We start from the raw sequence: 72,089 nt of genomic DNA on the forward strand, positions 1-72,089 counted from the left end.
ATAAAGATTATAAACAAACAACCATATACATCATACAGAGTTTGTGAGTGAGGAACACTACAGCAGGGAATGGTAACATAATAAATGACGCGTGTGCTTTGACCCTTCTTGATCAACAATAAACCCGTTATAAACTCCACATTTCTGATTATTAGGACGTGTGTTGTCTTTTTTGACGTCGGCGCGTGTCTGCATTTGCAGATCACACAAAGAAACAACAGGCGCTACAAACACACGACAAACTCAACTCGCTTTAGTCCGAGACAAAGTCTTTTACAATGAAAATACAGAGCCAGACTGTCCATGCGTAGTGTATTTTAACAAAAGCTCCTTGATCTCAACCATGCTCATGAAATCTTGAATATTCAGATTGTTCTGTCCTAGAACATTATTGTAAATAAATTGAAACCATTTGTTTTTAGCTGTCTCATCTTCTGGAAGGGCAAACAAAGAAGCTTTCTTTTCGCAATGAAACTCAAAGCATCTCCACGACATGGCTGCAATGAGATTTACAGGTACGCCCACCTTACTTGCGTATGCATCTTAGTCAAATCATACCACGAGCTGACGTAGATTTGTGTGGGTGTGGCTACACGAGGCGTTTCAGGCAGATCTGGGTGAGCGTTTGCTTATAGATAGAACACATCTTTTTTTCCAACACTTTAATTTTTGCAATATAATACATGCATGAGCAGCTCACCAAAGACACAGAAAACACGTACACGCACTATATGACCCTTTTAAGCATTCCTAAAGTGGAATGGATATGACTGACGATGATCTGCGCTAAACGTGAGACGCTATCCCACCCACATACGGCCATGGTTGAAAATTGTGTTCAGATTATGAGATAACTTTAAGTCACAGCTTTTTCACGGACACGTGATGTTACCCTTACAACAAGATGTCTCTGTCATGTTTTGTGAACACCTGACACATCATAGTATTATAAGTTTCTGATCATTAATGCAATTCAACAAGTGGTCTATAGATGGAGCTCTTCTCATTAAAACTCATGAATGAATGACACACTCTACTTGTGTTGTTCTTTAGTGCTGAATTCTGGGTAAAATATAAAGAGTAATTGCTGATGTGATGGTGAATGGGGTGCCATTATAAATAGTTGCCTTTTCGTCTTTACTTAACAGACTGCACTACCCCCTTTGTGTAAGTGAGAAAAGTACACTTGTCTGCGGTCCCCCGAAGCAAAATGACTTAATTTAGTTCTCCATGGAAATCTAATTAAAATAATGCAGAGAGACCATTCAGTGTCCTGTCCGGCCCGTTCACTCATTCACTGATGCTCACTTCAGATGAATCCCCCCACACACTATCTGTAACCAAAAACTTCTGATTTTTGGCACATTCACGACGACACTTTCACATCAGGCAGTGAACAACAAAATACTCAAATTTACTCAGATGTTGTGCCAAATCTGAAACAAACACACAGATGTTCAGTCAAAGAATGAGTCTTGTCATACCAAGAGAAAATTATGAACAAGGTTTAGGTGAACTATGGGATGTCTGTACGTATTTAGCCTATAGTTGTATTTTACAAACATTATATTTAGCATTGTGATTTAGTTTTCTTCTTGTTTACCGCAGAGCATCAACCTCACGGACCTTAAACAGCAGCGACTTCATGAAAACACATTTGTTGGTGTAATTGATATTTGCGTGAGAAATCTATGCTCCAGACATTCTCAATTAGCCGGGTGGTGACAATGCTAATTCTCTTGAAAAGCGTCCCAAAACGCCTGCCAATACACGCGCTTCCACACAAAAAAATTCATTAGAGCGATGCAGCGGCTGTAAGCAGGCCGTATTGATCAGCGTGTGAATGCCACCCAGCTTTTCTTTGTGTCGTTCTATTGTGCTGTGACAGATTGATATCGTGAAAGACACTTTACTGCATTACACCCGTTTACAGCGGGAAAAAGCTCTTTAGTATCAGGAGCGCGCTTTCTTCTTGGCCATTGTGAAAGTGAGTTGACAGATGAGCCGGACTTCACAACCTTGACTGTTTGTGTGGCTTCAGCTAATAAAGAGAAACGTGGGCCCTGCAGATATACCTGATGTAAAAAAATCTAAAATATATTTTCAAAGCACGACAACGACGCATCTATTGCTATCAAACTGAGGAAATATCTCATGGTTTACAAACTCTTCGGTTGTTCCTCATTTTCCAAACCCAACACAATCTCACGACGCAAAAATAAGTGTTTTATGTGTTTGCTAATTTGGGCTAATTCATATGAAGTCGAACGATCTCATTGGCACAATTATTTGCTTGATAATAAAGAATTGTTATAAAAAATTGTCAGTCGATATCAACTGAAGTGTCTGTCTTGGGATTCTTGTGTGCATGTGTGATTCGTTATGGTACACGTATGATGAGAGACAGATCTGCACTGTATGAAAGAAACATAAACACTCAAATGTTAAATTTCTTTTTGGTGAGGAAGAATATGTATGTCCTGCTCTCAGCGAGGTCATTCTGGACAGATCTAGACGGTCATACTGAAGAACCGTCAGAGAACACGTGAGGGCGGACCCCCTCTCACCCCGACAGAATGAGCATTTATTTATTTACAGCGTGTTTTGCGCTCATCTCATAACACTGTAAATTACGTCTGGTCAAGGTTCCTTTCTCACGCGTGCCGTGTGGAGAGCGCATAAAGTATATGATCTAGAAGACATTGAGTCCTGGAATCACCTGTGATCTGTCAATTTCCATATATCAAGCTTTAAAGGTCAAATATGTGAATTGTGTGATTATGCTAATACGTTTTATTGCAAAACCATTGCCAATCAATGTTCTGTGAATTTATTTTCATTGTGACGCTCATCGAGATATTGGCTGAGATATATCAGGACCGTAGTTAAATGTGGTCTTCTGATTGGTCAGTAGTCACATGGTCAAGGAAAGGATAAAATATATGTTCTTCTTAAACTCTGCTCTTGGATTCTCCTCAGGTTTTATACTCTTCTTCTTAAAGCTTTTAATGACACCTCTCTTTTTTCATTCATACTTCACATACACACCGCAGTCATTTGTACATGTATGATTTACTATTTCATGCATTTAAATTGTAAACTTTTCAAGTGTAACATCAAATTCATAATGCAGTGAAACATGCCAGGATTATTTTGGGTAAGTACACTGTAAAAAACAGCAATTTTAGGAATTTAGGGGTTTGATTTATTTGATAGAATTTTGGTGTCTTTTTAAAATGCGGTAAAAATGTAAAATTACAGAAATGTACAGCACATTTACAGGTTGGGTTTTACTTTACAAAAATGAAATATCTGACACTTTTCTGCCCCCAGCTGCTGGAGTATTACTGTATTTTTATTGTAGTGTTATACGGTATCTTTGTGTTATTACTGGTCAGTTTTTTAATCAGTTTCAATTCTGTCAGTCTTGGACAATTCCATGAAAAACTCAGTCAAGTTCAACCAAAGGTTTTTACTCTTACTAAAAGCACCGATATTAACATTTGGTGGGTCAATACCCATGTGAGGTCTCTCTCAGCTTTTAAAGCATTTGTTTTATTTTTAGTGCATTTTTCACAGTAATGTAAGTGCCATAACAGGACATATTCTTCATAAATGGGCACATGGAAATTTAAATTCTGTAAGTTCTGTTAAGAGACATCCCTTATTTGTTGGGTATAATTGCTTGAGGTTTGTGCAATTTAATTCACAGAAATCCTACAAAGTTTGTTGTGTGCTTTTTTTGTCAATCCCATAACGCAGGTTTATTTCCTTTTCATAAAATAGACAACCTTTTTTCTGATGTTTAAACTCTATCCACAAGGGTTTAATAAAACATAACCAAATGGTTCAGTTTATACATTCTATGAGCGTCGCATCCACAACGCTAAAAGTCAAAATGAGTTTTGTGTAGATAACCGTCAATCCTTCAATGAACATTGGTTAACTTCAGCTCACATCATAAAGTGAGAATCAATGAAGTGCCTGAATTTGACTGGATCATTTATTTAGGTTGGTATTCATAAATTGCAACATAAACAAATGTATCCACTGTGCAATCTGCTGTGTATAAAACTCTCTCTTTGTGTTCATACACCCTTAAAATATTCTCTGTTGTTTTAAAAATGCCATAAAAGAAGATGCTTCATTGAGAGAGAGAGAGAGAGAGAGAGAGAGAGAGAGTCATTGGGGGTCTGTGGGTCAGGTTGTATGTTCTCCTGAGACCCTCCGCTTGCCGTTGTGAGGAAGATCTTACACTGTAATGGCAAACATGTGCTTTTCTTTTAAGGCCAGTGGAGATTTATAACCTTTGGTTGACGTCTAGTAAAGGTCGAGTCCATCTCACATTGAACTGACCATTTTTTCTCCGGCAAACCTTCAACACACACATCAACATCTCAAGCCATGCCGAACTCCTTCTGTGTCCATGTTATCAAACTTCATCTCATCATTCAATAACCTGGTTTGATTCAAGCTTGAGTGCTCTCAAGAATGAACATCTCATTGGTTTAGTATTGACGGTCAAACAAACAGGATGTGCCATGCAGTAGGCTATTGTGTCTTTTGTCTAATATTGGGCTACTTGTATAAAATAGCTCTGAGTGACTCTGAGGCAGAATCTGTATTCAACATCATAACGTTTAACGATTGTGTAATACTGTCTGAAAATGTCATTTTATTTTCAGATATCATTTTCGTGTCCAACGCAGATAAATAAAAATCATCTGTTCATCAAGTTTGCCTGTATGACAGTCTAGTAAATATGTCTGTCCTTTTAGTAAAGCACTCATAATGTCTTAAACACAAGCTCACTCACAAACCAATTGAAAGAGAAAGTGTGAATGAAAAGCTTGGAGACACCCGCTCACCGTTCGCTTGATTTCTGTGCCAGGAGCTCTCCGGGGATTTCTGCGCTCTCCGTTTTCAGTCCTACGTGTAATTTTAGCTCTTCCTTTATGCAAAGTTTATACTGGAACCCAATCATTCACATTGACACACAACGGCCATCAGCACTGAGAGTAATGCACAAGAGCCTTCAGCCTCTTCACAGATCTGAAAACACGCAGTTAACACGGCAAACTTTCATAAGAAATCCACATTATATTCACCAACAACAGATACTAATGGCCCACTACTAATCATTTTATAATGCTAATGCTGCGTTTGCAGATTAATAGAAGCTAACATTGCTAAGCTAACCGAACAATACGTATCAAATAAATAGGCTAGTACATTTACATTTTCATCCGTTAATTGAATTAAGGTTCTTTGATACTTTCGATTTGTTTAGATTTTGAGAGAATTAAATGTGTACTAGCCCGTCTCTTTCCTTTACATCAAGTGTCTTGTAATCCCCAGTGTAAATAAAAGGTAAAAAGCAAATTCAATGTCAGACCATCTTAGTGTTGTATGTTGTGATGTTTTTATGTAATAAAAATAATTATGATTTTGTGTTATTTAATGTGTTTGTGACTCAATATCATGATAAGTCACTGTATACAGCTCTAGGGCTCATGCTTGAATAAAAAACAATACAACATATAACAGATGATAAATTAAAGTTTATACTTTATAGTTGATTAAAACACACCTACTATTATGAATTACAAATACTCCACACATACATTTACTTTATTTCACTTGTTCGGGAACCTAACATGTTGACTTATTAATGCTTAGATATAAACGTGTAAATATTGAATAGATTTTGTACTTTTTATATTGAACTTGATGTTTATTTGGGTTTTTTCATCTTGGAAGCATCACTTGTCACGTATTATGGGATGTAAAAGGACACATGCAGAGCTTCATTAGAATGTGACTAAAAGAAGTTCCCTTAAACGGCAGCATATAAAGTCCTAAATACACAACTGCAAAGAAGTGCTGACTTCACGTGTTGTCTACAGTATGTAGGTTTGGGAGCTCATTTTCACACCCTAACCGCGATCTACAGTCAATTTCACTTTCTTTATAAAATATTCCTGCGTCCAGATTAAATGATCAGAGCGATTTTATAAGATTCAGTCAATTTGTTGAATAAATTAGGAATGAGAAATCAAGCACGTGACGTACATAAATCATTTGTGTTGTGTTCATTTATTTAAACGCTAAAAAGCAAATTGATCAAGATTTGTTAAATGATCTCACAACATGAAAAAGTGCAAGTGAATGTTTCAATGAATAATGTTGCACGTGAAACAGATGTTTGCTTGTGTATCACACTGCTTGACTTCCTTCACTTTACACTTGTTATACGAATGAAAAAACAATGAATCTTTTTCATGGAAATGATTCCCGCTCTTAATCTTGATGAAGTACGTGACCTCTTCAAACATTATTTCAAGGAACATGTTTTTCGCACCAGCTGAAAATGAAGAAAACTCCAGCACTGCTTCAGATGTTCTGTTACTTTTTTGGACATAAAAAAGAAAGTGACACAGGTGTTGTAAAATGAACAATATGAGATATTATTATACAGCATGGCCAGAGTGATATAATATACACAATGAATATCTTCAGAAGAACAGCCTTCGATGCTTTGACGCGTGAACATCGTGGGACCAATTCTGACCCGGACATTTTGAATTCGAAGGACGCTGAACGTTCATATGCAAATAAATAAACGACAACATTTACAGATAAGCATCCTTTCTTTCCATACAGCGACTGACGCGCGAAACAAACATTCGTGCCCTTCAAAAACATTTATCACAGATTAGGAGGTTCAGCACAGAATGACATGAGCGCCTTCATTTTCAAAAGAAAGTAGACAAAATAGACAGAATCTTCATACACATGCAGAGAGTGTCGTGTGGACTCAAAACTCAACACGATGCGTTCAGCAGTGGAAAGAAAGGTTTTTACAGCATCTTGAGTGTTTGAATGAATGATGAGGTAGCTAAAGAAAGTCAATGTTGCATATATGTCATTCTGAAGTGTAATGTGTGAAATATACAGACTGACCTCAGCAGGTTTTAAAGGGAACGTATAAGACAAAAAAACATGTCTGAAGATCTTAAGTTACAATGAGCGAGTGAGACGCATGTGCACGGAGCTCGTGTAGCTTCAAGCGTTTGTCAGCGTGTAATATGTGACATGCGATTTAAAGGTGCACTACTTTGGCATGATGTTGGTCAGAATTGATCCCTAATGTTAACCCACATGGTTGCAATGCATATATAAATGAATCCCTGTTATCGAGTCCGCTAGTTCAAGTTTAATGGGAAGAAGTCTTTAGCATTCAACAGACTGCTAAAGTGAACCGAGTTTATATCGAGTCCATGACGTCAGTAGTGAAAGTCGCCTTCTCAGTACACCCGTCCTCCAAACGCTTGAAAACAAAGATCCCTGTCATGTAAAACAACTAAAATGACATTGTAGAGCAAATGCTGTGTGTTCCATTCAAAGTCAGATGGAGGACACATCTCCATATCTCACTCACGCTAACAAAAATACGTCGTAAGAACGTTCCCATGACTTTACGGAAACATTTGGCATCGACATATGCACTGGTTGGGTCATATATGGCCATTTTCTAATTTAATGTACAACCCAAGAGTTGGGTTTGTCTCTTAGTTGATAATGTTGATAAAATGCTCAATTAACATTCGAGAGAACTCAAGAGAACGTTAGCCAACGTTCTGAGATCGTTCTCTGTTCGCTGGGAAAAGTTTCACAATAGTACGCTTAGAAGTGATGCTTCACCATAAACCACCTGTGTGAAACATCTTGCTAAAAGTTTCCAAGTTGGAAATCTGACTATTGCACGTTTCTGAACGGAAAGTTTCTGACTTCTCAAGGTGAATGGAACACAGCATGCGTGCTCAGGAAGCAGGTGGAATGTGTTGATTTCGAGTGGATCCTTCAGTGGATCTCAGGTTAATCTACTTCAAATGCCGTGGTGGCAGGTGGTGCAGCAATGCTATTGTGTCAACATGAGATCAAGACCCCTCCTGTTCAGGCCGCCGTCATCTTCCAAGATCTAAAAATAAAGCTGGTGATAAAGACCTGCACCTGCCACCCACCTTCACATGGGTGCACGGCTATAAAAGTCCTGGCAGCTTCTAAAAGGGTGAGGGCAGTTGATGGGCACCACGTTTCCTCTCCGCACGGCTTGGCTTTGCCGGTGGCTTAGCGAGCCCAAAAATAGGATGTTTGACATATGCGCCGTCTGATTGTTTGAACCTGGAATCTCCTGGACTGCTGCCACCCACCATAAACCCTTTGAAACCCCCTCCTTTCCATCCAATGCCACTTTCACCCAGCAGTCCCTCCCTCCACACGCACTGCTGCCAAATCGACCATTCAGTGCCAAAATTAGACCTGAACTTCAAGCAAAACAATAACAACTAGTTTGAATACAGTGCAACACAGGAGACGGGCGTTCCTCTCGCCCACTTAAGTTACATGGACGCCACCCGTCCGTCGGCTCAATTTATTGCTGAGTTACTGCAGAAGTCCTGGCTACAGACGTCGTCAGGATGATGCGGAGGTCCAGGAGTCGCCGTTCGGAAGAGGTATATTCAAGTTCACATTCAGGGAAGAACCGGGCGAGACAAACGGTTGCACTGTTCAGGCCTGATGACGAATATGTACAAGTCCTGGTGTTGTGTGAGGAGCTTAACTGTGTCGTGAGGGCCGAAAGAAAAATGAGCATCTACTTACAGAAGTTTCTTTCATCATATATAACCAGAAATCATGTCCCAAAAAGCATTTCTGTACAAGTACATAGTTTTCCTTATAGATTTTAAATTCTTTTTTTTCATTTAGATTCATATTTTGAATACGTATTTTTTCATTTTCCGGTCTTTAAAAATGTTTGTCGTCTCAGCGAGACGCAAGTCTTCAATCTGCGTGTCCGTCGGAGGATCGGTCTGTCCTCCGCAGTCAGAGCATCTCTGTCACACCTCATTCGCTGTCGCCTCGATGACGTCACGGGACCAATCAGACCTTGGCCTCCAGCATTTCCAGGAAGAGTTTGTGCATGGGCACCTTGCCTTGCATCTTGATGCTGTAGAAGTGCTGAATGGCTTTGGTGGCCGTCTGCCGCAGCAGAGGAAGCGTCATGAGCAGCTTTCCGGCGCGTCGAGGGTCCTCGGCGTGTTGACAGCTCTCGTAATCCTGCAGGGCTTCGTGAAGAGCGTCCTGGAGCTTCTGAACCGACTCCACGTCCTCTATGTGCATCGAATCTGTCAGGACCAAACATGACACGTATTGACACGCAGTAGTCACATAGATTACACAAACATGCGTTTGAGACGTTATTCATCCAAATGACATGCATGAAACAAAGATTTTGTGATTGTTTTGATAATGTTCCAATTTAATGAATATTTGATTAAAATGACTGAATATCTTATGTATCTGCTGTACATTTTCTCAGGTAGTGTTTGATTTTATTCTCCACAGCAGTGGTCTCCAACGTGGTGCCCGCAGGCTCCTGGTAGCCCACATGAACTCTGTGAGGTGCCCGACAAACAGAGGGCTCAAGAATAATGCAAAGGACGGTTGACGAATATGTGACTATAGCACGCGTTTTAAGCTTTTGCAAATGAATATACGAATGAAACTCAATTTGGTCCTGTGTTTACTGAAAAAGAATGCATCACATCTGGCCCTCGTCCTCTGATCTACAGTCTATTCATACGATTATTTCATTGTGGTTATTGGCTTGGGATTTTTCAACATTATGTCTTAGAGACATGTAGAGAAACATAAAACAAACCTGCTCTCATGATTGAATTTACAGAAACTCCCTCAGCTAGTCAATATACTGACCAGGAAACCTTTCTTATCCATGCTGGGTACCACATCCACAGAGTCGTCACATGACATGACAGAAAGTCACCTGACCTCTCTGAAGAAAAATTGACCAATGGCCTCTTTATTGTAGCTGCTAATTGGTGTTAATTGATATTATTTGTTAGGCTTTCTGTATCAACACTTGATTTTCATGAATCAGTCATTTTGTGTGAAGACTTGAAAGTGTATCATTGACTGTTGTCATGGTAACTGATATCTGTGTTTGTGTCACAATCTGGCGTAACATTTTCAATCAATATTTCATGTCCAGGTATTGATTTATTTGTTAAGCAGATGTGTAATTATCACTTTGTGTCGGGACCCTCGTGACCTTGTCAGCATTATTTTATTTTGATGGATGATTGTATAACATAGGGTACCTTCGTTTTTAAATAAGGATAAAAAGACATGAAAAAAAAATCATTTAAAATAATAATACAATTTAAATATTTCCATCAAATGGTTTTATTATTCTATAATCTAAATCACCACTTTATTATTAATAGTATTTTACAACGATCCATTGTACTTCTATTAATCTGCAATTTTTTTAAGCCAGAAGTGTATGTGAGTGGGGGGGTTTGGGGTTGATGGGTTAAAAAAACCTGTCTGAAGAAACAATTTCCCTGCAATCCATCAGAAAGAGCCTGTCGATACGATTGATAAACTGCTAATTACAAAATCAATGGCTATGAATTTTCACAGCTGTCAGACAGTGGCCGTCCCGCGAGAGCCATCGGACAGAAAGAGTCGCAGCGCTCGCACCGGGCCTGTCATCCCCGAGCAGGCCAAACGCCTCCATCAGCGTTTTCATTTCTCAGCCCGACAAAGAGAGACAGCGAATGAGGCGGCAGAATAAAACGAGATGGGCCGAGGGGCACATTGATCAGCGCGGGACGGGCCCTGCCTTCTGAAAAGCCTGCTGTCGATACAGACGCTGTGGGAACAACGAGGGCCAGCGCTCGCTGATACTCATTCCAGTCCGCTTAACACATTTTATTGACAGCTCTGGTGTTCCTAATGAAATGCTAAATTTATCTCTCGCGGCCACTGGCCCCATGGCTAGCGTGATGGAGATAGAGTGAATGCGGCAACACGGAAGGCGTTCCATTAAATGCTGGGTGCTCGGCCGCGCTTTCTCTGCCCGTGTGCCCTTCATCTTTATCTGCGCGCCTCACGTCACCTCTCCACGTAACAGACATCTGTTACCACATTACGAAGTGATTAAACCAGAACTTGGTCATACATTTTATGAAAACATGAATATGATAATGTATCATAACGGGGTGGAAAAAACAAGAACGTTTATTTCTTTCATTTTGATTAGAATCGTATGTAATAATACTCATTTTATTATTAAATATTTATATTATTCAATATGTTTAAGGTAAAGCATCCGTCTTAAGATTTGAAACCTAGTTGATTTCTCATTATAGTTTAACAGGGTTGAATGTGAATGTTTAATTGTCAGTACCTGAGTTGGCGAGCGCTATGGCCTTCAACGTGACAAACTCTTCTTTCTCCACCTTCAGTTTCTTGTACTTGCGCACCAGCTGCAGGATGGACACGTAGAGATCTAGCAGACCGGTGAGGCGCGAGTGTTCCTCGTCCATCACGTAGTCCTCGGCGTACACCAGCTCGTCCTCATACGGCAGCGAGCGGAAGACGATGCTCAGGATGAGGATCTCCATCCACGCGCTCTGCAGTAAACTCATCTGATCTCCCAGAGACAACGCGGAGAAACCTGAGCAAAGGACCAGACGTTCCCTTTCAGGTTAGTGAAAAAGTTAACACGTAATTGGAGAAAACAATCATTAAAAGGTTTCAAACTTTAAAGGTCTTAAATAAAAAAATAATACAAAAATGGTTGACATACAGTATAGATAAACAAATGAACCACTTGCTTTTTATTTGAGAAATATTCCACATTGGAGTTCACATTTAATGTGATCACACACAATCATTTACTTAGATTCATCCTCTACAACATTAGGAAAATTTGATCTTTCCTATAGGAGCACCTAGTCCAGGCTCTTGTCCTGTCCAAACTGGATTATTGCAATGCGCTTCTGGCTGGACACAATCAAACCTCTCCAGATGATCCAGAATGCGGCGGCAAGAGTGGTGTTCAATGAACCAAAGAGAGCGCATGTAACTCCGCTCTTCATCAGGTTACACTGACTCCCTGTTGCCGCCCGCATAAAGTTCAAAGCTATGCTCCTGGAAACGCCTAAAAACGCATCTCTTCCGTCAACACGTTGCTGATTGATTTTTCCTAATGCTCTTCCCTTTCCTTCTTTATAAAAAAATAAAAAAAATAAAAACACTTACTAACCTCACTATTCTTAGCTTCTTTATACTGTGCTAGGCTTTAATGTACTAGTTTTGATGCACTTATGTATTTTGTTGCCTATGTTGTTATAATTGCTTCCAATGTTTCCTCATCTGTAAGTCGCTTTGGATAAAAGCGTCTGCTAAATGACCAAATGTAAATGTACTTAGTCATTTTAAAGATTTGAAAAAATAATATTAGAGGAAGTGTTGTCCAAAAACACAGACTTTCTGGCAAATATACATTATAATTTACAATTATATTCATAAATTATAATTACATATATACAAATTATAGTTCTTCTAAAACACATAGGTGTTTACATTCTTAAAGCTCATAGGTATGTATCGTTTAGTGCAGTATAGCTTGCAGATAAACGTAATATGTATGAAACACATACAGTAAAACACTTACAGCAGACTGAGATCGTTTATAAACAGGATAATAAGTAACAGTGTGCTCAGTGTTCATCTTCCCGTTCAGTGACATCTGTCGATAAACTCCTCACGACTCCCCTCGTTCACCTGCCCCCCATTTGCACATCATACGAATGTCCTCGCAGTGCCGGCAAATTAAAATCATCGCTTTACAAGTCTACTAAAGCAGCGTTATCTGCCCTGCTCGTCATTAAAGAGCCGATAGATTACAGTATTGATCGGCTCGCCCCACCGCAACTGACCCCAAACTTTCCTTCTTTCATATGAAAGGCCTCATTGAGGCAGAGATGAGCGGCCGATGTCTATCTGCCGCCGGGTGACACTTCGGAGCGTTCACAGGCCAAGAGGCAGAAGGAGTGAAAGGAAAATAAGAAAGTGGGATAAAAGGCGAGTGTTTAATTTCCCTTATCGGGCAGGCGAACAGCGGCCGGGCGTGCTGGAGGATACATTAATTAACAGATTGCCATCGGGGCCGCGGGGCCCCTCACAATGTGAAGGGGGATCAATAAGGGCCAGGATGGAGGGGACGGGATGAACAGGTGCAGCCAGAGAACAGGTCACTCGCCACTGGCTGTCAAACATATTCAAGTGCTATTAAGAATCATTTCAAGCAGACAGAATTGACGCTAAACGGAAAGTGAAATGTCCTGGTGATTCAGTACAGGACCAGATGATTGTCAAGAGATTTACATGCAAATTGGATAGATTAGCAAATGAATAATGTGTGTCAATCACATCCTTCTTTAGTATTATAGTGTCTTTAACCAAAACATGACAGCCATCACCAAAGTATTCACAAAACTCTCAATCCCTCACAACACCTGAAAAAACCCTCACAGCACCTGAAAAACCCTCACAGCACCTGAGAAACCCTCACAACACCTACAAACCCTCAAAACACTTGACAAACCCTTAAAAGACCTCACAAAACCTGACAAACCCTCACAACACCTGACAAACCCTCACAACACTGAAAAACCCTCACAACACCTAAAAACCCTCACAGCACCTGAAAAACCCTCACAACACCTAAAAACCCTCACAGCACCTGAAAAACCCTCACAACACCTACAAACCCTCAAAACACTTGACAAACCCTTAAAAGACCTCACAAAACCTGACAAACCCTCACAACACCTGACAAACCCTCACAACACTGAAAAACCCTCACAACACCTACAAACCCTCAAAACACTTGACAAACCCTTAAAAGACCTCACAAAACCTGACAAACCCTCACAACACTGAAAAACCCTCACAACACATCAAAAACCATTAAAACACCTCACAAAACCCTCACAGCACCTGAAAAACCCTCACAACACCTGACAAACCCTCACAACACTGAAAAACCCTCACAACACATCAAAAACCATTAAAACACCTCACAAAACCCTCACAGCACCTGAAAAACCCTCACAACACCTACAAACCCTCACAGCACCTGAAAAACCCTCACAACACCTACAAACACTCAAAACACTTGACAAACCCTTAAAAGACCTCACAAAACCTGACAAACCCTCACAACACCTGACAAACCCTCACAACACTGAAAAACCCTCACAACACCTACAAACCCTCAAAACACTTGACAAACCCTTAAAAGACCTCACAAAACCTGACAAACCCTCACAACACCTACAAACCCTCACAACACCTGACAAACCCTCACAACACCTACAAACCCTCACAACACCTGACAAACCCTCACAACACCTACAAACCCTCACAACACCTGACAAACCCTCAAAACACTTGACAAACCCTTAAAACACCTCACAACACCTACAAACCCTCACAACACCTGACAAACCCTCACAACACTGAAAAACCCTCAAAACACCTACAAACCCTCAAAACACTTGACAAACCCTTAAAACACCTCACAAAACCTGACAAACCCTCACAACACCTGACAAACCCTCACAACACTGAAAAACCCTCACAACACCTACAAACCCTCAAAACACTTGACAAACCCTTAAAACACCTCACAAAACCTGACAAACCCTCACAACACCTGACAAACCCTCACAACACTGAAAAACCCTCACAACACCTACAAACCCTCAAAACACTTGACAAACCCTTAAAAGACCTCACAAAACCTGACAAACCCTCACAACACCTGACAAACCCTCACAACACTGAAAAACCCTCACAACACCTGACAAACCCTCACAACACTGAAAAACCCTCACAACACCTACAAACCCTCAAAACACTTGACAAACCCTTAAAAGACCTCACAAACCCTTAAAAGACCTCACAAAACCTGACAAACCCTCACAACACCTGACAAACCCTCACAACACTGAAAAACCCTCACAACACCTACAAACCCTCAAAACACTTGACAAACCCTTAAAAGACCTCACAAAACCTGACAAACCCTCACAACACCTACAAACCCTCACAACACCTGACAAACCCTCACAACACCTACAAACCCTCACAACACCTGACAAACCCTCACAACACCTACAAACCCTCACAACACCTGACAAACCCTCAAAACACTTGACAAACCCTTAAAACACCTCACAACACCTACAAACCCTCACAACACCTGACAAACCCTCACAACACTGAAAAACCCTCAAAACACCTACAAACCCTCAAAACACTTGACAAACCCTTAAAACACCTCACAAAACCTGACAAACCCTCACAACACCTGACAAACCCTCACAACACTGAAAAACCCTCACAACACCTACAAACCCTCAAAACACTTGACAAACCCTTAAAACACCTCACAAAACCTGACAAACCCTCACAACACCTGACAAACCCTCACAACACTGAAAAACCCTCACAACACCTACAAACCCTCAAAACACTTGACAAACCCTTAAAAGACCTCACAAAACCTGACAAACCCTCACAACACCTGACAAACCCTCACAACACTGAAAAACCCTCACAACACCTACAAACCCTCAAAACACTTGACAAACCCTTAAAAGACCTCACAAAACCTGACAAACCCTCACAACACTTTACAAACCCTCACAACACTGAAAAACCCTCACAGCACCTGAAAAACCCTCACAGCACCTGAGAAACCCTCACAACACCTACAAACCCTCAAAACACTTGACAAACCCTTAAAAGACCTCACAAAACCTGACAAACCCTCACAACACCTGACAAACCCTCACAACACCTGACAAACCCTCACAACACCTGACAAACCCTCACAACACTGAATAACCCTCACAACACTGAATAACCCTCACAACACATCAACAACCCTCAAAACACCTCACAAAACCCTCACAGCACCTGAAAACCCTCAAAACACCTCACAAAACCCTCACAGCACCTGAAAAACCCTCAAAACACCTGAAAACCCCTCAAAACACCTACAAACCCTCACAACACCTGACAAACCCTCACAACACTGAAAAACCCTCACAACACCTACAAACCCTCAAAACACTTGACAAACCCTTAAAAGACCTCACAAAACCTGACAAACACTCACAACACTGAAAAACCCTCACAACACCTACAAACCCTCAAAACACTTGACAAACCCTTAAAAGACCTCACAAAACCTGACAAACCCTCACAACACCTGACAAACCCTCACAACACCTGACAAACCCTCACAACACCTACAAACCCTCAAAACACTTGACAAACCCTTAAAAGACCTCACAAAACCTGACAAACACTCACAACACTGAAAAACCCTCACAACACCTACAAACCCTCAAAACACTTGACAAACCCTTAAAAGACCTCACAAAACCTGACAAACCCTCACAACACCTGACAAACCCTCACAACACCTGACAAACCCTCACAACACCTACAAACCCTCAAAACACTTGACAAACCCTTAAAAGACCTCACAAAACCTGACAAACCCTCACAACACCTGACAAACCCTCACAACACCTGACAAACCCTCACAACACTGAAAAACCCTCACAACACATCAAAAACCCTCAAAACACCTCACAAAACCCTCACAGCACCTGAAAACCCTCAAAACACCTGAAAACCCCTCAAAACACCTCACAAAACCCTCACAGCACCTGAAAACCCTCAAAACACCTGAAAACCCCTGAAAACACCTCACAAAACCCTCACAGCACCTGAAAAACCCTCAAAACACCTGAAAACCCCTCAAAACACCTACAAACCCTCACAACACCTGACAAACCCTCACAACACTGAAAAACCCTCACAACACCTACAAACCCTCAAAACACTTGACAAACCCTTAAAAGACCTCACAAAACCTGACAAACACTCACAACACTGAAAAACCCTCACAACACCTACAAACCCTCAAAACACTTGACAAACCCTTAAAAGACCTCACAAAACCTGACAAACCCTCACAACACCTGACAAACCCTCACAACACCTACAAACCCTCAAAACACTTGACAAACCCTTAAAAGACCTCACAAAACCTGACAAACACTCACAACACTGAAAAACCCTCACAACACCTACAAACCCTCAAAACACTTGACAAACCCTTAAAAGACCTCACAAAACCTGACAAACCCTCACAACACCTGACAAACCCTCACAACACCTGACAAACCCTCACAACACCTACAAACCCTCACAACACTGAATAACCCTCACAACACTGAATAACCCTCACAACACATCAACAACCCTCAAAACACCTCACAAAACCCTCACAGCACCTGAAAAACCCTCACAACACCTGAAAAACCCTCAAAACACAATCAAACCCTCACAACACTTGACAAACCCTTAAAAGACCTCACAAAACCTGACAAACCCTCACAACACCTGACAAACCCTCACAACACTTAATAACCCTCACAACACATCAACAACCCTCAAAACACCTCACAAAACCCTCAAAGCACCTGAAAAACCCTCACAACACCTGAAAAACCCTCAAAACACAATCAAACCCTCACAACACTTGACAAACCCTTAAAAGACCTCACAAAATCTGACAAACCCTCACAACACCTGACAAACCCTCACAACACTGAAAAACCCTCACAACACATCAACAACCCTCAAAACACCTCACAAAACCCTCACAGCACCTGAAAAACCCTCAAAACACAATCAAACCCTCACAACACTTGACAAACCCTTAAAAGACCTCACAAAACCTGACAAACCCTCACAACACCTGACAAACCCTCACAACACTTGAAAACCCTCACAACACATCAAAAACCATTTAAACACCTCACAAAACCCTCACAGCACCTGAAAAACCCTCACAACACCTGAAAAACCCTCAAAACACCTACAAACCCTCACAACACTTGACAAACCCTTAAAACACCTCACAAAACCTGACAAACCCTCACAACACCTACAAACCCTCACAACACCTGACAAACCCTCACAACACTGAAAAACCCTCACAACACATCAACAACCCTCAAAACACCTCACAAAACCCTCACAACACCTACAAACCCTCACAACACCTGACAAACCCTCACAACACTGAAAAACCCTCACAGCACATCAACAACCCTCAAAACACCTACAAACCCTCACAACACCTGACAAACCCTCACAACACTGAAAAACCCTCACAACACATCAACAACCCTCAAAACACCTCACAAAACCCTCACAACACCTACAAACCCTCACAACACCTGACAAACCCTCACAACACTGAAAAACCCTCACAGCACATCAACAACCCTCAAAACACCTCACAAAACCCTCACAACACCTGACAAACCCTCACAACACAGAAAAACCCTCACAGCACATCAACAACCCTCAAAACACCTCACAAAACCCTCACAGCACCTGAAAACCCTCACAACACCTGAAAAACCCTCAAAACACATACAAACCCCCACAACACTTGACAAACCCTTAAAACACCTCACAAAACCTGACAAACCCTCACAACACTTGACAAACCCTCACAACACCTACAAACCCTCACAACACCTACAAACCCCCACAACACTTGACAAACCCTTAAAACACCTCACAAAACCTGACAAACCCTCACAACACTTGACAAACCCTCACAACACCTACAAACCCTCACAACACCTACAAACCCTCACAACACTTGACAAACCCTCACAACACTTGACAAACCCTCACAACACTTGACAAACCCTCACAACACCTACAAACCCTCACAACACCTACAAACCCTCACAACACTTGACAAACCCTCACAACACTTGACAAACCCTCACAGCACCTGAAAAACCCTCGCAGCACCTGAAAAACCCTCAAAACACAATCAAACCCTCACAACACTTGACAAACACTTAAAACACCTCACAAAACCTGACAAACCCTCACAACACTGAAAAACCCTCACAACACATCAACAACCCTCAAAACACCTCACAAAACCCTCACAACACCTACAAACCCTCAAAACACCTGACAAACCCTCACAACACTGAAAAACCCTTACAGCACATCAACAACCCTCAAAACACCTCACAACACCTACAAACCCTCAGAACACTGAAAAACCCTCAAAACACAATCAAACCCTCACAACACTTGACAAACACTTAAAACACCTCACAAAACCTGACAAACCCTCACAACACTGAAAAACCCTCACAACACATCAACAACCCTCAAAACACCTCACAAAACCCTCACAACACCTACAAACCCTCAAAACACCTGACAAACCCTCACAACACTGAAAAACCCTTACAGCACATCAACAACCCTCAAAACACCTCACAACACCTACAAACCCTCAGAACACTGAAAAACCCTCACAGCACATCAACAACCCTCATAACACCTCACAAAACCCTCACAACACCTACAAACCCTCACAACACTGAAAAACCCTCACAACACATCAAAAACCATTAAAACACCTCACAAAACCCTCACAGCACCTGAAAAACCCTCAAAACACAATCAAACCCTTACAAGACCGGACAAACCCTCAAGAAACCATACAAAACCTCAGGAACCTCACAACGTCTTTTCTAACAGACACTTTTCAGTATTTTTTCTATGTTTGACAGTTCAGAATGTAAAATTCAAAAAACAACTCACAACCATTCAGGAGGCCCTATAGCAACTCCCTAGCAACAGTCTGGTTCATGCTGACATCACTCTTGGGTATGTTAGACATTATGTCTTTTATCCATTAGCACAAATGCTGACATGTTTCTGCGATGTGGGCTTAAAGCAACAGTGATCTAAGCGCTAGTAAAAAATGTAATCAGTTTTCAGCTTGTTTTTATGCAGCCCAATAAAGTTCATAGCTGGAAACATTTTCCATAAGAAAGACAAGCTCGGCCATCTCGCCGTGATAGATTCCACGCTCTCTAAATCAAAGACAGCAATTCTCAAAATATACAAAAGTCCAAACCTTTCCAAAAAGGCTTTTTATGACTCAGACAGCCTTTTACCGACCAAATAACTGTAAAACATGACACGTTTTAATTCGCCTGCATTTACAGGCTTATATTTGAAAATTCATTTGGGAGGTTTTATGGCGATGGTCCTCTCCTCTGCGTTTGATGGTCTGTCGCTTGAGTTTGTTTGAGTTTGAATGTCGATCAACATCCTCTCGACTCTCACATCAGAATCAATCAGAATAAAAACACAAAAATCCTCATGAATTACTGCTTACTTTACTAAATTAAAAACCTTTTCGATTACTGTAATTTACATTTAGACATTTGGCAGATGCTTTTATCCAAAGACACTTACACTGCATTACCCTATACATTTATACATATGTATCTGCAATCCCCTGAGATCCAACACACAACCTTGTGCTGTTAACACAATGCTCTTAATACTGAGCTACAGGAAAGCTAATTCTACATTTTTGGTAGAGAAAGCAAGAACATATCAATATATTTCTTTTAGATGTATAAACAGATGTATGTTGCTAAATATACATACAATATATTTAATTTATATCATAGATGCCTTTTATATTCATCGTCTCAGTAATGTTTAATTGGTAATCTCAATTATTTTAAATACTGTAAATAAATAAATTTTCATTGAACAAATTGACAAAATGTATTAAATAAATGGAGAAATATCTTCTGTGTATTATAAATTTGACTGTTTTAACATTGCATTTTTATTAAAATCCTTTATACGTCTGTTTGGGTGGTGTCGTGTGCATGGCATCGCTGCTGGTTCATGCAGGTTTCCGAAAAGATGATGTTTCACCTTTTCGCTTTGATCCTGATTAAATACGCTTGACTTTAAATGAAGATCTATGTGTACTTTATAAACGCCATCTGAATCCGTCACAGAGCTCATTTAGCCGGTGAAGTGTGAACGTTATGACGTGGTGTAATGTTAAATACTGTAGTCCCCTTGTCTTAATCTGCTTTTCCTGACCTCCTGACCGCAGCGCATCACTGCCTACTGGTCCCGCGAGACGCCGGCGAGCCTCATGTGAGCTGTTTAACTCAATGACGAGCCAGGAATGAGCTTTAATCAGTCACGTAATTAAACATCATTTATTTCCACTGCTAAACAGATCCGCCGGTTAATGAAAAAGCATGTTGTATTGACTGCAGTGACCCCGCAAAACAAGAAACCCTGCAGGAATGACTCTCAAGTGTCTTTTCATTCCGGCTGGAGACTGTTGATATAAATTCATGAAAAATTATCATTATTATTATTATTATTATATTAGTATTAAGCCATTAGTAGTAAAAGTCATCAGTTGGGTATGTCCTGATACTAAACACCACAGTAAAAGTCTCCTCCTGCCCTCCAGATGCCCCCACACGCGTGACTGATCTGATCCGAGTGCTCCATCCATCATGATGTGCGGCCTACAGCCTTCATCAGCCTCCGTCAGCGCTTGAACTGAATATACTGAAAACTGTTGGTCGGTGTCTATATTTGATAAAAAGTGATGATGAAATGCTGATTTATCCGTGACATCATTTACACTTTAGAACATAGACACCCACATACAGAGATCTACCATTTAATAAGACTGGCAATATTACAGTCAGCCGATGCAATAACATGACATCCACGTCAGATATTTCACCTGAGAAATCTGACACGTCTCTGTCACTACAGTTTGAGAAGACAAAGTGTATTTGTCGACAGGGATGATTTCATCTCTACAATCTACATTCATTTACACCTCCAGACTCTTCATGTGTCTCAACAATTATAGTCTGAGACTAAGTTTATACTCGAATAAAACAAATTAGAGAGAACTCCATCAAATCTCCTTCGGAAAGTATTTCTGCTGACATGGCAACTTAATAAAAAAAGTTCAGAGCATTTGGTATTTTTGCAGTCGAGCTGCAGTCCGCTCTTGTTGAAGTTGATTTTGAGTCGCAGTTTTCCGAGGCTTGTTGGCATAACCGTCAGTGAGGGAGAAGGGGAACTCCAGCGTTTAGACACAATGAAATGCGATCTGAGCGAGAACAAGACGCCCGTGTGTGTATGTCAAAGGTTTTTAGCACCCAAGGAGCAAAATCCAGATGACGCCATCTGTCAACATGTCCCACACATCGGCTTTAATGAGAAAGTATTTACGGAGAGAGTCTCCTCGCTGTGCCAGCCGGAGCTCCAGCGTTCAACGCCGGGATTCATTAACAATTAATCACGGCCCATCGGATAGAAGCGGACCATACCAGGAGACTGTTTACGGCCGTATACTGACAGCTGACGTGATGGCCTTTATAATAGAAACAGAAATATGACAGAGCTCTGGACAGGTGCATGTATGAAGAGCACGCCGCGTGACGCTACACATCCATTTAACTGGGTTTCACAACAACAAATCTACCTGATTGACATGTTTCTAATCTTACAGTGACCGGTCCATCGGTGCATTTTGTCCTATAGAAATAAATGATATTTCATCAAAATATGTTTTCGACCCTTGAAATGACTTTTAATGACACCGATGACATAACACTCAATCCCTCAGAGAAAACTCTCAATTATTTCTGTTAGACAAATGATTATTCCCTCCTTTTTATGTTTTAAAATCACATCGTGTACAATAATGTGATTGAACTGGGGATGTAACGGTATCAACATCTCACGGTGCGATAGGACCTCCGTGTGGTGCCTGTGGAACAATATTTATTGCGTATATATAAAAGTGCCATAAGTGTTTCATAAACCATTATTGAATTGCAATGATGTACAAATGAACCTTGTCACATCCTGTCCTCGTTTCTTCATCCTCTAATCATAACTTCTGCTTTGAGGTGTGAGGTATAGAAGAGATCGGTCAAATGACTTAAAACTCCCTCTTATAAAAAAAAGAACTGCACCAGCTGGACCTTGACAGAGGTAATATCTATTATATTGTTTAATATTCTCTATGTTAAGGCCTGGAAAACATAATTTCATAAGACACAATTTTGCTTTTGCGATAACACAACATTGATAATATTGTTACAGATCATGTTATGGCTATAGCAAAATTGTCTCAATATTAGGCGACCCTGTAGAAAAAACAGCATATCCTGGTCAGGCATGTTTTCCAGAGTAAAAACACAGATAGATTTACTTAAGTTAAAATACTTCACGACTGTTCAAAGTGAGGAAAAACATTAAAGAGGCTATTATTGTATTATTTCCGTATTACTGAATGTCTCTTTAAGTCCTTAAAGGTGTTTAATGGAGTGCAATGAGTATCCAATTAAAATCAAATTAAAATAAAACATATAAAACCTGTGTGTGTGAACCAAATATACCTACAAAGATAGTAAAAGTGTTTTTTGTTGACCTTGTGGGTGTATATTTGGGTCAATCAATTCAATATAAAATGATAAAAATGAATTGTAAAAAACTAAATGATTTTTAAAATATAAATATGCAGAAAGCATTCTGTGAGGGTTCTAGTATAAAATATAGACCTTTAGAAAATGTGTGTGCCTATGTGTGTGTGCGTATGTGTGTGTGCTTGTGTGTGTGTGTGTGCTTGTGTGTGTGTGTGTGTGTGCTTGTGTGTGTGTGTGTGCGTATGTGTGTGTGCGTGTGTATGCGTGTGTGTGCGAGCGGGTCACTTTGAGGACACTGTGTTTTTGGGTCACTAGTGATCCACTCGTGTGTGTGAACGCCTAAAATGCTCTCTGTGCTGACACAGCACCAGCGAACGCGTGTGAGCGTGTGTGTGTGTGATTAAGAGGGTGAACATTCTCCTAATCTCCTCACTAGATAACATTTCACCCAGCTAATGATTCCTATCTTCTCCAAAAACCCCAGCGCAGCCTCACACGGGCCTGACACAGCATGTGCACGATAAACCACATCCCTTTCTTTCTCTAACTCTCACAACTCAATTAACGTACACATGCTTGAAAAACACTTTTGTCATCAGTATGAATTTGTTGTCAAACGGCTGACCTGGGATGTGTTTGGCCCATCCGATGATGACGACCAGCTCGCGGTCGGCCAGGTCACAGAGCGTGGTCAGGGCTTTGATGTCGCTCTCGGGCATGGTGGGGTCCGGCATGGCGTAGATCTTCTCCGGCTCTGCCACCAGCAGATGTGACACAATCTTCGTCACTGAAATTGCGGAAAACACTTAATGTCACATTCACAACTGCTGAATGATCATTTCTGTTATTATTTACTGTAGATATTTGTTCTGCATAAACAATTGTGGTGCTAGAATTGTGTAAATCATGTTTGTGTTCTCACAGGGTTTTTTGGCTGGAGGTGGGAGCGTGAGACCCAGGTACGCTGTGTTTTCTGCATCCATTCTCCGCTTGTATTTTTGTCTGCCTCCTCGTACACGATCTAGACGAACACCTGAACAAACACAAACACACATTACACAACAATGACACAAAAATAAAACAACACACACTGTGCAAATGCATTTTTATTTGCTGTGGTAATTTAGTCAGTGTTTGCGTCATAGTTTTTTAACGAGAGAGAGAGAGAGAGAGAGAGAGAGAGAGAGAGAGAGACAGAGAGTGAGAGAGAGAGAGAGAGAGAGAGAGAGAGACGGAGAGAGAGAGAGAGAGAGAGAGAGAGACAGCCAGAGAGAGAGAGAGAGAGAGAGAGAGAGAGAGTGAGAGAGAGTGAGAGAGAGAGAGAGACAGAGAGAGAGAGAGAGAGAGAGAGAGTGAGAGAGAGTGAGAGAGAGAGAGAGAGAGAGAGAGAGAGACAGAGAGAGAGAGAGAGAGAGAGAGAGAGAGAGAGAGAGAGAGAGAGAGAGAGAGAGAGAGAGAGAGAGACACAGAGAGAGACAGAGAGAGTGAGAGAGAGAGAGACAGAGAGAAGAGAGAGAGAGAGAGAGAGAGAGAGAGAGACAGAGAGAGAGAGAGAGAGACACAGAGAGAGACAGAGAGAGTGAGAGAGAGAGAGAGAGAGAGAGGAGAGAGAGAGAGAGAGAGAGAGAGTTCTCAGCGTGTGATGGAGGTGTCAGGACTCCACGTGTGAACAGTGAGTGTGATCCTCATAAATCTAAACAGAAGAATATTTAACAGCAGGTCAATGAACTCACACACTGCTCTTTTCATTACTGACACAACAACAACATTTCAAACAAATTCCTTTATTATATAACATTAACCGAGAGAACACATACTGTAGTTGTATTTTCATACATTCACATTTGTGACAGATTTCACATTTGAAAAGGTTGACGTGTGTAAAATGATAAATCATACAGCACTTGTTCTGTCGTGGTATTAAACCTGAGATAACATTGACTCAATAAACCCTGCGCAACATCTGTTATTTATGAGCCAATTATATGATAAGAATGCTTTTACATTACTCACCAATCCGCTTATTATATCAGTCGTGTTTATTCAGTCACACTCAGTGAAAATACGGGTTCACTAGAGAAAATGCTTTGAGTTGAATGATTCCAGACAGCAAACGCTTACAAACAAAACCCATCAGCTGGTGAAATCACGTCAACCACAGAGACGAATTCACATAATTCTCTGAACAATAGAGAGTGTGAGACCACAACGGAGAGGAGATGAAGAAAACCATTCATTTAATTTTTATCATTTTGTTTGTATTACCGTGTTGCAACATTAACCCGTCCGAACGCTCCAGAACTCCAGAAACAAACTGCTAACTGCGTTTGGTCCAAGCGATAACGTCGACATCATTAAGTAGGCACATAGAGCGGCGACAACAAGCCGCATTATCTTTTTTAGAAGCCGAATCGGGAGATTTCTTCTCCTTATACAAATTATTTGATTCCCTAGAAACAGAAATCTGATTAGGATTGTCTTTCAATTTCCTGACACTGACAACCCACTAACCTAATTACCGGCTGGTCCCCGTGGTCCCGCTCTTCCTAACAAACTCCAGGAGATCATTTGATGCTTGCTAAGTCGTGGTAAAATCTCATCTCTCCTGGCTACGATTTTCATATTTTTTATTGATAATCAGAGACGGCGGGGAGGGAGGTCAAATGATTTTGGTTAAAGCTAAAAATCGCATTCTCTAAACACATCTTAAATAGCACTTCATATCTACAGTGGACTGAATTGTTTGAAGTAACAATGCTAATTTCACAGCAAATCTTCAGGTCGTTAATAAAAATCGCAGTCTTGTTCTTTGTCACCGCGTTGTTGGTGATCTCAATGCTAATGCTGCTAATGCTCATAAGATGAAACCTTAAACACTGAGCTCATGAGGACCAGTTGGATCTGAGCTGGTTTAGCTGGTTTTCTATTCAAACCAGCATCAAGCAGTCTGGAGGCAACCTTCAGCCTTTTTTGAAGCAGGTGTGATGAAGCTAATATTGTTTTCACGGCTCCCTGACGCTCTCGTCGACTGTGTAACCCAGCGAGGGATTTAAATTAAGAAACACCGGATGGTTTGATCCACGTCACACGTGATTGTCAAGCGTCACAAATCCAGTGTGAAGATCCAGAGTTACACAGGTGCCTGTTTTCATTACAGCCACAATTACACCGACGCTGACAGGAATTAAACCTTGGCACTATCAGGTCTCCCTCAAGTCTCCATCGCACCCGGAGCAAGAGAGAGAGAGAGGTTAGAGATGGATGGACTGGCTATGCCAATTAGGACTACATGCTTAAAAATGATGTGTTGACTAAAATATGGACAACCCCAACAGTTGGGAGTGCACCCAACACTTGTTGACATATTACCTATTTCACACTACAAACATGGCACCCACCCCGAGATTCATGACCACAACATCACAACCACTGACAGCGTCTTTCATTTCTCGCACACGATATCAGAGGACCAAGTGTCTGACTGTGGAACGTCTTCAATGAAATCCAAGAGTGGTCAACAAACACGAAAGCCAGTGTTTTTGACAGCATTGACCGCCGCCGCTTCATAGCCATCGGATCTCGAATGTCATTTCTTCAAAGCAAGCATGTCGGCGAGAGAGAGAGGGCTTAGGTCCGGGGCGGACAACATTCAAGCGTGGATTAGCCCTCCCGTGACCACCTGAGGTCGGGCTCTTTTTTCTCTCTCAAAACAATAATCTCCTCTCCAGCAAAGAAGCGCAGTTCATCGGGGGTCACTGGACTTGGCAGGCACTCTTATTTTTGGTGCTCTCACCTGTTCTGAGCGCCTGTCATCTGGGTGAGGGGAAAGTGTCAGCGTGGCTGGAATGGTTGGCAGTGCCTAAGGGGGCTTAAGCCGACCCGTTTTTAGCTAGGAAATTCATGGGCCGCGTCCTAAGGCCACGGCGAACTCGGCCTTTCAGGGTTCAGCTCTTCTGAAAACGGCCCTCGTCAGCACTATTTCAAAGAGCCTCCGCTTGGCAGCTCTCGGACGCTTGGCATTTTTCCTCACGGCGGCGGCGAGGGAACCCGGGGCACAGGAATGGCGAGGGGGTCACAAAGCCAACAACTAACCCAAAAACACCTGCCTGGGCATCTTCGGCCAGGGCCGAGCCCATGAGAATCATAGTGAAGAGTATTGCTTTCACTATACAGGAATATTGTTGCAGAAATTATATTATTGAAATTCTTTTTATAAATAATGATGATATTAAACTAATAAATAGTGGTATTAGTCAAATGCATCTTTAATTCAATTTTGAAGTGTTTTCTTTTCTTTGCCAATTAATTTACACTTAAAATATGAGTGAGTCAGAGAAAGCGTTTGTAATTATTGTGACTCTCTTAAGATAAAACGATAAACTGAAGAAAATGTGAGCACTGGGGAGTCACTGAATTGTTGACAGCATTAAGGCAATATCAATAATGACAGTTCTTGTTATTTAGTTGAATTCTTTCATTGATATTCTATCGAAACGGTTGTGTGAAAAGATATGTGACGGCTCAGTGTCTCTGTAGAGATGATTTACAACGTGTGGTCTTCATACAGAAGTGATCTAGCTGTCCTTTCTGCTGGAAAACACATGTTCACGCCTGCTGTAATCCCCTCACCTGTTCAAAGCGGACCTCCAGGGACACGGCCGACAGAAACACACTTCACACACTCACTTTACACACACGTGATTTCATTCTCCATGAGCTGTAAGAGCCAATGCTGTCTTAAAAACACACAATAAAGAACCAATCAAAACTAATATGCCCCAAACTAATATGACATGTGGATGCGTTATGCAGCGTTCACACATGACCTGAATGCGCATGCGTCGTGGGGCTCTCGTGAACGCACGTCAGACACTCGCAGTGAAGAGAACAATATGTTGATTAAAGTCAATATTTTCCTTTCTGTCATCGCTTCATAAAATATTCAATTGAACCACTATGATCAGAAGAGACAATTTCATGATGTCTCACTATAATATTACCATGATGTCTATGAGCAGGCCTCATAAAAACCTCAAAGATATCTTTATTTGTGTTCCGAAGGTCTTAAAACATGTAGAACGACATGTGGATGAGTAAAATATGACAAACTTTAGATTTCTGGATGAACCATCCCTTTAAGCTGAAACTTGGACGATTGGAAAACAAGACAAAACTATTAAGTTATATTTTCAGAACCTCTGCGCTTGTTAGAAAAAAGAAAACATGGGTCTGCAAATGAAGTGTGTGTATGTTATATGACAAGAGATGTTTTATGGACATTTCTGTGATGTCATCGTGAAGCTGGAGTATATGTGAGATGTGGAATGATCAGATTCTCAATAGTATCCGTTCCTCTGTTCCCAGCTCCATTGATCAGAGGTGAAAACCTGTAGTCCCTGACATTCGACTCTTTTTATCGATCACTTCCTGTTTTGAGGGAATGAAGCGGATCCAAGATCCTTCAGGACATCTGACGGATACAAACGCTCTCGGCCTTCAAACCCTCAACTGTTATCTGCTTTACTTTAAGTCTTTTTCCGCCAGCAGGATCCAGCATAACATCCAGAAATAATGGCAAGCACATGATTTCATTGATGCAGACTTTTAGACATTTTCTCATTTTTTATTTATTATTGATGTAAACAAAATGCACGTTTCACAGATTTGTGGATGTGATCCGAATGAAAAGTTCACGCATGGTTCGGCTCATTGGCTGCGGTCACGGAATGAGGTGTCACGTGGACAGACGTGATGCTCCGTGTGTCATTTTCTCGTCTCCTTGAACAGGCTGATTGATTTGGCGCTCACGTAGAGTTAGCAAGCAGACAGACGGTGACCTTGCATCGAGGAAAGACACCAAACGGCCGGCGAGATGCCTTGATACGCCGGCATATTTGAGAATTCTATGATGGTGACTGGTTAAACCGGTTAACAGGGAACTGACCGCTAACTAGCCCCGGTGAGTTCAAGCGCTGTTAGGAATGAGGTTTAATGACAACTCACATAAAGCTCTTCATACACTACGGTATGTTACACCTTACATCACTTTTTACATGAAGTTTTTAATTCATTTGCTTATTATTACACTTTTAATCACTGACTGTTGCAGTATTATTACTTACACTTCATTCAATTGCACTTAAACACTGAATTTTATATTATATACAATATATTAATAATACAGAAGTTTATTATATTGAAGTATGTACACACATTTTTATTTTTTTACTAAATTTTTTCATTATTTTTTCATAATATTACACTGTTTTATAATATATAGTATAATGCATAAAAGTTTGGACACACCTATTTATCCATTAGTACAATATAATGTATGATATAATATAAAAATATACTATACATTATGTAAACATTTGGGTTAAGTCTATCCATTCTTATTCATTTGATTTTCTTTAGTAATAGTTCATTGTTAAACCCGTAGTAAATAGTCAAATGATTTGAGGTCATTATGCCAAAGAATGTAAATTACTATTTTTAACATTCTTAAAAAATCTAATCTTTGGTGGTGCACGAATGCTACAGGCCTATGTCATACAAACATACAAACTAGTAAATGCATACTTGAATGCACTGTAAGTGGCATTGTTGTGTCTGTTAAATGCATAAATGTACATTTCTTTATAGTATACACGTGTTATTTTAGTATTAATACTACCGTATATTCATGTATGCACTGTTAATCCTTCTTCTGAAGGTGACGGCTCTACACACATTCTCATGAGGATTAGAAACAGACGCTTAAGGTTTTCAAATAAAAATAACCTTTTTCATATTGAAAACATGCATACAAATTGATCTGCACGCGCTGTGTAACGCAGTCGCATGCGCTGATGTCACCGCAACTCAATCCATTACTTAAACTGGACACATGTGATTCATTTATGACAATCTCTCCTTCTCTGTTTTCTGGTCTCTTATTCCTGCAGATGATATATTTGCATTAATTTTTCATCAGCTAGTAATGCGATTCATTGTGTCTCACGCAGCTGAGAGATTCTGTTACATCATTCAGGTTCATATAGAACGACAGACCATCACAGACACGCTGGCAAGATCTCATGTTCTGGCTTCATAAGTGAATATACTGCGTAACAAAATATGAGTTCATTAAAGAAAGAGAAAAGAGAGAGCGACAGAAAGAGAAAGAAAAACAGAAAGATTTGTCAGTGTGTTTAATAGTCCCTGATTTCCCAGATGGCAGGATGTTGAAAAAGCATCACCGGAAGAGAGCCGAGATGTTCGGAAAACATTTAGCGGATCAATACGTCGCGGAGAGCTGAGCTCTCGGAGCGAGTGTCGTGGGACAGAAGCCTTTCCAGTTGGAATACTGTTACACTTCTATTAGTCAGACGCACGGATCGACCTATTCAGCATATTTGTGTCTCTCTGCCCAACAGCCGTGATTATTTACTGCCGTGTTACTGTGAGAGACGGGGGGTGGGGGGACGCGGGTCGTGCCAACAGCCCCTCAGGTCCAGTACGGCTTTGACACGGGTCCACTGGCACGCCAGCCAGCCACCGACTTTAGCATCACTCATGTGTCATCATCACACACACACACACACGCACGCACTGCGATTTACAGAATGACTGTACGCGCACATAAAGAACATTTATAACATTATACAGTGTGACTATTGCTATTGTGTCTATATTACGCGCGGGATGATAAAATGATAAATAATTCACAAGATACGATTCCATACAAAATGGTTTCCCTGTGAGATCAGATTGAAAGAATCATCTAATTCAAAAGAAGCAAAACTTTTCTTCTCAGTTGAGTTTATCTTGTTTAAAGGACTAAAGACTAAACAGAAAATCCCACCACATTGCAGAATGTAAGTTTACGCATTTCACAGTGTTGACAGAGGTGTCTGAATGTGACTCAATACAGTGTCAGACCATGATATGTTGATGTCATGTGCACGGTTGTGTGCTCACCTTCTTTTAACATGCCCACTTTAAGACACTTCATGAAGCGACACGCTTGACAGGACTTGCGTCTTCGTTTGGTGATCTCACACTCGTTGGTGGCCGGACAGCTGTACTCGATGTTACCTGATCACAGACAGACAGAAAATAAAAGAGTTGAGTGGGTTTCTAGCCCACATCACATTACGTTTGTCTGATTCTACAAAAATAACTCAATGAGAACCGGCGAGCAACAGCCCAGCACTGAATCCATCAAAGTTCTCAGAGGAACGCTCAATAAATCACTTCATTTATAAAATCATCTTTTACTCAATTTGATGAATTGCTTTTGGCCGTAAGACACTTTACAGAACAAGCTTATCAAACGGATGAGTCTCAAAATCCAGATGCATGTCCGGTTCGGATCGCTTGATGCACAAACAGCTAGTGTGTTCTCGCTGCTTTACATTACGCTCCGGCCTGACTTTATCAGAGCGACCGGTATTTACATGGAGACTAAGCAGAGACTGATACATTATTCAAGCGGAGCACTTCAGCTTCATGGCTGCTCGATAAAAGCGCCGTTTCACCGCATTGTGAGAGTAACAATAGACAGAGCGCTTGGTATCCTCCACCATTCTGCTCGTGTCCACGTACATTTAACTACAGCCAGGCATTTCAATTAGGACGTGTACGGATAACGGCAGGAGAGATGCTGTTAATGCCGAGTGACAGCGGACAGACAGCGTGTGGACTGAATCTCTATGCCCTCGCTCTTCAAGGTTTCTTTGATTGATAAACAAGACGATATGGATAAAAATGAAAATCGGCTCAATGCTGTTCAAGAACACCCAACGATAGTTTTCAGATCGTCACAGTCGGTGTTAAGATGAGTTTTGTTTTCTTCTGTGGCATCTGATCATCAGATTCATTCTGGTCAGCTAGACTTATCTAAGTGGACTGATTTAGAAATGTGGTAGTTTGGCATTTTAGGTGTTAAGTGTTCAATGAAATGCTCATTACAAGTTCAAAAAATCTAGTTGTGTTTCATTTTAGTGCTGATGCACATCGAAATGATTCCAATTGTTTTTGTAATGGACAAAATTCACATTAACAAACTTGTTTTATAAAAATACTTTAGTATACTGTACTACTACAGCATTTACCGTAGTAAAATACTATGGTGTTTTTACACCTTGCCATAGTACATACCATAAAATACTGAAGTTTATACCACAGTGTCTCTATAGGCAGAGAGACAGAATACTATACTATTATCTATACTGTTACACAATGAGGCTACTACGGTATATAGTGCAGTGTGCTACTGCCGTAAATAACACTGTCTATTACAACATGTTTTCATGCTGCTGTGTTTAAGAAAGTAGTATTGAAATCATCTGGTTTTAAATCAAATCTGATATTAGTATGTTCAAATAATGCTTCACAAAGCAATAAGATTTTGACCACAGAATGCCTAAAAAGATATTACCTCCAAAATGTACATTAAACAAATATCGTCAACATGTGTTCCTTTACAACCTAAATCTAATTTTGTGAACTGTATTATTAGTTTTTGTGTTGTTTAAATTGGTCCAGATCGTCCACGGCCGACGTAAGTCTATGAATCCACAGGTCAATAAACGGTCGGATGAATGTACCGGCTCTGTATTGACATCGTATGGTGTAAGTGTGACAGGATTATAATCTTCAGCGAATGCTTCCATCCCCCCATTCCCAATTTATGCAATTACGTGACATTATTGCACAGATCAAGCGGAGGGTCCCAAGATGTATCCAATAATTAGAAATTCTGCCTTTTATCTGGGTTACACAAATCAGTATGCAAATGCAGCCCATCTCTCCGGCTCGGGGTAAATAAAGGTGTGAAAATGAATGTGATAAAGTCTGATTGCTTGCCTTCCTCTTTTCCCAATTGTTGTCTCGAGTAACTAAACATTTCTCATCAGACATCATTCCTGTGTGTTTTCAGATCACACTGTTTGTGAGAGGATGAAAGACTGAACTTTTCTATTCTGGGATGTGTAATATTGTCTGTGTACCGTACGTCATGAACTGCAGTGTTGGCACTGTGATGAGACGACCTGACACTGTGTTTACGGTCTTAAAGATCATTCACGTCAACTGAGTGAGAACCTTCAAAAACTAAAACACCAACAAAACATGAAATGCTTGTGTATTACAGTAGCACATTTGAGCACTTGAAGGAATTTTGGTTGGCTGTCAATGTTTGAACTACTGGAGGAAAAAAGACTCTGATGGTGATTCCAACAATATAAGTGTTGTTTTTCCGGTGTTTTCTCTTACACACAGTCCACGGTTACCAGAGCGGGCAGGACCATGCACAGACCTGACAAATGCTGCGATGATAGAGCTGGACAAAGGACTCTATAAAACTATTAATGATAATCTTAAATCTAATAATTTTGTTATTTTGCCTTGTTGTGCGCGCACTGTCGAGCTTGTGCGGAGGCTGCAGTTTTTGCAAGAGGGGAACTGGAATCCCCTGGTTAGGCCTGGTCTCCCTCTGAGATTTATTTATCCTCCAATGGAGTTTTGGGTTCCTCGCCACCGTTTTCATACTGTTTTACACTGTTTTGCCTGGCCGGGGGGCTGCTAGAATTTAAAGTCTTATTTAATTAACACTATATATAGGAATTTATTGTGTGTCTGATATTTGACCTGTGTTTTGAATTCCATAACCTTTTATGTTTTACTTATAGTCATTTTTTCTTGTACAGCTGCTTTGTAACAATGAAAGTTGTAACACACAACAGGGAGCTATATAAATAAAGCTGACTTGACATGTACATTTTGAAATATGTTTTTGTTTTAATCATTGTTTTTATTGTGAATGGGCGTGTTTTTCAGACTAATATAGTAATAAATAACGATCAAGCGGCCACTAGCGGTGAGTTTGAGAACTGCAATCAATCAATTCTTGTGAAACACGACAGTGGCCACCACAGAGCAAAAAGATGTCGTTGGCTGCGACAGCACATCTTCTCATGTTAACGCAGGAAAGAGAGATCATGCGGGCATTAGAAAGACTGTAGAAAGTGCCATGTCTTATTTATTACATAAAATAAAAGGTCTGTGGATTTTAAGGATAAAAAAAGGATAAAAGTCAGGACCTGCGTCAATATTATAAAGACTGTCCAGCAGAGAGGCGTTAGGACCCGCGGTACTGAGGCTTTTAGCAGAGATACTCATAGATATCTGTGGAGACACTTTCCAGCAGAGAGACGGTGGAGAGAAAGATCATCTAATAATCACCCAGAGGAGGTTGCTTTGATTGGGATCAGTATGTTATTGTAATATAAGCTTGTGTTTTGAGCATCATTGTTTATCTGGAACCAGTGTTCTGCTTTGTCGTCTTCGCTTATTTGAGTAATTTGCATTATTTGCGTGCTCGAAGCTGTGACAAAGCTAACACGCGCTGTAGAGTTGTTTGTCAGTTTACGGCTGTTGTACAAAACATGGCGGCGAATCCAATGTGTGTAGGCCCGCTCTGTATGTAGATGGGAATAGCTTATTCTAAGGTCTTCTAAACATAACCTCTGAAGAAATTGTTTACTTTATTATGTTGCATTTCTGTCAATAGGTCCTTACTAAAAATCCCACATTGCTCCTTTAAAAAAAATATAAAAATGTATAACTGTTTATGTGCTAAATTTTGATTGTTGGCAAACATACATACACAAAATGAATATGTACAGTCCAATACTTTTATCGTGGATGCGATTAATGGGTTGAGTCCAGCGTGCATCAGAACACACAGATGATGTAGAACACAAGTGAAGTTAAGCACACACACATTCAGTGAAACAACATGAGCCCTGTTAAGTGCGCTGGGTTACTGAAGCGTACGCTAAACACAAGACACTGAGGAACTACTACTGAGGAACATACTACAGGACTGTACCGCTTCATTCCAATACATATACAAATAGAAAACCAAATTCATTTAAAAGCCCCGAAACCTTGATTTTGTAAACTGTAATCCGAAGTATGATCTGGCATTGGCTCTGATCAGAAGTCTTGTTTTAAACTAAAGTCTGCGATCACAGAAGAGACGTATGAAGGTTTTTATCTGCTGTAATTTCTCTGATGGTTTTTCAGGACGGCTGCCAGCAGGCCAGGGTTCACGGACAGACTCGGGTCAAGTAAGTCAATTACAGGAAACGGAAGGTCTTCCTCATGGATATCTAAAGGGACTTTTACAGGTTTACTGTCGCACTGGATAACTTCACGTCAGAAAGAGAGGCTGAAGGTTTCTATCATTTCACACCCGAGCAGCAGATATTCTTCAGCTGACACGGACGGATCAGATCTCATGTGTTGCCAGTTCACATCCGATGAAAATGTTTTTTTACAAAATCCACAAATGTAAGGTCCATGTTGTGTTGGATAAAGTCAAGACGTCTCTCTCACCTCAAGCCGCTTATTAACTTTCCTTTGACTTCTCACAAAAGCTCATCGTCTGCTTCGTTTTCTTTTCTTTCATGCTTCCCTCTGTCGTCCGTCCTCTCCACTGCTTATTATGCCATTAGTCCCTCTCTTTGAAAAGAAAAGAGGGTCCCTCTTCAATCAACAAAAAAAAGAGTCCTCCGTTTTTCCCGGTTTCATCCCTCCTTCCTGAAATTACCCGGCGACGCGTGCCTGCGTTTCTAATTGCGGCGGTCGTCCCCGGAGACAAGCCCCTCCCCCTGGCCTAATGAAAAGCCTCGGCCTTAATTACTCCAGCTGAACGCTGATTGTTATTGACAAAACTCCTGTGGCTCGGACAAACGCTCGGAGATTAGCTCCATTACAGACAGACAGACAGACAGACAGACAGCTCCGAGAGCAAGAGACCAGCGACCATCTGACAATACAATAGTCACGAGGACGGGAGGAGATCTCTACTTTTTTTCTTTTCTTTTTCTTTTTTTGTTCTTTTATTCCTTCCGTCTTTCTGTCCTTCATTCATTCTTTCTTTCTGTCTGTCTTCCGTCCGTCCGTTCTTCTTTCTTTCTGCCTTTCTTTCTTTTTCTCTCTCTCTCTCTCCCTCTTTCTTTCTTTTATTCCTTCTGTCTGTCTGTCTTCCTTCCTTCCTCCCTCTCTTCTTTCTCTCTCTCTGTCTGTCTTCCTTTCACCTGTCCGTCCATCCATCTTTCTTTCTTTGTTCTGCCTGCCTGCTTTTCTTTATGTCTGTCTTTCTTTCTTTCCTACGTGTTTGTTTGTCTTCCTTTCATCTGTCCGTCCATCCATCCGCCCGTCCTTCTGTCTGTCTTTCTTTCTTTTTTCTTTCATTCCGTCTGTTTCTTTCCTTCCTTCCTTAGTTCCCGTCTGTCTGTCTTGTCAGTGCTAAGACTCTTATTATCCATAACTTTGATGATCTCATCTATAAATATTTACAACCTCTTTTAGTTTATTCAATGTTTGTGTTGAATTTTATTTGAAAAATTATATTTTGTATAGAGATATGTTATCTTGTTCTTTTACAGCTGTATAAAATATCACCTCTCTTATAAAATAAGAGTCTCTAAAGACCCATTGGTTCTTCACTGAAGCACTTAGATATAACTCTAAAAGCGGTTCCCTATGACTATGAGCCAAAGAACCACTTTTAGTGCTACATAGCTCCATCTCAGTGTAGAGTTTATGTCAACCTTATTTGCATGTCAATTAAAAGGTTTATCAACAGTATTGCACTTATCGCTGGAGATTTCATTTAACATCATGAAAAAAAAGAATAAATTCATGTTGCTTCATGTCTGTTCTGAAGCTCTGGTCACGCATAGACCCGTGAAGAACATGGACATGCTTCAGACCTGTGACCGCACACACATGTGCTCATACAGTAGCTATCAACAGATGTGAGGTGAACTTAACATCATCCCCAGGTTTTTTAAATGCTGCTTTCAGTTTCATTATGTATCTATACATTCAACACTAAGAATTACTGTGAAGGCTATTGATCGAGTACACAGACGCAAAACCAGAGCAGTAAACATTCATTCTCATTTCATATTTTCTTCAGTGGCACGTCCACCACTCGCTCATTTTCATTCACTGAGCAAAGCATCTGATCGGCTGACCTTACACATCTTGCTGTAGCAGTGTTTAGTTTGAGGTCATGTAAATATCCATCATTAAAACTGAACAATCTGCTCTGGATTGAGATATATTGGTGAATAATCACATATTTGGGATGGACACAAATTTTGATAACAGTATTATATTTCACTTTCCAAGCTGATCTATTATAAATCTATTTCACATTAGTGAAAACACATGTTAAATGTACACTCCATTGATGAAATAAGAGCTATCTCATCCTCTTTCTCAACAGGCGTCTGGTCAGTGTGGTCATCTTATCATATACTGTAGCTCTGTAACAGTAAATCTCATACACGCTATCAAAAGGATTGATTACGCTCATGTCAAAGCTGGCGCCACACCGTACGTCACCGAATCCATTATCTGCATCCTCTATTCACAATATAGATATGATGTCCATACTCAAGAAAACATGAGTGACCCAAACTTACTGCCACAAACTAGCTGAGGGTGGTTACTAGGGTGTATGATATTTCTGACTGGTGGTTAGTCTGTTGCTACGGTGAGCTGGGAGGTGGGCAGGGCATTGCAATGAAGTTGCTATAGTTCTGACTGGTGGTAAGCCTGTTGCTATGCAGTTGCTAGGGTGATCTGGAAAGTATCCAGGAGGTTTTTATATGGTTGCTACAGTTCTGACTGGCGGTCTGTGATGTGTCCCGGGGATTGCTGTGCAGTTGCTCCAGCATTATACAGTTGTTACAGGTGGTTATCACGTTGCGATATTGTTGCTGGGTGATCTGGGAGGTGGCCAGGGCATTGCTTTGCAAATGCTACAATGCTACAGTTCTGATTGGCGGTAAGCCTGTTGCTATGCTGTTGTTCGAGTGGTCTGGAAGGTGGCCAGAGTAGTGCTATGCAGTTTCTACAGTGCTATAAATTTCTTACAGGTGGTAAATGTGCTGCTTTTGGTTGTTAGGGTGGTCTGGGAGCTGAGCAGAGTTTTACGATGTATTTGCTAGTGTTCTGAGTGATTATTAGTGTGTTGCTATACTGTTGCTAGGGAGATCTAGCAAGTAGCCAGAGTGTTGTTATGCAAATGCTACAGACCTACAGTTCTGGTTAAGGTTTTGTTGTGCCGTTGCTAAGGTATTCTGGGAGGTGGCCAGGGTGTTGCTATGCCATTGGAACCGTGTTCTGATTAATGTTATACAGTTGCTAGGGTGTTCAGGGAAGTCGCTTAAAGGGTAAAAATAGTCCACCCCTAATTCTCTAACATGTTTAGGTTTCTAAATATGCTCACCTGTGTTAAGTTTTTTTTAAAACAACAGTAATAACGATTTTGGAGGTAGCTGAACAGATGTACACTGCATATCAAAGACAGAATAAATACCTTGTATTGTTCTCTTGAAAAAGGCCTTGCAGGCTTCACAAGAGGCCACGCCGTAGTGATACCCTGACGCAATGTCTCCACACACCAGACACAGGCGCTTTGGGATTGAGTTGAGCATGTATTCGCATTTGATGGACCCGGGGTCCTCCAGTAGCGTGCTGGAACAGTCCTCGTATCGTTTGCGGCAGGCGCTTCCCGCCGCACCCAACTGCCCACCCGCCGTGAACATGGGTGGAGAGTCCAGACCGTTGGAGTGGCTGTTAATGGCGCTGCCGTAGCCACCGCTGGCGTCGGAATGGGCTCCCGGGCTGGGATGACTGGCGGTGTCCACCAGAGACGACGGACTGGAGGGTTCTGTCTTTATGTAGGAGCCACAGCTGGAAGGCATGTGCCGCTCTTCAACGGCCATCCTGTTGAGCAGCCTGTGAGACACAAAGAGACGGAAGAGTGAGGTCAAGAGCTTCGACTGGATGTTAGTGAAGATAATGTTATTATCTTGATATTATTTTATAAGTGAGATCAGAGATTAACTGCTGGTGATTTGCAGCATATTGACAAACTCTATAAAGGACTTTGAGTATTTTCATCGTATCATAACCGTTGCGCATATGACTAGTGAACTGTATTTAGTTTTCAAATCTTAAAAATCTCATTTGCATTTCTGCACATTTAAACTTCTTATGGGTCACATAACTTTCAACAGCCAATTGGCACCATTGACATCCAACTGGTGCGACACATTCTGCTTAACATCTCATTTTGTGTTTCCTAGTCACCTCGTACAATCATTGCTTGTGTTGAACAACGACTTGAATACTGATTTAGGTTTCTTTTAAAGGTAACCATAAAAGAGCACATTAGCACATTTCATCAGTTCACACATAAAACCAGTGACACCCGTAATATAATAACACACATCACACTTTCCATATTTATATTAAACAGCTTAAGACAGGAAGGGAAACATGTGTTACCAATGGGACTCCGCCTCTTTGCTGGACCACACCTATTCAACACCCTTAAAACTGAAGTATGGACACCGCCATAAAAAGGGCTATCCATTTTAATTGTGTGGACAAAAAACCCCAACGTCTTTCAAAACACAAGAAACAAAAAAAATTAATGGAGATATTTTAAACTATGTAACTGTGTGTAAATCAGGACAGAAATTTCACTTATATGAGCCTGTGATGAGGTAACACACACTTTCTTCAGAGGAACCAGACAAATCACAACTTGCATCCAAAATGGCCAAATTCCATACTATATAGTAAGCGAATAGAATTATGTGTCACCAATAGTCCGAAACCTCAGTATGCAAGAAAACAGTAGGCAAGAAATAGCCAATATTCGTGAGTGTGGATCGGATGGACACTTCTCTATCCCATGATGCCACGGGAGCTGAGCAACAGTCGAAAATCAAAAGTAAATCAAATACAAATTGCGGAAAACTGTAAGGTGGACGTCCGTTTTTAATGTAAGTGCCAAAGAATCTCTTGACTAAATGATGTTTTTATCAGCGCTTACGTACACGTTGTTGAGGTCCTAGGGCATACGGGTCACCTGACAATAAAACATGGCGGACGCAGATGTATTCATACTACTCCCACTCATTCTATACAGACCGGTCGATAGATAGGTTCTTCATTTAAATCAGTACGTACTGTCACAGTATGCCATTCACGATGCAAGCTTAATTCTGGCCACGCCTCTTATTATCAAACAGCCAATCAAAACAATGCAGCACACACACGTTTGCATGTCTTCCTCAGAGAAGCACAGAGGCTTCCAAAATAACAAGCAAAATGGCATAATACATAATAAAAGCTCAGACAGAGATTCAGTTAAATATCAGGAGGGTTTGTGAGAGGATCAAATATCTATCCGAGGTATAAATTAAGATGAAGTTAAGACGGATGAACGGATCGATGGGTCACAAAAGCCTTCAGACAACCTCCTCCTCTGACTGATTTAATTGTAAGTATGGCTGATGCAGGGTTCTAGTCCAGGGGTCAAAGGTCAAGTTTATTTTCTCACCCGTGCCGATGGAGATGGGGTCAACGTGTCAAACTTAATCTCATCGAGGCGTCTCCTCCCTTTCGTGTCATGTATATTCAACAATGCAACCTCTGGACAATGTTAACTGCTAAAATAAATATTAACAAAATAACCGCGTCTGAGAACATTTGAGGATTAAACGCTACGTCGGGTATAAAAATGGACACATGTAGAGCTGATGAATAAAAGTAAAGCTTGGCATTAGTGAGTAAATAAAATGATTCGCCTGCTGGCAGTTTATGTTTGGTCTAAATAAAATGGTTTTGTAGCTGAAACAATACATCGTGGATTTGATTCCCAGCAAATGCATGAACTGATGAAATGTCCACAGTAAATGCCTCTGCCAAATGTTTACATGTCATGTAAATCAAAATACAGCTTTTGATCAAAATATTGTCAGACATTTTGTATTTGCATATATGATCAAATGACATGAAAACTAACTTTTTTACATTACAGTATAAAGTGCTGAACTGAATTATTGTCGGGGTGAATCTGATTAAAGATAAATGCAAATGCACCTTTCTGCAATCTCGTCTTATTTATTAAAGCCATATATTATTAGTCACATAAGCATACAGACCAATTCCATTTAGCCTTTATTTCTGAACTTCAGGAGGAGAGTAACCCTGGGTCAAAGGTCATATTGAAGGTGACACTTAGAATAATTGCATAAATGTTCATATATATATATATATATAACGCGTGCTCAGCAGAATCAAAATCTAACAACAATTCCTTAATCCTTTAGACGGAAGGCCAGTGCAGACCGTTTCAAGTTTAAACTCAAATATTTGGGATTATTTAGGGAATATTTACTTTGTTACGAAATACAGTATTTATTTCTCTTTTTTATATTTCAAATGTATTATAATCAGAAGTCTTGAGGTTAGTCCAGGACCCCTTGAGCATTTGTTCACTATGCCTCTATTAAAATTCATGCTGAGCAGTGTCCAGCGAGCATCATGTTGAGTTTGGCTGTAATCTGATTGCAGTGGCTCATATACTAACAGAATTTCAGATGCCGTAATATGATTGTGGCGCTGGACGTGAGTTCTCCCGCACATGCCTCTCGCTGTCCAACCGTCGGCCTTCCCTCAAGTCTCCGCCACTTAACAAAGTGCTGCTATTGGCCCGAGCACATGATGTTCGTCCGCCGAAGTACCCAATGCAGTCGTCTCAAATGCTATAAATACTCTACTAGCTTAGCAACAAGCTAACTGAACCGAGTCTTTCGTAAACTTTACGTGATCTTATGCTGGCTAGAGGACGTTAAACCAGTCACTGTTACAACGCAAACGTTAAAACCAAACAATATATAATACAGACTATTTTGAAACGTCTTAACGCCCCGTCGGCCATACAGGTATTGCAAACCCAAACCGATTAACATTTACGATTAGTGTAGTAGTGTAAATATAACAGAGCGGGAGGAGTCAGAAAATGTTATTTTGGGTGGAACGTAAAACAAAACGGGTTTATGGCCGGGAGCAATACCACAGCGTTTCCTTTTAATATAGAATTCAATCATCATCGACCTCCGTAAACACAAAGATGATACAGATGTGCTGTAAAATACAGCAGAACCAATGAGATTTGAAGTCATCGACGTGTCACTGTATTTAAATTTGTTTTTACAGTTTAATAAATACGCTCAAAATATTAGTAGTAAAGATGGACACCTTGTTTCTTTTCAAGACACTTATTAACTCACTGAAGTCATTTAGATTATGTTTGATGTTTGTGTTTTTTGCAGCTTTAAAATGTTTGGACTATACGTGTAGAAAATGAAAAATATATTTAATGGAGTATTTCGTTTTTTGAACACGCTGGTGGGACTATGTCTCCCGGCTGGCCTGGGAACGCCTCGGTGTCCCCCCGGAAGTGTCTAGGGTGAGGGATGTCTGGGCATCTCTGCTTAGACTGCTGCCCCTGCGACTCCGGATGAGCGGAAGAAAATGGATGGATGGATTTCGTTATTTGTGTACAGCTGAAAAAATGTATAGATCTGGGATGACATGTGGGTGACTAAATACATGACGGAACTTAAGAAACATATTTTTGGGGGAACGTGTTATTTTGAGTATAAATTACATTTTATAAAGTTAGTTTTATTGTTTTTAGCTCAATGTGAACATGTTTTACACTAAATTCAAATCTCACATTCATTTGTCATGAATATATATTTTCTGGTTTGCATTTAGGATTGAAGGATCATTTTTTTTGTTGTCGCTGAATTTCAATTCAATTGTTTTTTTGAGCGCTTTTCACATCTGTGCATTGCTGCAAGGCATATATGAAGATTAAAAAACAAAACAATATAAAACAATTGAATACATGGTATTGGAATACATAATATTATTGCTGCGTTCTCAATATGATGTACGTTGATGAAACTGAAGTTTCGCTGTGTATACACATTTTACATGGAATCTACATTAATAATATTACTGTAATTGTCTATAACATTTAGCAAATAAATCTATATTTTATAGTATAAATAAAAAACTAGGGTAAGGGTTTTTAGTTTCTCTGAATTTACTATTTATTGGTTTGTGTTAAAGTTTTTAAAAAATTCTGCAAAGACAACAAGAAGCAACACAACAGACAGTCATGTATTTAAGGAAAGTTCTACTGTTATTTTTTTATGTGATGGAACCTGAAGTATTCTCACAGTTTATGTCATGCTGTCAGTCGTTCACATTGCCATTCGATGATTTAATGTCAATTCAATTCCGCGGCTGTATATATCCTGCTCAGTTATGTGCAACTGGTTTTCCTTCTGATGGCTGAATCAGACATCACAGAGTCATCGGGTTCATCACTCTCTCTCTGTTTCTCTCTCTCTCAGACAGACAGACAGTTAGGGTGAGATGAGGGCGGTGCAGAATCAGATGCCCCAGCGGGCCGGAGGGGAGATGGGTCAGAGGCTGATGGGCTGATAAAGGAACAGCCAGCGGAGAAGGAACTCAATTAACCGCTGACAAGCTCTCGTGCTCCTCTAGGCTGGCGGGTCGCAGTCGGTCCTCTCGGGCGGCCTGTTAGAACCCTGCGGTACGGTCCGCTGTGTCGGTCCGACACGCTGGGCTCATTAAAAACACGCCTTCATTCAGACGGCAGACGTGTTTCTTCATTCTCTGTTTTTCATCTGCCGTCCCCTGCTGGGCTGATGTTCATACATTGTTTTTAAAAAGAAAAATAAAGAATTCGGGGTAAAGCCCGGATCCTAACGAAGTGAGGTTGAATAAAAGAGCTCCGGGACACCGAGAGACACTTGGAAGCGTCCGTCCAGAAAAGGGCCTCGGGTTAACAGCTATCATGGGAATACGGGGCGGCGGGGCGACCCCGGGGGCAGTTTTATGTGTGTGAAGCACAGTAACGGGGGTAAGTGGCACTCGCTCACCCTCCCGCGGGCCGTTTTAATCTGCGCTCCTCATTCATTAGTGTTGAGATAAACAGAGAACGCAGGAGAGGTGAGGACGGACACTTTGTTAAGAAGCGAAGGATGAATCTGACAAGGATTTATGATGGAGGTGGAACACAGCCAATGAGAGATGGATGGAGAGAGAGAGAGAGAGAGCTCAACTGGGATTTCATCTACAGCTCAGTTCTTTATCTGTTTATATATGGCTTGTTTACTCTCACGTTGTTTACATGATCATGCTGGTTAGTATTTTACAGCAAACATGTGTTTAGCTGTCATTGACTTACATGAAACCTGCTATATTTACTATAATAGTTTTACTAGCAACACCAATATAGTGATGGCAACTGCTACATAAAAATAACTGCTACATAAAAAAGCATTCTTTTTGCTAATTGCATTTTAATTTTCATTGTAAAATAGAAAAATATGTTGATAGTTGGAATTAAAGGGTAATTTTTTTATCAAAATCAAGGCTTTATATTAAATTGTGTTCAAATAGGTCCCATAACTAGTCACCGACCAATGAACGTTTTTGTCGTTACTAGTTAATGTAATTACTTAAAAAATATATGTAACAGTATTTTATTTATGTATTTCTTTCTTGTCTTTATATTTGAAAAATATAAAGCAATTTATGACCATAAACATAAGTTCATAATCGCCACCTGCACAATAACCATTTACACAATTTCGTAAAGTGCATTTCAAATAAACTAAAATAACGCTGTGAGCTCGGGACCTTTTCATATGATAGCGGAAAAAAGAAAACTGGACGAGAAGGTGAGAGAGGGACAGATCAATATTCGGTGTGGCCCGGCCCGGTGCTCCGGCAATGAATCGCTCGGCTGAGGATTATATTTGGCCCGTCTGCATCGTCACTGCAGGCTTTATAAAACTATGAGATCAACATCAGCGGCCCTACACCGCTCCGTCCTGCTGCGGGTCCAGAAACAGATCGCATCTATCGATCCGCAGAGTCCTTCCTGCGTTCAGGATGTGGGGGAGGAGGAGGAGGTCTTTAACCAGCGTCCTGACAGACCCCCGGACCAACACGGAAGGAGAACACAACGACGGCATTCACACTTATGAATCGTATTAACTCATGTTGTTACTTGTTTAAAAATTACAGTTTATATTTGAATGCCTTTAAATAACAAGTGGCTCGGTTTTAAAGTCAGAGCTGTGTTATTCATTCTGGCCGTGAAAGAGTTACCATGTAAAAGTGTGTGTAAGCCCAGCGGTGACGCTCCCTCTTGAATTGAACAGTTCATCATATGAAAAAGTAGTTCATTCCTCGCGTGGAACACACTTGGGATGTTTTTTTTAAATCGTTCCCCTTTTTCCCTCTTTACACTAGAAATAATGCGTATTCTTCACTTTTCTGCAAAACGAAAGATGTTGCAAAGAACGTAAGGAATGTGTGTACGGCATCATCTACACACACCAGTTTGATGATAACCTTTAATGTGAAGAGAGAATCATGATGACATCATTGTGAATGTGTGTACGGTGCGTGAGGTTTGTCATCATGACACATGAATCCCCCTCTCATGAAACACACACGTCTCATTGCGTGCCACCCGCCGTCAAACGTGCAAACGCATCCTCGCTTACGGGCAGAAAACACACGCGCACCTGCAAACGCTGCTGACTGAGGACTCTTCTTAAAATAACCTCTCATCCAGGCAGCAAAACACATGACATTACAATTATAGCAAACTTATATGACACATTATAACCCGGCGCTTCTCTCATTTAAAGACCTCCGAGTGATTTCAACCCAACAGCCTCTGCACAGAAAACTATTAACAAAGGTCTCCGAGAAATCCACCTTGATTTTATTATAGAAAGTGTAGTTACCTGTGTTTTTAGCTGATTGATTAGTATTTGTTTTACCAGTTTTACTACATGTACGATGGTTAAACTTTTTATTTCTTTTATTTTTTTTCACATACATGATTTTACATTTAAAATAATCTTGTATCTCAGATGAATGTGCATTCATAAAAATGTCATTCATGAAGGTGTAAATGCTGTGACTCTCTAATGAAATGCTTAGTCTCTTTGAGCTGACCAGGGACTCATCGACTCAAGTCATACTGTACTGAACGACGGCAAACAGGCCGGTTTTCCAGAAATGACACACTTCTAGACAGTGTCTATATCAGCTGTATTAACCCATTCAGCACTTTTAGTACGGTAGTGTCTGTCAAACAGTACAGAACACAATTCCTCACCCTTATCTTGGCGGTGGTGGGTCTTTTTTTAAGGCGTTTTTCTAAACTATTCTCTCAGATAAATTGAGGGTTCTTTACAGAAATGTGAGTAAAATCTAAACTGTATAGCAAACAAATACTAAATTCATTCAGAATGAAGAAGGATGGTCTGGAAATGAAGAGTTTGGTTCCAAAATGAGATGACTCCAAATCATGTTTTCATTGTGTTTTATCATGTTAGTTCGCTGTATTGTTTAGTTATTATAGCTTTAATCAAAACAAACCAACTGCGGTTTGATTGACATTCATTGGACTGCACAATAAAAAACATGATTTTTAGATCCAAACTCTTCAAATATCAGTCACAGATCAACCTGTTTTCACGTCCCGGTATTCAATCAAACATTCCTTTCCATCCAACATTTTTCATCTAGACAGAAGATTTCCATTCTCAACAGACGCGTGGTCTACTGGACTTTCCTTCACATGATGGGATTTCACCTCAAACTGATTTAAAACTCAGAAATGAAATGGAGGCGGAACCTTTCTGAATGAAACCACACGAGAAAGGTTTGTGTATGTACAGTAGGATAAAGACACCTGAGGTATCATTGAAACACTGACGTACAGAAGTGCGAAGATAAAGACACCCCAACATCTGCAACCCATTGGAAAAGGAAACGTTCTTCTGGCACATTAAGATATCAAATCGGTAAACATTCTGATAACATAAAAAATATTGTTTAGTGAAAAACTATAAATAACGTTTGGACCGTTAACTAAACGTTTTTGGAGCGTATTTTTTTAGTTGGAAAACGCCACACCATTGGTTACGGTTAAGAGTTTACTGTGAACAAAGCGAATCCAAGCAGACCAGAGAGAAACCCAGCACGACATCCCGCTCAGTTCCTGGCACATCCCTGTTATTGCCCACAGTGAGGATAATGAACATGCCGAGGAACGTCCGAGGTCTGGATGGAGCACACTCGGTTTGGCTGTCAGCTGGAATCAGAGCGGCAATGGTGACAGACCGTTTCAATATTGATTTCATAAATAAACAGAGCTAACCATCGATCCTAATGTTATTTTGCATTTCAATTACTGCTCAGAAACATAACCTTCAAACGACTGGCCGCTCAATACCAATAGCATTCTCTGATAAACGCCTGTGTGCCGCCCCGCGGACGTTATTTCTTCCCCTTTCTCCAAAGCGTAAATTAGCAGACTTAGCGTTTTCCCCCCGCGGCATTTGATTACCGAGCGAACGGGGACACGGCGCTCGGATCTTTACTCGCTGTTTGTGAGACTTATGTTGTCACACATGCAAATAAAGAGCGAGCGGCACGCCAGCGTTGTGAGAGGCACATTTGCTGGGAGAGCAACTTTTTAGGTTTTGTTTTGAGTATTCAGATTTTTGTAGGTTTTTTTTTGCAGCACAGCAGACTTTAGTCTTGGCATCGATATGTTTGTTTTCTATTGAAAAGCATGATACTACCACGTGTATGTGTGTGAGAGAGACCCCCCGTGCGGCACGCATCAAAGCGCAGTATCCTCAGCACGCTAACAAAGATTATTTTTAAACCTGCTGTCACGCCGCAGCGCCGATGCCAAGGTTACCTCAGTGAGAATTGTGGGACGGATGGGCGACATCGGGCGGTTTGGTCGGTGCCGCGGGGTGTGACAAAAGTGAAAGTGACCCTGCAGTCCTTACATGCCGAGACGTTCACAAAAACATTTATTTAAATCCCTTTCTCTTAAAATGAAATTGTTATTGATGGCTCTTGGGAATGCTAAACACAATCTGGTTACAACACAGAGAATAAAGTGTATGGTGCGTCATAAAGGTAACGGGCGAAAATAAGCTCCGGATGGGCCGGCAGTACCCGGGCTCATGGTTTTGCTTTAAGCATTCACAAACAGAATGGAGAATCGGCCGGAAGGTCGGCCGGCCACCGAAAGGCTGCTGGTGAGAACTGAAACCCTCATGAATATGTGGGCTGACCACAGCCATGGATCTGTGTGAGTAATGTTTTCTGAAACCAAATTACTGTAAGCTGATCCCATCTGGATAGTGTCAGAGGCGGCCGCTTTGGTTACCCGCGATAGAATCTCCTCCCAGACAGCAAAAATCTGATTAAGCCCACGGCACTGAGACACTTGCTCAAAGAGCGCCGAGCTTTTAACTTAAGATACACTAATGCAATTCCCACAGCTGCTCTTCTCTCCAACTAATGCGATAAAACGGAAGGGGGAAAACAGCAGCAAGGAAACGCCAGAGATACGCGCTATAAGCACGCACGCTCCATGCGCCAAGTGGGTAATGAAGTCAAACTATTTTCAAATGTAATTTGTCCGTGAGTGCTTATAGAGGTTTTCTGCATAAAATCATCCTCTAACTGTCATCTCCACCAGGAGAGAACTATAAATGGAGAGCGGGTCAAGAGACTTCTAGTCGATGTTTGCTTCCGGTCATATTGAATGTCCCGGTGAGGAAAGTGACCCGCTGTATCACCGCGTTTCTAAACGACTGCCGATATTAACACACAACCTTTAACTGGAGCTAACACAAACACAAAGCCTGAATATCACACACACAGCATTCAGTGGAGCATCTGAGGTCAGTGTGTCCCATCCACGTCCACTCCCATCAGACACACTGACAGAATAACACAAACACTAAATCTCACTAGTGATGAGAGGCATTTTCACATCACACACACACCTCGTGTGCACAGAAAATAAATACAAAAATTAAAGGTTTATCACTTAATGCAGTGTTCTCGAATCAAAGCATAAGAGATGCACAAAAATACACTTTTGTTTACATACATTGAAAATATCAAGACAAATTTGACATTTCTCATTTCTCTGCAAACTGGAGAGGTACATCGAGGATAATGGCATGTTATTTTAATATTTAATAATTGAAAAATGAATTTAAATAATTAGTAAAATTGTATAGTTGTCAAGCCACAATGCACAAAAAAAGTGTCAGAAATTTAAGTCTAAACGTAGCCGCTGATTTATTTTTCTCTTTTTTTAAACCCTGGAGAAGCAGCAACAACATGTTTTACACATAAAACCATTTCTACTGTATTTTGCCTTCATGAAGCTTGAAAGTAAATCAAGAGTTAGATTTGACCATCAGTGAAAAATATCTTACTTTAGTTTTACGCCTCTTCCCATCGTATAATAAATCCATTTAAAATGTTAAGAATATTTTATATCATTTTAACGTAAGATTTTGCACTTGATTAAAGTCATGGCAGTCATCGTAGAGAAACGCTGCTGAAGTCATTCATGTGTGCCGGCGTCAGAGGAGCTGAGCCGTATTCAACCTTATAATCCTGTTTAACATAAAACTACAAAGCAGATTGAAATATATGTTTTCATCTCCTAATGTATTTCATTTTCCTCAAACACACACACGTTGTGTGATACCTGATGTCATTTTGTGCCGTCTCGGAGAGCAAATGTCACCGGTGTAACCTTACACATTACTGTGAAAAAATCCATATAAAAAATCCATCAGTGGAGCGTTCACACGTTATTCTCTAGCTCATATCAATCCTCAACTAGGAAACACTGGACATCGCTGGTGTTTACTGAAACAAGTATTTTCCTGACTGAACACTTATTGTTTTATGTTAGAGCAGATGACCGCTGTCCAAATACTGTATCGCACATAAACACTCTATTTACGTGATGAAATAATTAAATTGAAGCTTTTACTAAACAAACCTCTGACTCAAAATGATTCATTATTACATAAAAAAACGTATTCTGCTTACAAGAAAAATGTCTCATTGTTTATTCTTCAGCTCAGCGTGTGCTGAGATCTCAGCTGAGGCTCTTACACCATCCCGGGACACCCGGATCACCCAGATCTCCCGGCCCCTTCAGTCGCCAAAAGACATTTCATTTATTGTGTCTTATCTGCTTTAATAAACAAACTCTTTTGTCTGTGCGTGAGGCCAGAACCATTACCACTTTTTTTAAAACACACACACACACACACATGCTGACATACACAAAAACGTCCACCGACTGACCCGACACGTGCAATTTACTGTCCTGTAAACCCTCATTCTGTTCAACTAAAAACAAGGAGATAGAAAATCCTTGTGCGTGTTAAAAAGTGAAGCCATGCACAGAAAATGTGTCGCATCCTTAAAACCGCAGGAAAAAGTTCAACTCGGCGTAAGAAAAGTGTACAAATATATCTAAACAGGTAAATGGGTTTCAAAGGTGAGACGGACAAATAAAAGAGAGCCGGACACAGCAGAGAGGTTAGCATGCGAGAAGAGAAAGATGCACCTACTGGTTATGATAGCTGAGAGGATCTGGGATGCAAAGTTCGGAAATGTCCATCAGCCCAGTTTAAGCATTCCAGGAGAAAGAGAAGGAAAGAGGAACGCCACACACCCCCCAAAACAACCCTTCGGAGAAAAGTTGCGGCGAAAGCCCCTCCAGCAGCTCAGGTACACATGTGTGCGTGTGTGTGTGCGCGTGATGGCGGCGGGAGGGGGGTCTCAGAGAGAGAGAGAGAGAGAGAGAGAGATGGGCTGCAGCGGCAGGACAGCGTGCTAGCACCAGCGCTCCAGCAGCGGACAGACACAACTGACTGTTTGCATGCTCACTGTCGGCCTCTTTAAGACTCAACGACTTGATGAATATGGAACAGCTGCTGTTGGCTACTGCCTCCGGGGGCGTGGCTTAAACACACAGAGGGGTGGGGTTATGTCCGAGAGGGGGAGGGGATGCGAGCAGGGGCGGGGCTGACACCAGATAAGATGAAATGCTCCCACAGACACACACACGCAGACACACACACACACACGCAGACACACACACAGACACACGCAGACACACACACACACACAGACACACGCACACACACACACACACACAGACACACACACACACAGACACACGCACACACACGACTCCAGAGAAACTAAAGCCATGTCATTTCTTCACACTGACCAAACACAAAGAAATCTGTAAATGTTTGTTCTTTATTTTATCAAGACAGTAAAACATTTGTATTACTTAAAACGGTATAAATAAAAATGTGCTTTTAGTTATTGAACTTTTCTAAGAAGGTTTTTTTCCTCATTTCTCTGTAAGCACACCATCTTTAAAACTATAAGAGCGATTTAGTTTCTGTTGGCATAAACTGTTTAGGTACGTTACTTTTCTTTCATTGTTTTCCTAAAGTTTGATGCGCAGAAACATTGAAACAAATGATAATGAGAGGTGCAGTTTCTGACACGCTATCTTTATGTTTTATGAGCAATGAAGATCTGCTCTAACCCAGCCACCCAAAATGTTTTACCCATAGCTACACCGGACGCCCGTCAGGGTGTAAAGCAGCAGAAAACATCCGTATGGATGAATCCTGAAGAATGCTGAGAATGCAGATAGTGTTTCACACTCGCCGTCTTACTGTATCGCTCTTTATCTGAGCAGACTCACAAAAATCACACGCATGACAAACGGCAGATGTGTCAAACACACAGCGAGGAGTTTGTGGGGAGCTGAGCGTTTCCAAATGAATCCTACGGTTTCATTTATTTCGTCTTCTGATTCCACACGAGTGAACGCACCAGAAGCTCCACGAGGTCCTGTCAACCCCGCCCTGCTCTATTCAACGGCTCACGTTTCCATAATCAATACCAAAACATCCCACAATCCCTATTGATCATCACACGACTCGCTCGGGTCTCACCGTAGCCTCTGAAAGACTAAACCTCCGGACCTGCACATTTCATATCACACAAAAATATCAAAGAAATATGTCAAAAAACTCAAAGGGGACTCGCTCTGGAAAACCTCTCTGTTCTCTGATTCTGTCATGAATATTTGTTTAATATACACATGCCTGTAAAGAACACAACACAACTGACACACAGTGTGTCACGAGAGAGAAATAGATGATAGATATCTGTAGAATAGAGGTAATTCAATTAAAACACACATTAAATTAAAGGTCATTCATCCGCGAGTTTAATCCATACGGTTTACATACAATCCCTCTGGAATTCTTATTACGCTCTGGTCTTATGTTACACAGGATTTGATATCAAACGCTCATATTGTGCTTGTGTTCCACGATGAGATGTCTCCAGATTTCATTTAGAAAACACACACACACACATCTGATCTGCCTGTGAAACACTTGAAATAATGCCTGCGATGTACACAGATCCAGATTTAGTTTTGAACCGTAGACACATTCTAGATTTCCATTATAACAACAGAAGATGCAATGTAAAGACAGTTCAATTAATATCATCTACATCATATATGTATTTACAGTATTATATTAGTGTACGATCTCATCTCTTGTGTTTAAAGTGTCAAACAAAACAGAATGTCAAGCTGTTTCACTTCATTATTGATTATTGGTGATTATCTGCATTCTAGACACATAAACTCGTTTTCTCTTTGTGTAAATTGATTACTTGCATTGGAAGATCATACAAAAATAAAAAAGATATTTATGTAGGCCTATATATCGAAATGTGATTCGTCGGGTTCACGTGTTTAACTGACGGTGTGTTTTTTATTTGAGTGACACCCGTGCGTGTTTTGCTCAGTTGTGTCCTAAACAAATATAAACAATCGAACAAACTCACTTTAAAGGCTGAGGAAGTAAAGTAAAAAACTAAGTGTTCAAACTTTAACTGTTGAAAGTAAAACAGCGGTGCGTGTAAAGTTTCCGAGACTTAGACGCGCAATAATTCCGTCAGAGGAAAGAAGAAAGGACAGAATATAATGTGAGAAAAAAACAGTGGTTAGGAGAGATTGAATGTACCTGCAGACACAGACACATGGAGCTCATCCTCAGGTGCGTAACGACAGACGCGTCTCCATCTCCATCTGAGCGCGCAGAGACTGAAGGTGCGCGCCGGGAGCGCACGACTCCTCCTCCTCTGCACTGACTCCAGACCTGCTCGAACCCTCAGCTGAGCGCACTTTGACCATCAGACAGCAGGGGAGACTTTTTCAAAGCTTCTAAGCTTCATAAGGACATCTCTGTCGACACATTTCGGGGCGTGAACTGTTAAAGTTCGTCAGTAACCAAAGTTTTTACGCGCCCCTCGCAAGATTAATTCAATGTAGATGAAAACCTTTTTCTGATGTGCAAATCCATAGTGTGAAGTAAGAAACTGTGGTTAAAATAGCCTATACCTTCCTCACGGTTCTTTTTTTTTGCTGATCCAAATGAATGAAAACTATAACCTATTTATTATAGGCCTAATCTGTAAAGTTTAAATAAAAAAATCTACTAGAAGATGAACTAGAATTCTAATAAATATTTATTTTCATTTGTTGTTGTGTTTGTAAGGTCGGGTAATCTTTATTTTGAAGCAGAGGCTATGCACATGAATATATGTAGGAGGACTGTGTAGTTGTGTTGGATTTCACTGATGAATAAATGAGAAGAACAACAGGAGAGTCTGGACTGAGATGAACTCTGACACTGATGTCACCACACAATCTGTTTTAATGCCAAAAACGAATCACGCCGCGCATCATTTCAGATGAATGTGCAGATACTCTAGTGAGGTTAAAGCATTAAAACAAACAACTGCTAAAATGACTTGAATGTGTTCCTGTCCTAATATTTCGTGTATGAACAAACAAGAAACTAGCTGACCAGCAGAGCTTGCGGAGTGATAAGAGAGACAAAGATGATTTTTATTTATGTATAAAACCCCGATATATATCATCCCACAGCTGCTCATCCTCTGGGTGTGAATCAGACAGACTCCACTAGAGGGAGCAGTGATTCACACACACTAATAAATAACCACTAATCACCACACACCACAAAAATACTGCTGAATACTTCAGTGTTTACTACACTGTTGTATAGTTTTGTGTCTTAAAGGGATTGCTACACTTTGGTCATGTGTGCTACAGCGTTCTGTAGTATTAAAAGAAGTATTAATCTCAATTTTGTATATTTACTCTAGTCAGATAGTTCCATAGTATCTAGGTATTTTACTATAGTATACTTCTTTTAATGTGCGTACAACAAAATATTAAATAAATGTCATTCGCTGTGGCATTACATGTAAATGAAATGATCTCTGTATGGTTGCATTTGAACTCATTTTGTGCAAAGTGATGTTTTAAATGCAGTGAACTATTGCAGTTTCTATTACTCGTTTTTATTGGATTGGATTCAATTTATTGTCATTACACACATACAAGTGCAGTGCAACGAAATGTATTTATTGTTTCCGACGTACGTCAGGCTGAATGATTATCACGTTTCTTGTCTTTGCATCTTATTCTGTTGGTTTTGTCAAACAGAAGATCACAGATTTCAGTGCAGCTGGATCAGAAAAGGAACGTTAAACTCTCATTGACTTTGACTGAAAAGTGGCCAAACACATACAGTATCAGAGGATCACAACATCATCTTCTGAATAATAGCCTAGCAACCACTCAAAACTCCTTAGCAACAGCATCCCAACAATGCAATAGATTACATTCAGGGCAGCTGCAGTTGTGGTTGCGAGTTTAAAAAAAAGATATTTTAAAATGTTATTATACATACATATATCTCTAATGTTTTAAGTAAGTGTTGTCTTGACATGCGAGACACAGATGTGCATCTATAACCCATCAGCATTGACCGTTTACATCAAACTGACCTGAATTACGATTGAAATTTACAGTCAGCCATAGAAATATAACCTAGAAGAATTTAACTGAATGCTAAACTCGAGGATGCTTCACATGAATCACAGAGAATATAAAAACACTTTAGTTAATAAACGTGGAGAGACGCTCTTCCCATAAACCTTTTATTCAATACGGAGAGATTCATCATACGCTGGATTTCAGCTGGGCTCTCGGGGTCATGTGCACATGCAGACTTCCAGCATTATTTCCCCAACTTGTGATAGCTACTTATTTCTCCCCGCAGCCGCAGGCCGCTCTGTAAATGAATTACAACATCATGGCAAACCCAGTTAAAGTCACTCACATTGTGAGGAGCAGACAGACCGAAGCCGGTAAAATATGTCCCCGGATCTAAAAGAATCAAGCATTCATCTGAAGTTGTGCCTCTGAACATTGCATAATTCAAAACCAAGCATTTTTCTTTCTACGACTAAACCAAATAAGACACCGGCCGGTCTGCCGGGCACTCGTTTTTCTGTCCGTTGCTCTCAGTTCACTCATCCCCTCCTCCTCCCCTAAATTTCATTTGGAAGATGCTGGCGGGCACCCGAGCGGCCTGCGGCGGGATCCGGCTTTACTTCACCTTTCGCTGCAGATTTACTCACTTAACAGAAATGGACAGCAGGGCTTAAGTGCTTTCTGAATCTCTGAATGGAGTTTGGAGTACATGCATGCCCCTTTCTCTCTTGCTCGCTCAATCTCTCTCGCGCGCGACTGACTGTGTTTTGGAGTGTTTGAGGAATGGGGAGGAGGGACGGGGTACTCGAGAAATGAGGATGTCTGCTTCATGGGACCTGACAGGAAATCTATACGCTGCAATGTTTATCATTCAGCCATTATCTCGCCGGCAAATGGAAGGACAATAATCCAATCATTTAGGCCGGTTTTTCCTGAGGCTCTTTCGCAGGTTTTTTAAACACTCCATGTGTCTAATGTGGCAATGATAGAGTGAGCGGGGAAGACTCGGTGAGCATCAGTGCATACATAGCATGAACCCGGCGCTAGCGTGTCGATAGGGAGTGTGAATTGTGCCAACCGTGAGATATTCACTCCAACTTTAATTTTTGCGCTTTGAATTTGCATCTCTAAGTGTTTTATGAGAATAGAAAAGCACATTGTAGTACAATTCAGATCCATACAGAGGCATTTCAACAGGGTTGACAGTTCATTACTAACCTAGAGCTAAAGGTCCAATCTCTGAGCAGTTCATAACTATCGTACGGGGTGGCTGATTCATACACATGTGTGCAATCTCATTACGTCCGTTTTGATACGGTCTTCTTGTGTGCCAGTGACGTTATGTTAAGAGACGGGGCTTCATTACTGCTTCCTGATAATCGTACGTCTCACGAATTCAAACGAATTAGCCACATGGTAATATAGTTTAGTATTTCCGTGAGATCAGACTGCGAGGTCTACAGAAATTCACTCTGATGTTTCTGCATATTGTCTAATGTGCAACATCGTGGTAACAGGATTGATCATTTATAATCAGCCCTTTATATACATAACAACATGTTACCATCGGCACGCTACCTCTCTTTCTCTAGTTATCACATCAGTATCAACTGTAACGTAACGGTCGACGGTTAACAGCACTGAAAACAACAAAACAATTCATCCCATAATATCAAGCAGGTCAGCTGAAGGCCTTTGATGGACTGTAAGCATGTCGGACCCTCTTTACACTAAAAGGGGGGTTTATCTTATTTGGGGAAGAGAAAGGAGCCCGTCCTTATCTGTCAATAAACAGTAATTAGATTTAGTGGCCGATAGCGTCGATTGGTTTCTAATCTAGCTGTCAGGCGGGATGTGTATAATTAAAATCCTGATTGATAAAGGGGTCCGAGACTGCCCACAGTAGCGCGTGAATCCCCTCCTCCGAGCGTATGCATGTACTCAGATCATCACGCGATGACAGGAGAAATGAAAGGCCCGAGGAGAAAGTGGAGAGCACCTTTTATTGATCACACGTATCTCCTCGACAGAAGACCCCGCGGCCACGTCAGGAACCTTCATCTCACACACATTCTGCTCAAACCAAAAACTAAATGTGATCGAATAAACGACATCAGTGCTGCGGTTTAGGCTACTAGAAAACCAAACTGGACGATGATTTACAATGTGATAAAAGATGAAATGACTTGTGCTTTCTATTTGATCAAAACTCAAATTCTTCCATACAAAAATCAGTTTGTTGTGGTTGACATCACGTGTCTGTTAAACTGTATGGGAGTCTTTGTAGAACACAAAAGAAGAAATTTGAGAAATGTTTCAGTTTTGTGTTCATACAATGGAAGTCAATGGAGTTCAGTGTTATTTGATTATCGACATTCTTCAAAATATCTTCTTTCATGTCCTCGAGAAGACAGATACTCATTTTAGGCAAACTATCCCTTTAAGACATTTCCTTAATGTTTAAAGCGAGAGCAAACCAGAGTGTTTTAGGAGTCTCAATACAGTGTAAGGATGATTATCAATGAGTGAATATATGAGATCCAAAACCACACAAAGACCTCTGATAAAAACACAACTACAGAGGAAAAGATCATTGAACAGAGATTAATGAGAGAGAGAGACTGTGTGACCTTCACGCTTTCACTCTGGTCATCAAACTCGCCGGTATGAATGATTGCTGTGCTGATGTTGTGTTTTCATGTTTGATGGGGACTTTCCATTAATGACTATTATAATGTTAAAACTGTAAACTCTCCCCACTGACCAAACACCAGACTCACACAGAAATGCACACAGGAGACGTTTGAGGATCCTTTTGGATGCTGGGCGAGTGTTCAATTGAACTGTCTGATGACGAGGCTGATGTACAGTAAGAGTACAGTATGACAGATCAGCCGTTGTATAAGCTGGATTGAGAAAGGTCTATTTGCACCATGAGCAGTTTTGGGGAATGCTAAATCAATATTCAGACGTGTGTGTGCGAGTTAGTGTTACTACGAGTCTATCAAAGCAATGGTCCAGGACTTAATTTACTTCTTAATATGCGACAAAATTTACTGAGGAAAACTTCCATTGGGCACAAAATGACTTTCTTTACTTTTCAATTTACTCTCCAGTGACGGCTATTGAGATTGATGCCGCCGCAGCTCGTGCACGTCCACGCTGAGAATTCACCTCATTTAAGTGACGTGCATCATTTACCCACAAAACAACGTCCTTTATTAACTTCAGAATCAGAAAAGAATCGTTTGTGCTTATGATTCAATTAAATACCGTCACGTTTATGCTCATTGAAATGGAAACAATTAATTTGGCAGTGATACATAAACACACTTAATAACACAAGAGAAAAAAAATTCAGATTTGACCAAAAGGGGATTGTGAAAAGAAAAGCGAAATCACAAAAGCGATGACAAATTACGCAAACGGAACGACGCAAGCCGCGATTACAAGTTACGTTTGAAAGATAAGCGCCCTCTAGCTGCCATTAAACACGGCATTTTTGTGTTCGCAAGATTTTTGTGACAGTTTGTGTTTGAAGATATGTTCAAGTGATCTGTCACACTGATTAGCCCCACCCACAGTGAAATCTCATTGGTCCAAAAGCTGGTGATTATTTGTCACTGAAGATAAGATGGGGACAGGAATGTATAATAAGTGTTTGTAAAACACATGTTTGAAAGCGCACATCTCCGGCCGACGGTCAGCATCTCAAGGTATTCTAGAGGGTTCAGCAGAGAGTTTAAACACACAGAAGTGAATCTCCCTCTGATTATAAACGAATGTTCCCTTCACCGGAGAACTCTGCCGTAAGGGAACTCTTTAATATTCCCATCCATGTCTGGCTAATGTCTGAGAGGGTTTGATTGTGCTTCACGGGCAGTCCGGGACTCACAAGAGCTTCGAGCCGCGAGGATCTGCTAAATGCTTCATAAAGTGTGCCGTGTCGATGTAACCGTGTCAATGGCGTGTTCTGCACTGCGCAGACCCATCACCGTACGACATCCAAAACTTCATTTGATTCTTTAAGAACCTTTGTGTGAAAGGTTCTCTGGGGAACCAAAAAGGGTTCTCTACAGCATCAATGTAAAGCCAGCATCTTTATTAGACATCCGATGATATGAGATTGAGATTTGTGCAGATGATTGTATGATGTTTAGCCCGACCACACACACACACACACCCATTCCGAGTGAACGTTATTACGGGACGTGACTGGTTTTGTTCTCAATCACCTCTACGATTCCGCTCCTTTTTGATGATGTCCTGGCATGGCTCCTCCTCGCCGCTCCCGACAGTTTCAGACAGCGTCTCTTCTTCTTCGTGGCGGTCTGGTGTTGTGTCGGCAGTAAAGGGCCGCCCGCAGTGGGAGAGGTCCTAATTAACAGCCTTTTCATTGCGACGGGCCTTTCTGTTGTCGCTCTTTGCGAGCGCTTGTTTTATGGCAGCGTCGGGGAGCCCCGGCCGGGGATTTGGAGAGGGATAATTGCCTTTGCCGCAGGCTCCAGTAATCTGGTGGGCTAATTCATTATTTTAATAAGTTAGCGTCTCCTAGGGGGCGAGTGGCTCGGCGTCGCACCTCAGAACTCTGACGGCAGGACTTCGTTACCGTGGCGCGACGTCCGTGTGGGGTTAATAACAGTTATTAGCCCCTCTCCCCGGCCGTAATTTCTCCTGTAACTGGGGCTGTTCAGAGCGACGATGCTTGCGGATCCCTGATGCTCGTGTCACGCCCTCCTCCCAGGTCCTGGTGTTCTTCTCTTTCCTCCAAGCGTTCAGATTTTAGGGGCAGAGGGTCTGATCCATCCAAACAAGCGCTTGGGTGTGTGGCGGCTCTTTTCAAGACGGTTCTCTGTCTGTCCTGTTAATGGACTGCTCAGCGTGAGAATGACCGAGGTTCACAATTGTTATTCGCATTGATGTTTTACACAGCGCTTGAATAAAAAGCATGTCATTTCAACAAGCCAGGGCCACATGCAGAGAGATATTACAGGCCAATGGAGATTTCGTTTGGCAGTCACTGTCAAATATCTCACCATTTTCATACAATGTCTGAATTACACGGACACAAATGGGGATTATGAAGACCTGAGGTGTATATGTGTACATGAACTGGATATTCATCACTGAGGTGTTAGCAGTTCCAGACACAATAATTTCATGCACTGATTCCTGTGGAATTCTGGGAAATGTGTTTAAACATATTGAGGGGATGTATTTAAGACTGTTATGTTATTGGACGGTCTTGAAGATCAAGTGGTTTGAGGCTCAATGTGTTTCAAATGCGTTAATGTCAATGTAATTATTTTGTATATTTATATTGTTATTTTTAATATAATTATATATATATTTTATGCCTTTTCTAAGATTTAGTCATTTAGCAGATCGCTTGAATAAAAAGCTATGACAGTAGGGAAAGCGTTGGGTGGCAAGATCGGCAAATGACCGTCTGAGTCCGGAATCAAAACCGGTCGCTGCACTAACCACGAGGCTAGCAGTGCCAACTAATATCTACAGTATATTATTCAAATAAGAGAACATTTGCTTGAAATAAAAAAAGGAAATTATTTTTTACCTCTATTTATTAAAAGGTTTGCATTGTTTAAATTATGAAGGCCTGAGTAAACTCAGTTTATTTGGCCGAGGTTGGGGATGTGCTGTAAAGGATGGTGTGACGGGATTTACTCATAACATTTGTATTTTATTTTAACCTCTTTATAAATTATAGCATTTCATCACTAGTCAAGATTTAAAATAGAAATTTGTTTATATATTAGAAATGAGCATAAAATTAATACAAGCACAAGAGGCTTTTATTAACATAGGTAGCTTAATTTCTCATCTTGAAATCATGTTCCTGTAGCTCAGTTGGTGGATCGTTGTGTAAAGTGCAGCACAAAGGTTGTGGGTTTGAATCTCAGGGAACACACAAACTGATAGAAATGTGTCTGGAATACAGTACAGTCGACTCAAAGCATTTGATCATTATGCCCCACGAATTTTTGCATCAACCCTTCAAAAAAAGCTCAAGTGTGACCTTTCCTCGTGGTGCTTCTATCAGCTCATTTCATCGACACGCGTCCACCGTCATCTGTGCTCTTAAGCCATGCTAATGTGGAAAGTTTTTTCTGGAATGCATTCATATTCTTGTGACTGATTTCACAATGTTTGTTTAAGACCGAGAAGGTCCATGAATGAGTTTAGACTGGTGCGGATACGCATCTAAAGCTCAACCACCCACACTGAGGAGGATTTGCTCAATAACCCGGCATGTGATATCACTAAACTAGTTCAGCATTAACCGCTTAATGTCTACCGTGAGCAGTCACATGTAGAGAGAAAGCCCGAGGCGTCTGCTGCTCGTGTGCTCAGATGCCGATGGCTGAACCTGCCAGTTGTGGTCAGGCGCACACACGCGTGTCTGACACATTACTGCATACACACTTCTTTTGACTTATCAAGGGACAATTCACCCAAAAATCCCTCGAGTTGTTCCAAACCTGTATGAATGTCTTTGTTTGGTTGAACACAGAGAAAGATATTTGGAAAATTCTTGGAACCAACAGTTATTGAACCCCATTGACTCCTATAGTAGGAAAAATGACAATAAGAGTCAGAAGTGCCCCGGAACGGTTTGCCGTCCGACATTCTTCAAAATATCTTTGTTCACCAGAACCAAAAAAGTCAATGGGGTTTAAAATCTGTCTGGTTATAAGCATTCTAACAAACATCTTTCTCTGTGTTCATCAGAACAAAGACATTTATACACATTTGGAAGGCGAGGAAATGAGGACCGAATTTGTCAGTATCCCTTTAAATCCAAAAATGTTTTTCAATGTTAAATACATTTCCTGACATTCAATTCCAATTTTTTTCCACGGTGCTGTTTTGCAATTTTGCATTGATGCAAAGTAGCCTAACATTAATGAGAACAGATGAGAAAGAAATGAAGAAACAGAGATTACACAGAAACGCACTAAAACCATAGAAATAACAGTGCAGTAACACTGATGATGTGGCAATACAGAAATAAAGATGAATGTATGTCTTTTGTAACTTTTTACAGTTATAGATTATATCATTTATTATGGATTTTGTGTATTGATTATCAATAAAACAGCCGTCGTCGATGTTCATCAAAAAGGCTTTAATAGCGTAAATGTCATGAAGACATCTGCAGGTCATAATTCATTCACCAAAGATAAAGTAACAAATAATGAACATGAACAAAATCTTTAGCACTGCCTCGTCATTATAAGATTCTTTTTGTGATTTATTTCGTTTTATCACATGAAATATATTCTACACAGTTTTTTATCAGTGAGTATTTGGGTGAAAATTTGAAGAAATGCTTAATGCTTAAACCCACAGATCTTTGCTCATTTTTTTGATACCTTTGATTTAATGGTAAAAACCTGAATATGGAAGTGTTGTTTTTCCTCTAGTTCTATATTATTATTATTATTTTTACTTTATTTATATTTATTGTCTATTTGTTGCACACTGTGTTTTCTGAAAAAGCGCTAAAGAAAAACATTTAAATTGAAGTGTATCGTTCTTCACAAAAGTGTGTTTTCCTCAAGTAAATATTGATGTACTAGCATCTACTCCAATGTCAAATGATGTTAACAGGTCACAGGGTGAAGTGTGTAAAACTAGATCACTTTGATTTGGAGTTATTTATAGCTCTGGCTGACTCTCAGGGTCTCGGCTTTGGTGAGGTGAGCTGTTGTTGACGTATTTCTGGCACGGCAGAGGTCATGAAACGTGGCAGCCATTTTGCTTCGCTGCCAATATCATCGAACTGATTTCGAAGAGCTTGACGACGTCACGCAGCATAATGTTCCCAAAGGCGGCGAATTCCCCTCTGCCCCCAAAATAGTCCGCGGTGCATCATTCTTAACCGGCGCGAGGGATCAATAGCTCCATTCTCATTTCGGCCCATCCGCCCACAGCCCAGAATAGGACAGCTTGCAGAACCCACTGGCTGTGTCAGCAAATTGCACATCTATTGCTTTAAAAAGACATCTGTGCCACTTCGACACTCCTGCCAACAAGCAGACTATAGTGGCGCCCACCCAGAGGTCAGCGGGCGCTCGAGTCACCCTGCCGTATCGATCACATCCACACACTGCAGATGAACACCAACACAAAGTCAGTCAGACGTCTTCACCCTGTTGACAAACACCAGCAGATGTCTTGGATGTTTGTCTTCATCATTCCGAGTGTTCTAGCTCATAGCTCAGGAGATTTGATGGAATTTGTAGAGGTTTGTCCTGCAATTGAAAAGAGAATCAAATGAGTTGTAAAATGAATGTAGATTGTAGAGGTAAAATGATCTGGATTTGAGTCAATTTGACCATTTCCTCATTTACACAGTTCAAAATATCAAAGCCTCCTCTCAGCTTCTCCATCATGCTCTTCAATCTAGTCAGACGTCTTCTATCTTTCTGGATTCACAGATGTGGAGAAGTCCTCGGGGAAGACGGTTAAAGTGTTGCGGGCCGGAGTGATACCGTGACCCTCCAGAAGCGCTTACTGCTCTGATCCTCAAGGGTGACCAACAACAAAGATCGGAACGGGATAATCTCGCTAAAGCGCTTGTACTTATCCTTACAAACCACAACCTTTCTGTGACACGGCTAAGCCTCAACAAAGCAGTGGTTTGAGTATTTAACACCATTGAAAACATCTCCATCGCTCGATGAGCATTTCACAATTTACATGTCATGTCCCTCTAAACATATTGACTCAGTAGTGTCCTCTAAATCCACAGCGATAAAGATTACAGGAGTGTACGCTTGGATTCACTTTAATTCAACCTGAGTGTTTCTAGTTGAAATTTTCCTTCAGCCCCCTGCGGGGAGCTGAACTCTTTCTGCTGTATAATTTCAATTGCTTTCTTTTTGTTAAATGTTTAACTTAAATTGGACCCCTCATAAATATTCCAAATCACTCGTCAAGTGTTTGATGAGGAAATGAGACTGCGACCCACTGAGGTTCCCCAGGCAAGGAGATGAAAACCACAGAAATCCCCTGCAGTGGCTCTCTCAGAAGCGGACCCGCACGTCGCCACGCTCGCTCGCGATATGACGGCGGCCCGTTACACAGCCTCAGATTAAAGGGTTCGCTCATCCGAAAATTCAAATCCTGACGTTATTTTCTTGCCCTTATGTCGACTGGCACCTGTTTGCTATTGGGGTGCGCAAGAGGAGAGTTCTTGAAAAATCTTCACGTAGGTCTTTTACATTGCCAAAAAACACCATAAACGTTTTTTAAATGTTATCTGATGTGTGCTCCGTATAAAATCAGCTTCATGACGTACAAACCAACCTGATCTTACATTAATTAAAGGTTCGTCTTTTATAAGGTGGCAATTTCCTACAGATTTTTATGATCTTGGGAATCCTACAAATATGAACAATGTTAAGAAAAGGAATGAAGCCCCACCCCTAAATGGAACATCACAGATTGTACAAAAACACAAATGTATATGAATCTAGCAACCTTGTCTCATAGGAAATAAATACTGTAACTCTGTACACTTTTTGCAGCAACTCAAAATAAGTACCACCATCCCGTATCACAATTTCCAACAACAGTAATGTTAACAACACCTTATTATATTATATCAAGGGGCGCAGATGGCACTAGGGACGGGGGGACACGACCCCCTCAGATTCAAAGTGACTCGATCCATCCCCCTTACTGTCCCTACGAAAGCCGCCAAACATCTGTAAAACTGAGGATTAACCAGGGTTTCCACTATGTACATTAGCCTAAGTAGTGGCAACCCAATGTACTGAGGTAAATTTTATGATTTATGTTTAAATATTTAAATAAAACAGATTTTTCAGAAGGCATGAATTGTTGGTGGCTGATTGGCAAACTAGACAAACAACAGTGTGATCATGTGTTGCTGGCGTTGATAGGTAGGCCTTTGTTCATTGTTGTTTATCCATGATTTTAAATAAGAATCCTCCAATGGCATTTTAGTCCAAACCATTAGTCCAAATTACGCAAAGTAACTACTTGAGCACTAGGAAATTCGCTTCGTCTCCTCCGGGTTAAAAATCCCTTCTGCGCCCGGACAATATTTAATCAGACGTTGTATTTTGTGTGAGTTTATTACTTTGTATGCACAATTTAGATTGTAACCCTCCTCCGCATCTAAACCTAACGCATACGCTGTAAATTCAAATGCAAAAACCTGCTCTCGCGTCAGTAGAAGTGAAGCAGAATGTTTCAAAGGCTTATTCAGAAAGTAGCTAGATTTGTAGCTAGTCGCTGTTTTAAAATAAGTCGCTAAACGGCAGGGCCGGATTAACTATATGGGCAATTGGGCAATTGCCCAGGGGCCCTAGACCTCTACAGGGCCCCGCGGGCGGTAACACCAATCAACGTGCACTGAGCCGGTCGCGTGACGGCAAGCGTTACAACACAACACGATTCAAAAAATGCAAACATGGAGTAGCTAAGTGGGAGCGCTTATCGGAAATTTAAAAGGAAGAAGGATATCAGGAACGCAGAAAATTTTAAATATAGACCGAAAATGGGGAATTTCTTTACGCTAGTAAACGTTAGCAACTAGTCCGTCAACGAGGACATGTCAGCTAGCCAGAACATTTCTTCACTGCTGGCTCTAGCTAATGTTCACAGCCCGAGAGTGAAGAGCCCCCAGCAGCATCTTCAACCTAAGACCCGGATTCTGCTGCGAGTGCGACCATTGAGGGAAGCGGTGATGGGTCTCGAGTCTAACCGCCATCTGAACCGCTCGTCCAGTCTGTGAGCAGCCCCTGTTTCACATTCATAGTCCAGAAAAATGCTTGTGTAAGATGTGTTTGCCAAACGAAATCAAGCATTTCAAATTTAAACATGCTCTTCCCCATTATTTAGGATTCAAATTGTGTATTGCACAGATTTCCAAATGTTTATATTGCACTAAAATGTTTAACCCTTGCCTGTCTTGTTGAACTGTGATGTGAACGGTTGTTTTCTGTTTTAAAACAAGTTCAAAAGAGTTTAGGAGCAGATGATACTGCATTTGATCAATTTTATCCTTGTGGTTGCTCCATTAAAATGCTGTAAATTTTGTTTGTTTATTGTTGTTGCGAGAAAACAGCAGATTTCTAAATGTTTATATTGCACTATAACGTGATAGTCCTATTGAATACTGAGGTGACGGTGATTTCTGTTTAAAATGAGCTGAGGACCAAAACTTGATTCTAGGAGATGGATTCAATGGATTTAATTCTATGCATTTGTGTTTGGAGTATGTGTTGTTAAATAAATATTGGATGCTTTGAAAGTCGTTGCTTATTTATTTTTTGTGACTATGTAGTGGGTCAATTTTGCCAAATGATACTGATGCTGATGTGTTTTGTTTTCATAACATAATGACTGAGGGGTCTTGACAAGAGAACATAGTGGTGCATTTGTAGTTCTATGAGCATTTGCACATCTGTACATCAAAATGCATTTGATGTCAGTTAGTTATTGAAATATTGAGTATATTGACAGTATTACTGTAATTTATTCTGTATTTTGCCAGATTATGGTGATCCTGGGGTTGTGGGGCCCTTGAATATTGTTGCCCGGGGTACAGTGAAGTGTTAATCTGGCCTTGCTAAACGGGTAGGAAAGTCGCCAAGTTGGCAACACTGGGTAGAATATCAAAAATTGCCACCGGAACGTCAGCTTTCACAGTGAGATGGCATATCCTCTCGTGTTTCTTGTGACTAGCTGTGTCCTTACGTTATGAAACGCCATTGGAATCCTGTTTGTAATGCTTTTATACTGTTTTTGGTCAGTATATGCAATAAATACCTATGAATGATTTCCATTTCCTTGTTGCGTGTTTATGTGGCTGGGAAGTGGGTAGTTTTAGGTGTAGGGCAGGAGTGGGGTTAGGTGCTCTAAAATATACAAATGATAAGTATTTGTAATATCGTTTCAGCGGTAAATCGTGACACTTTTTCTCTAATGGATCATTAGCGCCCCAGTGGACTTTTGTGTCTTAAAACTGTAGCAATCATATGTTGTGGCGCTGCAAAAAGTGTACAGAGGTTTGTATTTCCTATGAGACCAAGCCGGAATTCAGCAAATGTCTCAGTGGTTTTGTGTTCTTCCAATGGAAGTCAGTGGCGTTCAGTGCCATTTCATTATCACTTTTGTGTTCTGTAGAAGAAACTCATACAGGTTTGACATGACATGAGGTTTAGTAAATTATGAATTTTCATTTTTAGGTGAACTATCCCGTCAACATGTACTGGAAAAGTGAAACGTTAGCTTGACACGTAGATGACCTTTGTTTTTACTTCAAATACTTGAATATATTTCTATTGTCTAGCGCTTCATCACAAATTTATTCAAAATACCGTCCCGACATTCTCATCTACAACCTGTATGCATAATATTCCTCCATCATATGTTTACTCTCACATGCTAATGAGTTCCATTAAATCGCTTTCTGTCTCGGACAAAGTTGATCAGCAACAAGTGAAGAGACTAGTGGAGATCTTCCGTTCTGTTTACGACTCAGTGAAAAGGCGTGGACGGACAGCCAGACAGAAATGCGATGTGCGGCGCGTTACGGGTCGCAACCTCGCAGTGGAGAGCGCAGCAGGAAGTCTGAGGTGTGCGCAGCAGGAAGTCTTCAGTCAGCAGGCCTCTGGTTGCGCGGGTTATTTACATATGCAATATTTCAGCTGCATGCGTCTCTCACACGCAATGCGCGCCGCAGCCACCCGGACAATCGGAATACAAATGCCACTCAGGGCATGAGGAGGGCAAAGAAACGCATGTGGCTAAACTGTTAATTTGGTCTCTGGGGTGAATGGAGAAGAATAACAATGCAAAGTTATTCACATACAATATGTGCATGATTCAGTGAGCCATCGGCTGCAAGACTAACAATAAGATGTATATTTAAATTACATTTGTAGGCTAGTTTGTCATATATACACAGTTTGTTAATGCGTTTTGCTTTTGTGTAGAATTGAAACATTTATATACATTTTACCTCTACACGTTTATATGATTTCTTTCATTTCATTTGATAAAATCATGTAAATCTTATCTAGTAACAGTGTCACTTGGAAGTGGTGGTTTGTTTTCATTATATGTACATATTTATTCATATTATACTTTTTGGTTTCTGGACCTCAAGATGAAACGTCCCTGTCTCTCTCTCTGTGAGGTCATCTCATCGGTATCGCAAGCACAGCAGTCAGGTTATGGCACAATGCAGACATATTGCTTATAATAACTGTTAGGGACCTTTCATTTCTCATTGTCAGCGCTTTGCGGGATAATTTTGGCACCCTTTAAGGAGTCAACCTTCCTATTAAGAAGATAAAAATAAACAACCTATTTGTGAAAGCTCTATATCGGGACCATAATCCTATTTACAGTCTCTGGCAATGATATTGAATCATACAGACATGCTTACATGTGACAATTTTTGCTATTTTTAAAAGCAAGTGACGCTCAGCGGCAAAAGCTTTCTGATGCCAGAGGGACTAAACGGATGAAACGTCACGATTAAAATGAAATTACAAAAGATAGATAAGAGAAGTGATTCTGTTCAATTCACTTAATAGACTAATAGTAGAGTTAGGCTATACTATTATGACTTTTTTACGTCTGCACCTTTTTATAGTAACTAATAGTATAGTACTATAAGGAAACTGTAGTAACTAATAACTGGGCTCTGGGGGCCGCAAAACAGTTGCAAGGGGTCTCCTGAACATTTTGGGGAAAAAATATAAATCAAGAAGTGTACTGAACATTATCATTGTTAGTGTTTATCAGCTTTTTTGCTACATGCCTACGTGTCCACAATTGTTTATATTTGGATCTTTGTAGTGAGTTTTTCTCACGGTTCTTCCATTTTTGCACTTAAAGTGAAAGTTACAAACAATATGTTATCTTTATTACATCACATTTACTATTTATATAACAGAGTTTGAATGTTTCTTTAGAAATAAAAAAAATATCGATGGATGTGTAGAAAGGAGGACCCTCACAAAAGATTGATCTTATTTGGGGTCCTGAAGTTTGAAAACCCCGGAACATTCTTCCTCTTCATCAATACATTTTTATTTCTATAGAGCTAAAGTTTCACAATTTTGCATGTTTCAAAGTAACTTTGAATACATTTGAACACTAACGGTAGACACATCAAGTCCAGTTTTTGTTTTCTGAATTTATTTTATTTCAACCATTAATTTCACTATAATTTACATTTATGCATTTGACAGACGCTTTTATCCAAAGGGACTTAAATTGCATTACCCTATACATTTATACATATGTATCTGCAATCCCCTGAGATCCAACACACAACCTTGAGTTGATAACACAATGCTCTTAATACTGAGATACAGGAAAGCACATGCAACAGAAGCATTTCAATCTGTGACCTGGTCTTACACACATTTTTTTCTTTATATTATTTAGAATAATATATGTAGAAAACAGTTTGCTTGGGTTTCTAAATGAATCAGTATCATCCAGCAGTTAGTTTCTATATGTGTGGTTATCAAAGCAGCTCGATACTGTTTCATTCGTTTTCATTCTGTCCAGATGAAAGAGCCGAAAGACATAACATCATAAAGGACATTTCTTCCTCTGTTATACCGTACTCTCCCTCTCTCCCTGCATTCCTTTTATGTATCTAATATTTCTAATTTACCAGCAGCCCCGAAAAAAATGACACACGACGCCGTAAATTTCCTACTAATTTCAAATAATTCTGATTACATGGACGAGTAGTTTTCAATCAGGAAGATAATCTGGGTGATAGATGGAGGGATAATTGGCCGTCTCGGCGACGTAAATATTGTGTCGTTCTATTAATCTTGCCGAATGAGGTGTCAACCTGTCACTCATTCGTCAAAGTGCGCAAGGAAACGCAAAAGATAAATAAATGCGTGCGGGTCGGGATGCACAGATGTCTCACAGAACTTCTCGACTGGCTTCACACAACACAAATTTATTACCAAAAAAAACATGCATAGATACAACAATATGCAAAATGATGAACATGACAATTCTATGAATGCATAACTATACATGATTATATGGTTAGTTGCATTGTATTATTTACATTTAGCATCACTTTTTTGCAGTTTACGATGAAAACAAGCCCTGTGTGCACATGCACGTGTTAGCTAATATGTGTCGAGGATAGCAGATTAAAATACGTTGTGAATCAAGACCTGACATCTTCTAAATTTAATTTATAAAGACGATAATTAATGACCTCCTGACAAAAGAGCGCTCGCTTTTTACGCCAGGACTAAAAAGTCTCCATGCTTTTCATTGAATTCGGAATTAACTCTCAAATATCAGTAATTTCGAGGAAAAGGTCAGTTTTAATGTAGTCCCTCCCCTCTTTTTAATATCCCATAACTCTCTTTAAGATACGCACCTAGCTCGGTTGTACTTCGAGTTAATTGGAGTCAATTAATGAATTAAGCATCAGGTGTTGGTGAAGGCAAACAAAGCGGCCGGCACAGAGGCGAGACACCCCTTCCCCACCCTCCGACATCATCATTAACAAGCATCAGGTGAGCGAGCGCGGCGTGGACGCGTGACAGATTGGATTTTCTCTGACGGCGTCCTGCAGATTTATCAGGGTTATGAAGTAAGTAAAGTGCACGGCGTTCAGTCACAGCGAAGAGAAATTAGATGAATGAGATCATGATCACAACAACTGAGAAAGAAACCAATAAGACACTGGTTATGCTTTCATGGGTGAACCGGGTAAATTCATTTCGATACGGACCTTTTTCAAGTTCAGTACGATAAAATATGCTCGTCTTGGTCGCCCCATGGAATTGAGGGAAAGGTTTTTATCACTATGTTTCGTACATCTGGAAGAGACACCATGATGTGGTCTTGCAGGTTATGACGACTTGCTGCTGCTGTTCAATATTCACTGAATGGCTGCAAAGTTTAAGAAAACCATCAACTGTAAAGATGTTTAATAGTTTGGGTCTGGTCTGGAAAATATGTAAGTGAACCTACAGTAGCAACAAGATTACAGCCAATGCACTAAAGCTAACCAACGAAGGGACCATTCACCCAAATATAAAAAAATATTCTCAATGAGGTTCTACCAGAAAGACTTGGTAGGCAAGACCGGAGCCGTTGAGAGAGAGAGAGAGAGAGACAATTGAAGTTCAACATTTACAACCGTCACGTGATTCATGGATCCTTCAGATAACTTCCTGGAACTATGTTTTCTCTTTCAATGCTTTATTTCTTTCATTGTTTTATTCACTAAATAAATAGCATCTTAAAATAGGTTACAAGTTCATCCCAACTTTTGGGAATTTATGAGAGCCTCCATGAACCACCATTGCTGTGAAAAAACTGTTCCATTGGAGTCAACAGAGTTGACACAACTCTCTCTCTCAATTATGATGAACTTACAACGACCGGCGAATCAAAGCAAAATATTATATGAAGTTCTTTGGCATAGGCCCTGTCCGTATCTCGCATCTAAAGGGTTGCAGATTCTTGCACTTCCTGCCTGGGATTAATGAATGGGGAACATCACGGCGATGGCGTGGAATGTCGACGTCATCAGCTTACGCAAACATTGAGTAAGTAACAATCTTACATACTCCAAGTGTTAGATGACGATTGGTTATCTATATGTAATAGTACGTAATATTAGTTTTTCCGGCAGAACTTACGCTAAAGTGTTGTGTAGAACAAATAAACTTTTACCGACATGGGGACGAATAAATGCTAAAAGAATTCTTGTTTTTGAATCACTTAGTAATGAAGATCAATCCCTTCCTGTGCTTTTGTCAAACACAACCTCCTGGTCTTATTCTGAATGATTCAACGTTTTTATGAAAATGTAATCAAATCTGCTTTATAAAACAACATTTCATTTTGGCTGGACATCATCAAGTCCTTTCATATTTAAACCCATTCAAGCACCTGTCATACAGAGACTCCTTTCACCTTCCAATCAAGTGAAATTCAAGACCATTATATCTTCTCCTTCTTGAACATCATGTTTTACTGAG

General features: G+C 40.6%; 1 protein-coding gene across 1 annotated transcript; it reads right to left on the reverse strand.

The window, feature by feature from the left end:
• Nucleotides 1-8,943: 8,943 nt before the first annotated feature.
• On the reverse strand, nt 8,944-50,751 carry esrrb (estrogen-related receptor beta; the record flags this gene model as incomplete). Its single annotated transcript, XM_079459331.1, has 7 exons — nt 8,944-9,188; nt 11,276-11,545; nt 23,917-24,078; nt 24,214-24,324; nt 31,254-31,370; nt 38,680-39,101; nt 50,702-50,751. 7 exons carry the CDS (start codon nt 50,749-50,751, stop codon nt 8,944-8,946), a joined length of 1,377 nt encoding a protein of 458 aa, XP_079315457.1.
• Between the last annotated feature and the right edge of the window lie 21,338 nt (nt 50,752-72,089).

Source organism: Barbatula barbatula (assembly GCF_947034865.1).
Source record: "Barbatula barbatula genome assembly, chromosome: 6".
NCBI lineage: Eukaryota > Metazoa > Chordata > Actinopteri > Cypriniformes > Nemacheilidae > Barbatula > Barbatula barbatula.